The sequence below is a fragment of the Electrona antarctica genome, assembly GCF_951216825.1.
Source record: "Electrona antarctica genome assembly, chromosome: 8".
Taxonomy (NCBI): domain Eukaryota; kingdom Metazoa; phylum Chordata; class Actinopteri; order Myctophiformes; family Myctophidae; genus Electrona; species Electrona antarctica.
Genome location: NC_136789.1, coordinates 49,376,785 through 49,448,873, shown reverse-complemented (window position 1 = coordinate 49,448,873; position 72,089 = coordinate 49,376,785). Strand labels below are relative to the sequence as shown.

At 45.7% G+C, this 72,089-nt stretch overlaps 1 protein-coding gene across 1 annotated transcript; it reads right to left on the bottom strand.

Annotated features, from left to right (window-relative positions):
- Positions 1 to 22,916: 22,916 nt before the first annotated feature.
- Positions 22,917 to 51,411, bottom strand: LOC306928817 (uncharacterized protein; the record flags this gene model as incomplete). The annotated part of the gene is made up of 17 exons (XM_079509088.1): positions 22,917 to 23,157; positions 23,322 to 23,432; positions 23,586 to 23,633; positions 23,748 to 23,957; positions 24,077 to 24,362; positions 24,447 to 24,695; positions 25,177 to 25,340; positions 25,489 to 25,560; positions 25,692 to 25,918; positions 25,991 to 26,162; positions 26,309 to 26,527; positions 26,685 to 26,717; positions 26,802 to 26,885; positions 26,972 to 27,040; positions 27,121 to 27,243; positions 37,752 to 37,890; positions 51,274 to 51,411. 17 exons carry the CDS (start codon positions 51,409 to 51,411, stop codon positions 22,931 to 22,933), a joined length of 2,571 nt encoding a protein of 856 aa, XP_079365214.1. The 3' UTR covers positions 22,917 to 22,930.
- Positions 51,412 to 72,089: the final 20,678 nt, after the last annotated feature.

Below are 72,089 nucleotides of genomic sequence, written 5' to 3'. Positions count from 1 at the left end.
CTTCGTCTTCATCATCATCATCATCATCATCATCCTCCTCCTCCGATGCCAGTTCTAAATATATAAAAATAAACATTTAGCTGTAGTCAGCCCGGCCAATAGCCAGTTGGGGGGGGGGGGACGTAGGCTATCTGACATCATCGTCATCATCATCATCACACGGAGACACACTAAACAATGTACAATCATGATTGTATACAATATACAATGAATGCAATTATCATGCAAGCTCAGACGTCAATGAAACGTCATACAGATCTTATATAATACGCTACTGTTAGCTTCACTCCCCGTCCCCCCTCCGATCCTTGTAGCAACGTCATCATAACCACGCGTTGCTTCAGTAAACGATGCATGTTTGTTCTCCGTCTTTGTAGACAGTAAATAAAAGGAGCGAACATTACTCTAAAGATCAGATCGCCTATAAGGCACGCTACAATATAAAATACTTGTACTGCCATGCGTGCATGCCTGCTACGATACATTTGTACTGCACCAACCAACCCCCCCCTCCAGCCCTTAGCCAGCACCAATGCACCGACCAACACCATTAGCCAGCACCTTCGGTGCTGGCTAATGGCTGGGGGCCATCGTGGTGAGTCATTCTGGCGTCATGATCTGACTAGTAGTAGTAATTATCCAAGCATCTATTTGTAGCGATCATCTTATGATTTCTGATCACTATAGAAGGGCATTTTCTACAATAAGATTACCTCAAAACATTCCGGGTTGATCGTCTTCTTCAATGGTTTCCCGGTATAGCTCATCGGACGACGATGGGGAGACAATGAAAAAAGGAGGGAGGGAGCAGCGAGTCTCGCTGTAAGCACTGGACCAGGGCTACTCCGCCTGGAGAAGGCGACTGGGACGCGTATGGATCAATACTACTACCACAAAACTCGCTCAAATAAATAGTACTGCTTTCAACTTTTTCTGCTAGAAAATCGCTCGGGCGAGACGGCAAACAGGCAAAACAATGAAAACTATGAAGACTCCCTCTGCCCCCACTGTTTACAGGGGGTGGGACCAGCTTCCAATGGCAACACGTACACGTGTGTCACGTGACACGGGTTTTCTGGGTAATGTAGTTGGAATATAAGCTCAGGAATTTAAACAGCGCTTCGGAGCATATTAATATGTTTAGATTCATCAAAAACTGTGAAGACGCCAATTGGCGTCATTGATCATTTACGGAATTCTGATGAAGACGCCAATTGGCGTCTTTCATCTTCTAAGGGTTAAGAGCAAAACTGCGAAAGGCTCTGGTGTCACCAGACTTGATACTGGGCTCCTCCATCAAATTGGAGATCCGCTGAAGTGCAAGCTGGTGAGGTTGACCATACAGCTCTGTGAGTGCCTCCATGGTGTCACTATATGGATATCTACTGTTGCAGTAGGAATCGGCAATGAGCAAAGCCTCCTCCAATTTCAAATGGTCAGACAGGATTTGAAACTTGAACCACTCTGTAGCCTCTGCAGGCAGTAGGTTTTCAAGAGCAACCTTCAACCTTGCGAATTCCCGGGGGTCTTCGTGTACGAAGTACGGAATTGTTGGTTTCGGCCCTTGATAAACTGGCTGCTGCTCTGGCGGCAGATGGTGGCGACGGCGAGCAGGAGAGTAGGACTGCTCCCGTGATCTGCAATCAGCTGATAAGCGAGGACGGCTAGCATGGGATTCGTAGCTGTAATAGTCAGGGGATCTGCGGTCATATTTATAGCGGTCAGGTGATCTATAATATGAGCGAGAGGGCGTTTCTCTGTGACGGTGATGAGGTGGGTCATAATAATGACCTTCAGGGGACCCATCATGGCGATGGTGTCTGCGTGAGTTGCACTGACTTGACCTGGATGATTCAGCCCGATGGCGGTCAGGTGAGACATAATGGCGGCGATGAGGCGATTCATTGTGGCGACTTGCTTGGGCATAGCGGTGGTTACCGTATTCAGTGTTGCGACGGCTGCTGCGTCGGCTATCCGACAATCCCATTCCTGAGAACTCTCCACATACATCATCAACCTGTTCATGTGACGCTCGCCGCTTGTCCTCTCTGTCCATTTGCACCTGCTGCTGCACAGGATGACGCGGATCATGGCGATCTCTTGTAGACGTCTCTCCTATTTGCGAGATCGGAGGGACCATGTAAAGAATTGTATAAAGAATTGACGTAATATTGACGAGCTGACTGCTCAACCGATGTCAACCTCCACAGAGTGTCCAGTTAAAACACGAATGATGTCTGTTCAAAGAGATTTATTCCACTTCACACCCACATCAACTTTTCACCACTCTTTTCTGTGTTACACGTGTGTGGTTCTAGAAAGCAAAGAAAAATACAGGGCATTCACAAACCTGACCAATAAAACAATTAACAACTTTGAATAATCAGAAGATGCATGAAATATTAATATGAGCGACATGTAATGCTAACATGAGCGACATTCAAACAACATTTGCATAAGACCATCAAAATAAGAATATGATTAAATCCAGCAAACATTTGTAGCACAAGTGAATGACTTCTCATAATAAGCTACAGCAACATAAGTCTGTTAGCAGCAAATTCAACTAAACAGTACAAATAATAATGGCACATCATTACAAATAGGTACTCACTTTTAGTTGCACGCACACTAACAAAAACACAGAATGTCCAAAGCAAAAGAAACTCAAGCTCTACTGCTTATGAAGAGAGAGAAGACGTCCAGCTTCTCTCTCAGAGGACTCAAGAAGAATGACTGAGGCAGCCTGCAAGCCCAGGCACAAGCCCTAATCGTTAATTGACCACACCTGGCTTGTGAGTCAGTGTGACATGAGATCAAAGCAGCAGGTCTAATTGTTGAACGACCACACCTAGCTTGTGGGTCAGGATGACCTGAATATAATGCAGACACTTAATTGCCTAATACAAACACTGCTGACATGAAAGGGCTCTAGGCAGTCAATGAAATTGGCCAATATAGGCAATGCTGATATGTACCAAGCATACTGAAAGAAATGCAACATAGAAATAAAGAACAAATGTTAGTTTGAGGGCAATACTTGCTGGCCTTTTGTACAATTATTCTGAGGGATACAAGAGAAAATAGAAGATTGGCTATTTTTGCCAAAGAGGTTTGACGTAGAGAGAAATAACAGATACAGCTATATAGCCTACAGTGAGTACAGAGACCAATGGCCAAGTATACTGAGCACTGAGTTTTCAAGTGGTTAAATGTCTGAAAATACACAATAACATGAATCCCCATAGCAGGTAGCAGCATGAGGGCCAGTCCCCCTTTGGCATCTGTAGGTTAAAAATATTATTGTCGTCAGTATGGTGTGGCTTCTGTAAACATTTCCTCCACTGCTACAGTTCCAGAAAAATACGTTTTTAGATATACAGATATCTATCTACCGGTAGGCCTATGTATTATTAATTTGTGTCTTTAAATAGAGGAATGGACCAGTGAGCAAAAACTCAAACTTACCCAGTGTCATGTCATCTACGGGAAATGAGGGGAATTTTACATCTTCCTTAGCCAGATACAGAACCTTCTCCATGTACAGAGGCAACCACGTTTCAAACAGTTTTGGCGCAGCCTCCTCATACAGCACAGAGAAGTCTTGTGATATCTATAAAACAGGAAAACAGATTTTTCCGTTGGTTGCAAATGTTGCTATGCCCAATTAGGGATATTATTGCTATTTATCGGGTATTGAGGGCTAATTGGGCGTTGTGTTGATGGGTTATTGGGTCTAGGGGTTGATGGGTTATTGGGTTAGTTTGATACGAAGTTGGGTATCGCCCTATTAATCTTTTTTCACATGTTTAATCATGTTATAAAAAATTATTGACAGGTGATAAATTAAGTTCCCACCCCTGCTTTCCCTTAAAAATACCGAGGGGTCTTTATCTCATTTCTAGACAGAGATATGATTTTTTGAAAAAAAATTGGTTAGGGTTTTTTAGGGGTGCACTACACAACTTACAACACACGATTGAGGGGGGCGTAAGGGCTGGATTTGAGCCCCCAATTAACCATAATTGACCCCTCCCAATGCTTATTAATTGTCCCTAAACCCTAAGCTAGACCCCCACCCCAAAACCCATCAAGGACCACCCCCAATGCACATTAATTGTCCCTGACCCCTAACCTAGCCCCCCACCCCAAAACCCATCAAGGCCCCTCCCCCAATGCACATTAATTGTCCCTGACCCCTAACCTAGCCCCCCACCCCAAAACCCATCAAGGCCCCTCCCCCAATGCACATTAATTGTCCCTGACCCCTAACCTAGACCCCCACCCCAAAACCCATCAAGGCCCCTCCCCCAATGCTTATTAATTGTCCCTGACCCCTAACCTAGACCCCCACCCCAAAACCCATCAAGGCCCCTCCCCCAATGCACATTAATTGTCCCTGACCCCTAACCTAGACCCCCACCCCAAAACCCATCAAGGCCCCTCCCACAATGCTTATTAATTGTCCCTAGACCCTAAACCACTTTTTTTGCGAGCTTAGGGACCCACCAATGTGTCACTAAAAACCCTTACCAATTGACTCCAAATCGTCTGAAACATGCTCCTAGCTCATTTCCCCACAAACTTCTGAAAAAAAGAGGAAAAAATAACTAGGTGTAACCCTAAGTGCCCCCCAGTGCCTCCCCAGACAGTTCCCCCAAGTGCCCCCCCCCAGTGCATCCCCAAGCAGTGCCCCCCAGTGCCCCCCAATGCCTCCCCAGACATTGCCCCCCCAAGTGTCCCCCAAGTGCCTCCCCAGACAGTTCCCCCAAGTGCCCCCCCAGTCCATCCCCAGACAGTGCCCCCCAGTGTCCCACCAGTGCCCCCCCAAGAGCCCCCCAATGCCTCCCCAGACAGTGCCCCCCCAAGTGCCTAAGCCCCTGGGTTAGGGTTAGGGTTAGCCCTAAGCCCCGCCCACCTGCATTTCAGAATGGAATTGATATGGAATTGGGTAACCCTAATTGAATGGAATTGATATGGAATTGGGTAAACAAAATCGAAAAAATGACTAAGTGTAACCCTAAGTGCCCCCCCAGTGTCCCCCAAGTGCCTCCCCAGACAGTGCCCCCAAGTGCCACCCCAGTGCCTCCCCAGACAGTGCCCCCTCAGTGCCCCCACCCAGTGCCTCCTCAAGTGCCCCCCAAGTGTCCCCCAAGTGCCTCCCCAGACAGTTCCCCCAAGTGCCCCCCCAGTCCATCCCCAGACAGTGGCCCCCAGTGTCACCCCACTGCCCCCCCCCCCAAGTGCCCCCCCAATACCTCCCCAGACAGTGCCCCACCCCCCAAGTGCCTAAGCCCCTGGGTTAGGGTTAGGGTTAGCCCTAAGCCCCGCCCACCTGCATTTCAGAATGGAATTGATATGGAATTGGGTAACCCTAATGGAATGGAATTGATATGGAATTGGGCACCCCAATATCTTATCAAATCAATTCATTTCTTCACCCAAGAAGGTATCACTTCCAGTTTCAGATATTGGGTGAGAAATGAATGGAATTGATACGGAATCGGGCACACCAATATCTTAACAAATCAATTCATTTCTTCACCCAAACAGGTATCACTTTCGGTTTTCAGATATTGGGTGAAAAATGAATGGAATTTATATGGAATTGGGCACCCCAATATCTTATCAAATCAATTCATTTTTTTCACCCAAAAAGTCTCACTTCCGGTTTCTCCCCCCCAGTGTCCCCCAGTGTCCCCCTAGTGCCTCCCCAGACAGTGCCCCCTCAGTGCCCCCCCCCAGTGCTTCCCCAAGTGCCCCCCCAGTGCCTCCCCAAGTGCCCCCCACCCCCAGTGCCTGAATTTTTTTTTCAGTGCCCCCCCAAGTGTCCCCCAAGTGCCTCCCCAGACAGTGCCCCCCCAGTGTCCCCCAAGTGCCTCCCCAGACAGTTCCCCCAAATCCCAGTCCATCCCCAGGCAGTGCCCCCCAGTGCCCCCCAGTGTCCCCCCAGTGCCCCCCCCCCCTCAAGGCCCAAAAATAGCCCTAGTAACCAGTTATTCAACACAGAGCAGACTAGCCAACAACAGATTAAAAAGGAATTTTGAGAACCGAACAGATGATCTTCTAAAGGAATATAAAATAATATCAGCCTACAGAAAAAACAAAAATCTTAAAGACTATCTGGTACAGAGCAAGCTAAAAGGAATCAACACACCAGCACGCCAGAGACCAGAATACTTCAAACCCAAACAAATAGTTAAAAATAGAACTACAAAACGTGTGCTGGAGATTAAACAACAGATAACAGCCAGCACCAGCAACTGTATTTATTTAATCACATGTGAAAAATGTGGCTTACAATATGTCGGAGAAACGAGTAAAACAATAGCTGCAAGGCTGAGACAACACAGGTACAATATTAACAATGCAAAAAAGACAACTACAAGGATTGTCCAACATTTCATGGCACATGGCATTGCAGATCTAAAAGTGTCTGGACTCCAACACAATCCCAACTGGACAGTAGGACAAAGACGTTTTAATGAAAGACAGTGGATCAAGAACCTCAACACGGATTTTCCTGGAGGTTTAAACATGCCAAAAAATTAGACAAGTTGTTTTGATTTTGTACCAAAACTCCACAGACACATAGACAAAGCCAACACTCAATGGAAATCAGACTTTGAATAGGGGACACATTAGCACATTCCAAATCAACCTGGGACAAGAAACAAAGAGGTGTCACTGACACCAAATGGGCCATTAGACACCCAGGGAACAAAAGAGAAACACATGTAAATTTTTCTTTTTTGAAATGGAGCCATGGGGTGAATTAACCCCAATAAGGCTAAATAAACCAAAAATCCTACAACAATAGGGAAAATTTAAACTCAGGGATAAACTGGATAAAATCTAAGAGTGATTGGATTAGACTTCCTTCAAGTACATGGCGAATGCACTCATTCCTTGCAATGTACTTACATACACTTACATATGTTGCGACCTTCGGTCGCAACATATGTAAGTACATTGCACTGAAGTCCCCAGGTCCCCCCAGTCGAGCTTGTACCTGTAACTTGGGGGAAGTCTATTATAATTATTACTGATTCTCCAGTAGAGACATGTTGCCTCTACAAAAACCACACTACAAATGAAAGAAACCAGAACAAGAGAACACACACCCATTGATTCTGATTGGACGGAATGAAACAATGGCCAAGTAAACCACACCCATCAACAAAGCTAATTGGCTGAAGGACTATGAGTCACGCCCACCATTAGGAACACATAAAACCAGGGCTCCAGCACAACTAATCATTCTTCTAACAGAATCTTGCCTGAGGAAGGACCAACCAGTCCGAAACGTCGCTATAGCATGCATCAGATGAACTACCCGAGAGACCACTGCCGAACCACCGGAGAAGCATGGCCTGAGGACAGGCCTCGCTTCCGAGGAGACCCTCCACCTGGACGATGGCCTGGAAACAGGCTACATCACCAGGAGAGACCCAACACCCAACCGCCTGAAGACAGGCCACAATTCCACCGGAGACTGGATGAGCCTTGGATGAACAACAGACCTCAAGATCGGAGGCCTGTATCCCCACCAAGACTCAGAGAGAGATCTCACCAACAGTCCCAGGGAATTCCAAACAACCAACCGCCTGAAGACAGGCCACAGGTCCACCGGCGACGGAACGAGCCTTGGATGAACAACAGACCGCGAGACCAGCGGCCTGTACATCAACCAAGAGTCGGAGAGAGACCTCACCACCAGACCCAATCGGGTACAGTAAGATACAACACACACACCTACACACACACACACCACACAGAAAGAGGTGACTTCTTAAAAGCCATCAGGACCATGAACAAATTGATCATAAGTACACACCATCTGCAGAATGTAAATTCTTCTAGCAGACCACCAGCGAGTATAGCAAGGAAAACACTTGAACTCATCAATTTGATAAAACCAGCTCAACCAACAGCTAAAACTACCCTACTACTCGAAGGGATATCCAGACACTGGTGCCACACAATAATCTTAGCCCTAGAAGAACACTACACTACACTCCTAAACACAACCAAACAAGAGTTAACAGAGAGCTTAACAGAGGACGAGGAGAAAAAAGCCTTCACCATAGCAATCAGATGGGCTAGAAAAAACTTAGGGAAGAGACTAAAACAATTGGAGATAAACAAAGCTCAACAGATAATCACACAGCTAAGAACAAATAGAACTGCAATAGCTGCCCCTCCCCCTCCTGCTGTTGTTTCTCTGCATGCCCCCAATTCCATCTCTCCTCCCACTATTCCTGTTATGCATGTTTCCACTCCCCCTCCTCCTGCCCCATCTGTATGGACGATCCCCCATTGTCCTCCACCCGTACCCTCCCCTTGTGTATCCACTGCCCCTCCCTCTCCTCCTTCACTGTCCTCCACCCTCTCTACCCCAGTTGTATGTATCCCCTTTCTCCGCCCAGCCCTTCTACCTACCCCCCCTACCTCCCAACCCCGTACAGGGACAACAACACCGGGAGCAAGACCAAAGGTACAAACAACAGTAGTACAGGTCCTCCCAAGAAGGGACCTATCACAAGAAGACTTTCCCCACCTGGCCGCACCAATACAGAAGAGCCCACCACAGAGGCAAACACGAAGTAAACAAGACCCACCCCAGGGGGCCAATCCAAATGGCACACCACAACCCCAGAGGGCTGACCGCAGCCGGACGGAACCAACAACACAGGAGAACAGAACCAGACCCAGGGCACAGAAGGAGATAGAATAGACCCAAGTAGGACCACTACAGACCCAGGAGAGAACCTGGAACAGGGAATAGATGAACCAGAGAAAGATGAACCAAGGATCCCAGGGAAAGTATACAGACACATCAACACGAAGGAAAAGAACACACTTTGGAGACTATACCCAAAGAAAAGCCTCCTCATCGTAGGGGATTCGAACCTGGACAACATCCCACCCTTCGGACGAACGGATCTACAAGTGGATTGCTACCCAGGAATGACATTCCAACATGCAAAGACCCTACTAGAGAAAACACCAAAGAACACCACGGTAGCACATTGCATCCTGTCGGTTGGGATAAACAACAAGGGCCACGCTACCGCTTCAGCACAGAAGTCGATGAGATCGAGCATCGTAGCAGCACAGAACGCCTTTCCAGCCGCAAGTATCCATGTCCCTTTAATCAATTTCTCAAATGACCTCCCAGCAAAGGATAGGCATAACTTAAGAGATTTAAATCGCGTTATTGCAAAACAAAATTTCCTCCCGAAATTGGATGAACGGGATTTTAAAGTGGTTCATGATAACATACATTGGAAAACAGAGACAGGCAAAGCAATGCTTGAAAATTGGCTCCTTAGTTTAAACTAATTGACCCCATAAACCAAGAAAGGAGGGGGGGGAAGTCAAACATAATTAATCTGTCCCATTACTTCCAGCCGGATCAACATCAGACCGAACTGCTGGAAAAGGGACTTTCATTTGTCCCGACCCTAGACATCTACAAACAACAAACCAACAGATTAAAGAAGGACCTCTCCCAGTATCACCGCAGACTGAAACTAGCTACACACTTTAGAATGGACCAGGGGAGGGAAATACCACCCTTCCAGCCAGGATCAAACTGGGAACCTGCAGACGCTGTGCTCCCACAGAGCCTGAAACAACTGATCCAGGACGACACAAACACGGTAAGACACATACCAGGACACCTTAAGGAGAAAGATAACCTCACAACAGAACAAGCTAAAGCACTGAGGGAACTAGCCAACAACCAACAGATTGTAATCAAGCCAGCAGATAAAGGCTCCTGTATAGTAATAATGGACAGACACCAATACCTGTTTGAAGGGGAGAGACAGCTCAGCAATCAGGATCATTATAGGCAATTAGACAGACCAATTTACAAACAAACTGCTGTAAAGGCCAAAGCCATCATAAAAAGACTGAGGGAAAAGAAGCACATAAACGCCAAACAACAACAATATTTGCTCGGACAGGACACTCCACGAGCGAGGATATTTTATCTTTTGCCAAAAATCCACAAGAGCCCGGATTCATGGACAATACCATACGAAATACCGCCGGGGAGACCAATTGTGTCTGACTGTGGCAGTGAGACCTATCAGACAGCAGAGTATATTGAACACTTCCTGAACCCACTGTCAATAAGACACCCCAGTTTTATAAAAGACACTTACGATTTTGTAGGCAAAATCAAAGCAATAGTAGTACCAAAAGAAGCCTTTCTGTTTTCGATAGATATAGACAGCCTCTACACAAACATTGAGACGACAGCAGGGCTACAAGCAGTCAAGGAAGTTTTCAGTAAATACCCAGACACAAATCGACCAGAGGAGGAATTACTCCAATTGTTAGACTTAAATCTAACCAGGAATGATTTTTCCTTCAATAACAAGTTATATCTACAAACCAAAGGGACGGCCATGGGAAAGAGGTTTGCACCATCTTATGCAAACATTTACATGAGCATATGGGAACAGACAGCCCTAGAAAAATGCAGACTAAAACCAACACATTACTATAGATTTCTGGATGATATCTTTGGAATATGGGAACATAGCAAAGAAGAATTCCAGGCATTTATTGATGTGTTAAATAGCCATCATAGATCCATAACGATAAAATATGTGACACACACGGAAAGTATTGACTTTCTTGATGTCACAATCTTCAAGGGCCCAAACTTCAACACAAACGGGAAATTAGACTTAAAAGTATTCTTTAAGGAAACAGACACTCACGCCTTACTACACAAAACGTCATTCCACCCACCACACTCGTACACAGGTATAGTCAAATCACAACTGCTGCGATTCCATAGGATTTGCACGCAAGGAAGTGATTTCAAAATAGCCTGTAAAACGCTATTTAATGCTCTCAGACTACGAGGTTACACCAGGACATTCCTACGGAAAGCTCACAATACCTTCTTAGAGGTAAGAGTACGGGATCAAGGCCCAAAAATAGCCCTAGTAACCAGTTATTCAACACAGAGCAGACTAGCCAACAACAGATTAAAAAGGAATTTTGAGAACCGAACAGATGATCTTCTAAAGGAATATAAAATAATATCAGCCTACAGAAAAAACAAAAATCTTAAAGACTATCTGGTACAGAGCAAGCTAAAAGGAATCAACACACCAGCACGCCAGAGACCAGAATACTTCAAACCCAAACAAATAGTTAAAAATAGAACTACAAAACGTGTGCTGGAGATTAAACAACAGATAACAGCCAGCACCAGCAACTGTATTTATTTAATCACATGTGAAAAATGTGGCTTACAATATGTCGGAGAAACGAGTAAAACAATAGCTGCAAGGCTGAGACAACACAGGTACAATATTAACAATGCAAAAAAGACAACTACAAGGATTGTCCAACATTTCATGGCACATGGCATTGCAGATCTAAAAGTGTCTGGACTCCAACACAATCCCAACTGGACAGTAGGACAAAGACGTTTTAATGAAAGACAGTGGATCAAGAACCTCAACACGGATTTTCCTGGAGGTTTAAACATGCCAAAAAATTAGACAAGTTGTTTTGATTTTGTACCAAAACTCCACAGACACATAGACAAAGCCAACACTCAATGGAAATCAGACTTTGAATAGGGGACACATTAGCACATTCCAAATCAACCTGGGACAAGAAACAAAGAGGTGTCACTGACACCAAATGGGCCATTAGACACCCAGGGAACAAAAGAGAAACACATGTAAATTTTTCTTTTTTGAAATGGAGCCATGGGGTGAATTAACCCCAATAAGGCTAAATAAACCAAAAATCCTACAACAATAGGGAAAATTTAAACTCAGGGATAAACTGGATAAAATCTAAGAGTGATTGGATTAGACTTCCTTCAAGTACATGGCGAATGCACTCATTCCTTGCAATGTACTTACATACACTTACATATGTTGCGACCTTCGGTCGCAACATATGTAAGTACATTGCACTGAAGTCCCCAGGTCCCCCCAGTGCCCCCCCCCCCAATTGCCCCCCAATGCCTCCCAAGACAGTGTCCCCCAAGTGCCTCCCCAGACAGTGCCCCCCAGTGTCCCCCAAGTGCCTCCCCAGACAGTTCCCCCAAGTCCCTGTCCATCCCCAGACAGTGTCCCCCCAGTGCCCCCCCAAAGTGCCCCCCCAATGCCTCCCAAGACAGTGCCCCCCAGTGTCCCCCAAGTGCCTCCCCAGACAGTGCCCCCCCAAGTGCCCCCCAAAGTGTCCCCAAAGTGCCTCCCCAGACATTGCCCCCCCAAGTGTCCCCCAAGTGCCCCCCCAGTCCATCCCCAGACAGTGCCCCCCAGTGTCCCACCAGTGCCCCCCCCCCCAAGAGCCCCCCAATGCCTCCCCAGACAGTGCCCCCCAAGTGCCTAAGCCCCTGGGTTAGGGTTAGGGTTAGCCCTAAGCCCTGCCCACCTGCATTTCAGAATGGAATTGATATGGAATTGGGTAACCCTAATTGAATGGAATTGATATGGAATTGGGTAAACAAAATCGAAAAAATGACTAAGTGTAACCCTAAGTGCCCCCCCAGTGTCCCCCAAGTGCCTCCCCAGACAGTGCCCCCAAGTGCCACCCCAGTGCCTCCCCAGACAGTGCCCCCTCAGTGCCCCCACCCAGTGCCTCCTCAAGTGCCCCCCAAGTGTTCCCCAAGTGCCTCCACAGACATTGCCCCCCCCAAGTGTCCCCCAAGTGCCTCCCCAGACAGTTCCCCCAAGTGCCCCCCCAGTCCATCCCCAGACAGTGGCCCCCAGTGTCACCCCACTGCCCGCCCCCCCCCCAAGTGCCCCCCCAATACCTCCCCAGACAGTGCCCCACCCCCCAAGTGCCTAAGCCCCTGGGTTAGGGTTAGGGTTAGCCCTAAGCCCCGCCCACCTGCATTTCAGAATGGAATTGATATGGAATTGGGTAACCCTAATGGAATGGAATTGATATGGAATTGGGCACCCCAATATCTTATCAAATCAATTAATTTCTTCACCCAAGAAGGTATCACTTCCAGTTTCAGATATTGGGTGAGAAATGAATGGAATTGATACGGAATCGGGCACCCCAATATCTTATCAAATCAATTCATTTCTTCACCCAAACAGGTATCACTTTCGGTTTTCAGATATTGGGTGAAAAATGAATGGAATTTATATGGAATTGGGCACCCCAATATCTTATCAAATCAATTCATTTTTTTCACCCAAAAAGTCTCACTTCCGGTTTCTCCCCCCCAGTATCCCCCAGTGTCCCCCTAGTGCCTCCCCATACAGTGCCCCCTCAGTGCCCCCCCCCAGTGCTTCCCCAAGTGCCCCCCCAGTGCCTCCCCAAGTGCCCCCCACCCCCAGTGCCTGAATTTCTTTTTCAGTGCTCCCCCAAGTGTCCCCCAAGTGCCTCCCCAGTGTCCCCCAAGTGCCTCCCCAGACAGTTCCCCCAAATCCCAGTCCATCCCCAGACAGTGCCCCCCAGTGTCCCCCCAGTGCCCCCCCCCCCAATTGCCCCCCAATGCCTCCCAAGACAGTGTCCCCCAAGTGCCTCCCCAGACAGTGCCCCCCAGTGTCCCCCAAGTGCCTCCCCAGACAGTTCCCCCAAGTCCCTGTCCATCCCCAGACAGTGTCCCCCAGTGCCCCCCCCAAGTGCCCCCCCAATGCCTCCCAAGACAGTGCCCCCCAGTGTCCCCCAAGTGCCTCCCCAGACAGTGCCCCCCCAAGTGTCCCCAAAGTGCCTCCCCAGACATTGCCCCCCCAAGTGTCCCCCAAGTGCCTCCCCAGACAGTTCCCCCAAGTGCCCCCCCAGTCCATCCCCAGACAGTGCCCCCCAGTGTCCCACCAGTGCCCCCCCAAGAGCCCCCCAATGCCTCCCCAGACAGTGCCCCCCCAAGTGCCTAAGCCCCTGGGTTAGGGTTAGGGTTATGCCTAAGCCCCTGGGTTAGGGTTAGGGTTAGCCCTAAGCCCCGCCCACCTGCATTTCAGAATGGAATTGATATGGAATTGGGTAACCCTAATTGAATGGAATTGATATGGAATTGGGTAAACAAAATCGAAAAAATGACTAAGTGTAACCCTAAGTGCCCCCCCAGTGTCCCCCAAGTGCCTCCCCAGACAGTGCCCCCAAGTGCCACCCCAGTGCCTCCCCAGACAGTGCCCCCTCAGTGCCCCCACCCAGTGCCTCCTCAAGTGCCCCCCAAGTGTTCCCCAAGTGCCTCCACAGACATTGCCCCCCCCCCAAGTGTCCCCCAAGTGCCTCCCCAGACAGTTCCCCCAAGTGCCCCCCCAGTCCATCCCCAGACAGTGGCCCCCAGTGTCACCCCACTCCCCCCCCCCCCCCCAAGTGCCCCCCCAATACCTCCCCAGACAGTGCCCCACCCCCCAAGTGCCTAAGCCCCTGGGTTAGGGTTAGGGTTAGCCCTAAGCCCCGCCCACCTGCATTTCAGAATGGAATTGATATGGAATTGGGTAACCCTAATGGAATGGAATTGATATGGAATTGGGCACCCCAATATCTTATCAAATCAATTAATTTCTTCACCCAAGAAGGTATCACTTCCAGTTTCAGATATTGGGTGAGAAATGAATGGAATTGATACGGAATCGGGCACACCAATATCTTAACAAATCAATTCATTTCTTCACCCAAACAGGTATCACTTTCGGTTTTCAGATATTGGGTGAAAAATGAATGGAATTTATATGGAATTGGGCACCCCAATATCTTATCAAATCAATTCATTTCTTTCACCCAAAAAGTCTCACTTCCGGTTTCTCCCCCCCAGTGTCCCCCAGTGTCCCCCTAGTGCCTCCCCAGACAGTGCCCCCTCAGTGCCCCCCCCAGTGCTTCCCCAAGTGCCCCCCCAGTGCCTCCCCAAGTGCCCCCCACCCCCAGTGCCTGAATTTTTTTTTCAGTGCCCCCCCAAGTGTCCCCCAAGTGCCTCCCCAGACAGTGCCCCCCCAGTGTCCCCCAAGTGCCTCCCCAGACAGTTCCCCCAAATCCCAGTCCATCCCCAGACAGTGCCCCCCAGTGTCAAACTGGGAACCTGCAGACGCTGTGCTCCCACAGAGCCTGAAACAACTGATCCAGGACGACACAAACACGGTAAGACACATACCAGGACACCTTAAGGAGAAAGATAACCTCACAACAGAACAAGCTAAAGCACTGAGGGAACTAGCCAACAACCAACAGATTGTAATCAAGCCAGCAGATAAAGGCTCCTGTATAGTAATAATGGACAGACACCAATACCTGTTTGAAGGGGAGAGACAGCTCAGCAATCAGGATCATTATAGGCAATTAGACAGACCAATTTACAAACAAACTGCTGTAAAGGCCAAAGCCATCATAAAAAGACTGAGGGAAAAGAAGCACATAAACGCCAAACAACAACAATATTTGCTCGGACAGGACACTCCACGAGCGAGGATATTTTATCTTTTGCCAAAAATCCACAAGAGCCCGGATTCATGGACAATACCATACGAAATACCGCCGGGGAGACCAATTGTGTCTGACTGTGGCAGTGAGACCTATCAGACAGCAGAGTATATTGAACACTTCCTGAACCCACTGTCAATAAGACACCCCAGTTTTATAAAAGACACTTACGATTTTGTAGGCAAAATCAAAGCAATAGTAGTACCAAAAGAAGCCTTTCTGTTTTCGATAGATATAGACAGCCTCTACACAAACATTGAGACGACAGCAGGGCTACAAGCAGTCAAGGAAGTTTTCAGTAAATACCCAGACACAAATCGACCAGAGGAGGAATTACTCCAATTGTTAGACTTAAATCTAACCAGGAATGATTTTTCCTTCAATAACAAGTTATATCTACAAACCAAAGGGACGGCCATGGGAAAGAGGTTTGCACCATCTTATGCAAACATTTACATGAGCATATGGGAACAGACAGCCCTAGAAAAATGCAGACTAAAACCAACACATTACTATAGATTTCTGGATGATATCTTTGGAATATGGGAACATAGCAAAGAAGAATTCCAGGCATTTATTGATGTGTTAAATAGCCATCATAGATCCATAACGATAAAATATGTGACACACACGGAAAGTATTGACTTTCTTGATGTCACAATCTTCAAGGGCCCAAACTTCAACACAAACGGGAAATTAGACTTAAAAGTATTCTTTAAGGAAACAGACACTCACGCCTTACTACACAAAACGTCATTCCACCCACCACACTCGTACACAGGTATAGTCAAATCACAACTGCTGCGATTCCATAGGATTTGCACGCAAGGAAGTGATTTCAAAATAGCCTGTAAAACGCTATTTAATGCTCTCAGACTACGAGGTTACACCAGGACATTCCTACGGAAAGCTCACAATACCTTCTTAGAGGTAAGAGTACGGGATCAAGGCCCAAAAATAGCCCTAGTAACCAGTTATTCAACACAGAGCAGACTAGCCAACAACAGATTAAAAAGGAATTTTGAGAACCGAACAGATGATCTTCTAAAGGAATATAAAATAATATCAGCCTACAGAAAAAACAAAAATCTTAAAGACTATCTGGTACAGAGCAAGCTAAAAGGAATCAACACACCAGCACGCCAGAGACCAGAATACTTCAAACCCAAACAAATAGTTAAAAATAGAACTACAAAACGTGTGCTGGAGATTAAACAACAGATAACAGCCAGCACCAGCAACTGTATTTATTTAATCACATGTGAAAAATGTGGCTTACAATATGTCGGAGAAACGAGTAAAACAATAGCTGCAAGGCTGAGACAACACAGGTACAATATTAACAATGCAAAAAAGACAACTACAAGGATTGTCCAACATTTCATGGCACATGGCATTGCAGATCTAAAAGTGTCTGGACTCCAACACAATCCCAACTGGACAGTAGGACAAAGACGTTTTAATGAAAGACAGTGGATCAAGAACCTCAACACGGATTTTCCTGGAGGTTTAAACATGCCAAAAAATTAGACAAGTTGTTTTGATTTTGTACCAAAACTCCACAGACACATAGACAAAGCCAACACTCAATGGAAATCAGACTTTGAATAGGGGACACATTAGCACATTCCAAATCAACCTGGGACAAGAAACAAAGAGGTGTCACTGACACCAAATGGGCCATTAGACACCCAGGGAACAAAAGAGAAACACATGTAAATTTTTCTTTTTTGAAATGGAGCCATGGGGTGAATTAACCCCAATAAGGCTAAATAAACCAAAAATCCTACAACAATAGGGTAAATTTAAACTCAGGGATAAACTGGATAAAATCTAAGAGTGATTGGATTAGACTTCCTTCAAGTACATGGCGAATGCACTCATTCCTTGCAATGTACTTACATACACTTACATATGTTGCGACCTTCGGTCGCAACATATGTAAGTACATTGCACTGAAGTCCCCAGGTCCCCCCAGTGCCCCCCCCAATTGCCCCCCAATGCCTCCCAAGACAGTGTCCCCCAAGTGCCTCCCCAGACAGTGCCCCCCAGTGTCCCCCAAGTGCCTCCCCAGACAGTTCCCCCAAGTCCCTGTCCATCCCCAGACAGTGTCCCCCCAGTGCCCCCCCCAAGTGCCCCCCCAATGCCTCCCAAGACAGTGCCCCCCAGTGTCCCCCAAGTGCCTCCCCAGACAGTGCCCCCCCCCAAGTGCCCCCCAAAGTGTCCCCCAAGTGCCTCCCCAGACAGTTCCCCCAAGTGCCCCCCCAGTCCATCCCCAGACAGTGCCCCCCAGTGTCCCACCAGTGCCCCCCCCCCCAAGAGCCCCCCAATGCCTCCCCAGACAGTGCCCCCCCAAGTGCCTAAGCCCCTGGGTTAGGGTTAGGGTTAGCCCTAAGCCCCGCCCACCTGCATTTCAGAATGGAATTGATATGGAATTGGGTAACCCTAATGGAATGGAATTGATATGGAATTGGGCACCCCAATATCTTATCAAATCAATTCATTTCTTCACCCAAACAGGTATCACTTTCGGTTTTCAGATATTGGGTGAAAAATGAATGGAATTTATATGGAATTGGGCACCCCAATATCTTATCAAATCAATTCATTTTTTACACCCAAAAAGTCTCACTTCCGGTTTCTCCCCCCCAGTGTCCCCCAGTGTCCCCCTAGTGCCTCCCCAGACAGTGCCCCCTCAGTGCCCCCCCCCAGTGCTTCCCCAAGTGCCCCCCCAGTGCCTCCCCAAGTGCCCCCCACCCCCAGTGCCTGAATTTTTTTTCAGTGCCCCCCCAAGTGTCCCCCAAGTGCCTCCCCAGACAGTGCCCCCCCAGTGTCCCCCAAGTGCCTCCCCAGACAGTTCCCCCAAATCCCAGTCCATCCCCAGACAGTGCCCCCAGTGTCCCCCCAGTGCCCCCCCCCCCCCAAGTGCCCCCCAATGCCTCCCAAGACAGTGTCCCCCAAGTGCCTCCCCAGACAGTGCCCCCCAGTGTCCCCCAAGTGCCTCCCCAGACAGTTCCCCCAAGTCCCTGTCCATCCCCAGACAGTGTCCCCCCAGTGCCCCCCCCAAGTGCCCCCCCAATGCCTCCCAAGACAGTGCCCCCCAGTGTCCCCCAAGTGCCTCCCCAGACAGTGCCCCCCCAAGTGCCCCCCAAAGTGTCCCCAAAGTGCCTCCCCAGACATTGCCCCCCCAAGTGTCCCCCAAGTGCCTCCCCAGACAGTTCCCCCAAGTGCCCCCCCAGTCCATCCCCAGACAGTGCCCCCCAGTGTCCCACCAGTGCCCCCCCCAAGAGCCCCCCAATGCCTCCCCAGACAGTGCCCCCCCAAGTGCCTAAGCCCCTGGGTTAGGGTTAGGGTTAGCCCTAAGCCCCGCCCACCTGCATTTCAGAATGGAATTGATATGGAATTGGGTAACCCTAATTGAATGGAATTGATATGGAATTGGGTAAACAAAATCGAAAAAATGACTAAGTGTAACCCTAAGTGCCCCCCCAGTGTCCCCCAAGTGCCTCCCCAGACAGTGCCCCCAAGTGCCACCCCAGTGCCTCCCCAGACAGTGCCCCCTCAGTGCCCCCACCCAGTGCCTCCTCAAGTGCCCCCCAAGTGTTCCCCAAGTGCCTCCACAGACATTGCCCCCCCCAAGTGTCCCCCAAGTGCCCCCCCAGTCCATCCCCAGACAGTGGCCCCCAGTGTCACCCCACTGCCCCCCCCCCCCCCCAAGTGCCCCCCCAATACCTCCCCAGACAGTGCCCCACCCCCCAAGTGCCTAAGCCCCTGGGTTAGGGTTAGGGTTAGCCCTAAGCCCCGCCCACCTGCATTTCAGAATGGAATTGATATGGAATTGGGTAACCCTAATGGAATGGAATTGATATGGAATTGGGCACCCCAATATCTTATCAAATCAATTCATTTCTTCACCCAAGAAGGTATCACTTCCAGTTTCAGATATTGGGTGAGAAATTAATGGAATTGATACGGAATCGGGCACCCCAATATCTTATCAAATCAATTCATTTCTTCACCCAAACAGGTATCACTTTCGGTTTTCAGATATTGGGTGAAAAATGAATGGAATTTATATGGAATTGGGCACCCCAATATCTTATCAAATCAATTCATTTTTTTCACCCAAAAAGTCTCACTTCCGGTTTCTCCCCCCCAGTGTCCCCCAGTGTCCCCCTAGTGCCTCCCCAGACAGTGCCCCCTCAGTGCCCCCCCCCAGTGCTTCCCCAAGTGCCCCCCCAGTGCCTCCCCAAGTGCCCCCCACCCCCAGTGCCTGAATTTTTTTTCAGTGCCCCCCCAAGTGTCCCCCAAGTGCCTCCCCAGACAGTGCCCCCCCAGTGTCCCCCAAGTGCCTCCCCAGACAGTTCCCCCAAATCCCAGTCCATCCCCAGACAGTGCCCCCCAGTGCCAGGAATGATTTTTCCTTCAATAACAAGGGACGGCCATGGGAAAGAGGTTTGCACCATCTTATGCAAACATTTACATGAGCATATGGGAACAGACAGCCCTAGAAAAATGCAGACTAAAACCAACACATTACTATAGATTTCTGGATGATATCTTTGGAATATGGGAACATAGCAAAGAAGAATTCCAGGCATTTATTGATGTGTTAAATAGCCATCATAGATCCATAACGATAAAATATGTGACACACACGGAAAGTATTGACTTTCTTGATGTCACAATCTTCAAGGGCCCAAACTTCAACACAAACGGGAAATTAGACTTAAAAGTATTCTTTAAGGAAACAGACACTCACGCCTTACTACACAAAACGTCATTCCACCCACCACACTCGTACACAGGTATAGTCAAATCACAACTGCTGCGATTCCATAGGATTTGCACGCAAGGAAGTGATTTCAAAATAGCCTGTAAAATGCTATTTAATGCTCTCAGACTACGAGGTTACACCAGGACATTCCTACGGAAAGCTCACAATACCTTCTTAGAGGTAAGAGTACGGGATCAAGGCCCAAAAATAGCCCTAGTAACCAGTTATTCAACACAGAGCAGACTAGCCAACAACAGATTAAAAAGGAATTTTGAGAACCGAACAGATGATCTTCTAAAGGAATATAAAATAATATCAGCCTACAGAAAAAACAAAAATCTTAAAGACTATCTGGTACAGAGCAAGCTAAAAGGAATCAACACACCAGCACGCCAGAGACCAGAATACTTCAAACCCAAACAAATAGTTAAAAATAGAACTACAAAACGTGTGCTGGAGATTAAACAACAGATAACAGCCAGCACCAGCAACTGTATTTATTTAATCACATGTGAAAAATGTGGCTTACAATATGTCGGAGAAACGAGTAAAACAATAGCTGCAAGGCTGAGACAACACAGGTACAATATTAACAATGCAAAAAAGACAACTACAAGGATTGTCCAACATTTCATGGCACATGGCATTGCAGATCTAAAAGTGTCTGGACTCCAACACAATCCCAACTGGACAGTAGGACAAAGACGTTTTAATGAAAGACAGTGGATCAAGAACCTCAACACGGATTTTCCTGGAGGTTTAAACATGCCAAAAAATTAGACAAGTTGTTTTGATTTTGTACCAAAACTCCACAGACACATAGACAAAGCCAACACTCAATGGAAATCAGACTTTGAATAGGGGACACATTAGCACATTCCAAATCAACCTGGGACAAGAAACAAAGAGGTGTCACTGACACCAAATGGGCCATTAGACACCCAGGGAACAAAAGAGAAACACATGTAAATTTTTCTTTTTTGAAATGGAGCCATGGGGTGAATTAACCCCAATAAGGCTAAATAAACCAAAAATCCTACAACAATAGGGAAAATTTAAACTCAGGGATAAACTGGATAAAATCTAAGAGTGATTGGATTAGACTTCCTTCAAGTACATGGCGAATGCACTCATTCCTTGCAATGTACTTACATACACTTACATATGTTGCGACCTTCGGTCGCAACATATGTAAGTACATTGCACTGAAGTCCCCAGGTCCCCCCAGTGCCCCCCCCCCAAGTGCCCCCCAATGCCTCCCAAGACAGTGTCCCCCAAGTGCCTCCCCAGACAGTGCCCCCCAGTGTCCCCCAAGTGCCTCCCCAGACAGTTCCCCCAAGTCCCTGTCCATCCCCAGACAGTGTCCCCCCAGTGCCCCCCCCAAGTGCCCCCCCAATGCCTCCCAAGACAGTTCCCCCCAGTGTCCCCCAAGTGCCTCCCCAGACAGTGCCCCCCCAAGTGCCCCTCCCAGTGTCCACCAAGTGCCCCCCGCCCCAAGTGCCCCCCAATGCCTCCCAAGACAGTGCCCCCCCCCCAAGTGCCCCCCCAATGCCTCCCCAGACAGTGCCCCCCCCAAGTGCCCCCCCCAGGGTCCCCCAGTGCCTTCCCAGACAGTGTGTCCCCCCCCCCCCCCAAGTGCCTAAGCCCCAGGTTATGGTTAGAGTTAGCCCTAAGCCCCGCCCACCTGCATTTCAGAATGGAATTGGGTAACCCTAATTGAATGGAATGGATATGGAATTGGGTAAACAATATCTTATCAAATCAATTCCTTTTTCCACCCAAAAAAGGACTCACTTCCGGTTTCAGATATTGGGTAAGCATACATTGGAATTGATATGGAATTGGGTATACCAAATATATCAAATCAATATTTTTTTCAACCAAAAAGTCCCCACTGTCCCCCCAGTGCCTCCCCAGACAGTGCCCCCTCAGTGCCCCCCCCCCCAGTGCCTCCCCAAGTGCCCCCCCAGACAGTGCCCCCCCAGTGTCCCCCAAGTGCCTCCCCAGACAGTTCCCCCAAGTGCCCCCCCAGTCCATCCCCAGACAGTGCCCCCAGTGTCCCCCCAGTGCCCCCCCCCAATGCCTCCCAAGACAGTGCCCCCCCAAGTGTCCCCCAAGTGCCTCCCCAGACAGTGCCCCACAGTGTCCCCCCAAAGTGCCCCCCCAATCCCTAAGCCAGTTTCAGATATTGGGTGAGGAATGAATGGAATTGATACGGAATTGGGCACCCCAATATCTTATCAAGTCCATTCATTTTTCACCCAAAATTGTCCCTAAACCCTATGTTAGCCCCAGAACCCATCAACCCAGCCCAATAGCATATCAATTACATGAATTATCTCTAAATCTTAACCAAAGCCTCACACGTATCCCTGGCCAACCAAAGTCTTGAAAGAAACAACCATAGCTCAAAGTTCAAACATTTATTATTTTTTCACGCACACACACACACACACACACACACACACACACACACACACACACACACACACACACACACACACACACACACACACACACACACACACACACACACACACACACACACACACACGGCAACTGTGCCTGAAACACAATAGCCTTATCAAAGGCACACAACACAAATAAAACAATGGGGTTGGGGATAAAAACAAAATAAAACGACCTGCCTCAGGTGACTTAAATGAGAAAAAAATTAAAACAAACAAAAAGAAACAGCCGTGCTGTTCGGCTCACATCTAGCCAGGGCTAGAAGGCTTCCTCGTTCTCAGAGTCTTCAAATTGGATGGGGTGGGGTAGTGGGGTAGCCTCAGTCTTGGAAGCGGATGGGGGGGGTAGTGGGAGGAGGGGGGAGGCTTCCTCAGCCTCAGAGTCTCGGAAGAGGATGAGGGAGGTAGTGGGAGGAGGGGGGGAGGCAGGGAAAGGAGGTTGTGGAAGTCCTCCAGTGGATCCTTCCACTACTCGGGGAGCTTTATCTGTTGAAATAAAGATGATTTATTTAGTTTTACTGACACACACACACACACACACACACACACACACACACACACACACACACACACACACACACACACACACACACACACACACACACACACACACACACACACACCAATTCCTCTTGAGTAATTGTTCTCACCTTGTGGCTCTGCTGGGCTGGAGGGACGGAGTCCCAGGGAAAACATTGGCGGAAGGATACGCCGGTGAGGAACTCGTCCACGACGGGGGCCACCTGTTGACCTCTCCTCTCCTGTTGAAACAAACATTATGGATGTTAGACACCATTATTATTCGATGTCCTTTGTTTTGCATGTGTGAAGGTTGTCAGGACCAATGTCATATCAAGTCCTATGTTAAATATCCCAATAAGGGCCAAGGACCCTCTACATGTATTTTTTCTCACTTTTGTGCTCTGCAGCTGCGTTAGCATCCTTTCTTTGCATTAGTCCTTCTGGAGGTGTTGGAACAAATAGAACATATAGGTGGTCAGGACCAATTCCAGTCCTATTGATCCAGTCACACACAAGTATTCTTACAATTTGAAGAGTAATTGTAAATGTCTTACCTAAGCCTTTGAACAGTCGAATCCTAGGATTCAAGTCTTGCGGCTTAATCCTGCTGAGTGCCTTCTCTGTTCTTGGGGTGAACTTTATTTTATCAACAAGAACCACTACAGGGGAGGAGGATGGAGAGCGTTGCCGCTTTCGTGCTAGCCTTCTTTCCTCCTTCTTTCCTCCTCTTTCCTCCTGTTCCTCCTCAGATGAAGTCGAGGACTCTGTAATAATATCGAACAAAACATAATTAGTCTGATAGTGTGTTGTCAACTGGTCAACGTAATTGCTGAATATCTTGGTTCAAGAGAATCTTGCATACGTGTACAGCATTGGCACTCACCGGAGCGATCATCATACAGGACATCACAGTCACTGTTGCTTGTGTCCGAGACGTTGATTGCCTCCTCCCTTTTGTCCTCGTCTGCCTCCTCCCGTTCCTTCTCCCGTGCCTCTCTGCTGTCCTTCGCCGCCTTGCACTGCTTGTACCCCTCCATGAGGAGGACGCGGGCCGTCATGACCTCCTCCTCATCGGCGATGCTCATATAGAAGCGGCTGGCTGTCTCCTCCGAATGCTTCATCGCCTTGCTGACCTTTGCCCGGCTGGTCACATCAAGGCTTTTCCGTGCCTTTGAATGGAAGAGAAAGGATCTAAATCATACTACTTAACTTTAATAGTTGTCTGTTAAACGTGCTTGGTCTGAAAGATTTACCTTGCTGGATGCTGAGGACCTGATGAGGTTGAAGGTTGGCTTCCCTTCAAGCCCAAGTCTTCCCCACACCTTCTCAATTATTTTTCCGAGGTTTCGCACCTCCTTCCCCCCGCTGGTGCAAAACACAAGTTCAGTGCTGGTCCCCTGACACTTGGTGGTGTTTATGAGTTCGAGCAGCCACTGCAGCTCTTCCCTCTTCAAGGCCAGGGGGGCAGGACCGTGGCTGTTGAATGATTTGTGATTTCGAACCTACCACAGGTGGATATCATTGTTTGATGTTAGGGTTGAAAAATAAGTTGGGAAAACCATTTCCTATCAAATCAATTAAGTTTTCCACCCAAAAAAGTGTCGCCATACTAACCCTGATCACAGAAACCTCTTATGGAGCACGTTCACTGAAAAGTGGTGTTTATAGGGACCCCAATAATTCTACCAACATAACGGTACCACACAAAGACATTTAGACATGATAAGACCACTGGAAGTTGGTGAAAATAGAATGTATTACTTTTTGGTTGTAAATATAAATGTATATGATAAGAAGTTGGGCAAACAATTTCCATCAAGTCCATTCAGGTTTCCACCCAAAAAAGTGTCACCATACTAACCCTGATCACATAAACCTCTTTAGTTTAATGAAATGTGGAACAGGGACCCCAATAATTCTACCAATATAATGGTACCACAAAAATACACATTGATAATGGAATCGTTAGAAGTCTTGACTCACATAAATCACAAATCCGCTCTTGGAGGGTTTGGCATCGTTCACTTCAGACACTGTCAGGTTCTTGAACACACCGGCCCGATGGCCGTGCGTGATCGCAAGGAATCCGGCCAGGAACCCATGTATCTCCTGCACAGCATTGAGTGTGAAGCAGGCCTGGAGTTGTTCTAAAAAGAAAAGATAGTTTAAACTTGGCATTTGTTTAACAACCGGTACACATATCAACTTGTGTTGAATATTCCTTTTGTTGCAGGTCCACTGGTAAGTATCATTATTTCTTTCTTCAAAGGAATATTTCTTTACAAGTTTACTTACCGAGCAGCCCCGGCAGCCGATCCTCGGCGACCTTCAGGAACCTCATCTCCATATTTATGTCCAGCTCCTCGTCTGTATAGAAATGCATACAATTAGTTTAAGATAAAGGTCTTACTGTGTGCTGTGGCATTGTGTTTGATAGAGAATACAGTGTCTTGGACAAACCAAAAAACTATGACATTACGGTCTGTAAATACACTCACTCGATTTCTTAACGAGGACTGCATATTTCTGGGCGAGCAAGGGGACGGTGAGGCTCTTCTGCATCGCCGACATGCTGTACTGGACACTATCAAGCTCTACCTGGGTGAGGGTGGACTGCTTCCTGAACCTGGGTACACCTTTGACGTGTCTCAGGAAGCCCCCAAAGTCGAGAACATAGGTCTTTAACGTGCCGGGTTTGGCCGTTTTGGACAGTGCTCTAAAGAAGCTGTGAAAGACAATATATGAGTTAAAAACTAAGGAGTTAGTCTTTGGTGGAAACTCTGTGGACTCTACCTACTCTCTGGTCTTGTCCAGGTCCAGGAGGGGACGGAGGTGGGCTTTCCCCACACAGCCCAGGCTCTTGCAGACCTTAGCTGCACGTCTGCCTCTTTGCTGCTGGTTGTCCAGGTATTTTGGGTCGTCTTGTCTCAAAGAGACAAGATGTTCCACCCAATCATCAATGATGATGGCTGTTGACAGAAACACATTTGTGAGTGAATACAGGATTTAAATGTTTTTTTCCCATTTCAAAAGGACACACGTCAACATGTCGTAAATCCTCAAAGTCACTAACAAATTCCATTTAAGAAAATGTAAAAATGAAAAGAATACTTACAAAAGAGGCCCTGCTCCCCCTCCGAGAGCTTTGTCTTCTCGGTGGCCTTTCTGCCGGTGCCCTTGACCGGGGTGGCCTTTCTGCCGGTGCCCTTGACCGGGGTGAGGTGGACCTTTTTAAATGTTTCGAGCTCCATCAGCCTCCTCCTCAGCTCCAGGTTCTCACCCAAAATCCTCTCAAACTCTGCCCGCAGGTCCACGCAGGCCGACTGCGAGCAGACTGGGGTTGAATTTGAAGAAACATAATTAATATAGATAAGCTGTCAAACATCCTTATTATTCAATATTGATTTGGTCAGGCACAACTTCATATCAATCCCTATGTTAAATGACCCCATAAATGCAAAAGACCCTAACTTGAAGAGTATTTTTCTCACCTTTTTGACCTGAAGGGCGGTTGGTAGGCAGATCTGTTAAAACAAACATCATTAATATGGATATCCTTGCTGTCAAACACAAGTATCCTTACAATTTGGAACAATTATTGCCCTCACATTTAACGCCTGACGTTGACGGAGGTGACATCCCATAGGTGACAGGTGTCACCGGACCTGGTGAGGACATGTCGTCACCTGGAGCTGTTGAAACAAACATCATGAATCTAGATGTAAGGACACAAAACACAATTGTATATTCTCACAATTGGATGAGTAATTGCACTTACGCTCAATAGAGTCGGAGGTAGGCCCAAGCAGGTCAAGGGCCCTGCACACCTCATCCACTTCGTCAGTCGCTGTTGAAATAAACATTATTAATGTAGTTGCCCTTAAACAACACAAGTATTCTTACAATTGGAAATGTGATCGTTCTTACTCAGCTGGGTGGGGTTGGCCTGATTATCTGGAGGGCTGGGCACTGGGCGCTGGGCCCTGGGCACTGGTCCTGGGCGCTGGGCCTGGGTGCTGGGCACTGGGCACTGGGCACTGGGCACTGTAGCTGTTAAAAAAAACATTAATGTAGTTGACCTTAAAACAACACAAGTATACTTACAATTGCAATGGTAATTGGACCTGCCTCTTTCGAACAGGTCAAGCCGGCTGACCATTCCGACACCCGTGGCCCGTAGGGCAGCCAATTTGCTGATGGTCAAGGAGCGCTTCGCTGCTGTTACAAGTCTCTTTTTTTCATCCCCCTGTTGAAAAGCAACAGGTTAAAATAATGTACAACCGGGTCAATCACAGGATGTTGGGGTAGTGAGGTTCCTATTCATTGGCATTCTACTTTGACCCAATGCGTGTTCCCTGACAGGATTTGACTTCTAGGGGTCACCATGTCACGGGGGCCCTCAGAAGCCAACTGGGGGAAAGTCTTTCCAAAGGGTTAGGCCATGTTGCCCCCTAATTGGGATTTTTTTTAGAGAATAAGACATGCAAGCTGACACATATCTGTTTTAACCCAATATCAGGTCTCAACAATCTGGGACACAATTTACTATAATTATTTGTTTGGGTGGTTCTAGTTGTTAACCACTTGAACCGGTTAGGGTGATGACTGGTAATTGGGTGAAAAAGTAAGAGAGGTTAATACTTAGCTGGGTTGCAGAGTTTTAGGGTATTGGCCCAATAACAGTGCAAAATACCCTAACATAGCAGGCTTTTTTCAGCTTTCTTCGCAATACCAATGCTAAGGTTTAAGTGGTTAAGTAGCAAGCACACATAATTAACTTACTTCTATCAGGTGGACGTCAGCAAGATGCTTATCAATGCGTGCATTGTTCTTCTTGCCACAAATGTCACAGGTGGGATAGTCCATTTTTTTGACTCTACAGTTACAAAACAAATGTATACAAGGTAAGCCAAACCAGTGTAGAAAGCGCACCATTACACAATAATCATGTTCTCATTAAAAAATAACACTGCAGGAGTCAACTTTACCTTCCATATGCATAGTCCTGGATGAGAAGCCTCTCCACATTATTTGTGACCTTGTGGCCTTTTTTCAGGTGGGAGGTAAGGAAGACCACCTTTGAGCATATTGGACATTGGACTTTGTCCACGGTAGCCTAAAAAAAAAGTTAAAAATTGGGATTAGTACAGTTAATGGAAAGGTTTTCCATTGTTGATTTCTCCATCCAGAAATCCATCCCTTTTTAAAACCATTTTGATAGAATTATTCTCTGCTCCCCAAAATGTACACACATGTTGAAAATGAAAATCAATTATACTTCACCAAAACCTAACCCAAAATCTAGCAAAATCTAACCACCAAATCATAAGCCCCAAAAATATAGAATATTTACTCACAGGCATGTTGATGCGTTGTTGGAATGCAGGATTCAGTTGATTGTAATGTGAGTTATCTAGCAGCTTGCAGCACTCTCTCCCTCTCTCAATACAGACAATGAATGAAGCACATGGCACTTCCCCTCCCTTATAAACCCTTCCAGCAGGTGAAACAAATTCTGTCAATTAGTCATTAATTTGACATGGGTAGGGTTGTTGTCAGTAATTGGGCTATATAAAACATGGAATTGATAGGATGTTGGGCAAAGGCAAGTGTTTGGATGAGTGTGGTCGACATGGAAAGAATGCATGGATTTGATAAGGAATTGGGTACCCAAACTCCTATCAAATTTAATATTTTTTTCAACCAATTTGGGATGAAATTATCTAACCAATCAAATCCATTCATAATGGATATGATGTGAAATTGGGCAACCCTAGCCTAACCATAAAATCTAAATGAATGGAATAGAAAAACCATTCAAGACAGAGTTATCCTCTGTGCCCCAACATTTACACAATAAAGACCACATACCCCAGACCCATTAAGAACCCTCCCTCTACATATTAATTGCCCCTAAACCCTTTGCTAGCCCCCCACCCCAAAACCACTCAAACCCTGCCCACTGGAATATCAATTACATTTTAATTATCTCCAACCCCTGTCACTAATTATCACTAATCACCAACTACATGATATCACTACATGATATTACCATTTTTTGGAGAGACTATTCATAAATGGATGACTCAGATTTACGTGTAAGAGGAACAACATTTATTTAGGAAAAATCAAAAGCAAGAAAAAACAAAAGGAATAACAAAACAAACAATAACAAATCATTTTTAGGATGCCCCAGATCCTCCGGAGGCCCCAGATCCTCGGGCTGGAGGTCGAAGGCGTCTCCTCAGAATGCGCTGTCTGGCCTCCAGAAATTGGGCGTAAATGAGGAGTATCTCGTACCTCCTCCTGCCTCTGACCTCGATAACAAATTCCTCTTCCTCCGAATCCTCCTCTGAATTTGTTGGAACCAAATATTGTGGCTCCTCCAGGACCTGGTCATCATGTGTCTGTAGACAAACATAATTGGATTAATGTATATCCCTGTGTTGAAAGGTACAATGAATTTGAATGATTAGGTCGCTCTAAAAAGGTTTGCAGCCACACATCTTTTTAGGATGTACTTACATCTTCAGGAGAAGGGTTGGTGGTGGTGTCAGGCGGTGTCGGGGGGTCTCCCTCCTGGCTTGGTTGTTCCATTCTGTATAATATTATAAAGATTTCAGATTGCAAACCATGCAATGTTGATAGTCTTTTCGAAAGAAGATAGTTGATGTAGAATTTGTAGAACAATATTTAACAAAAATACCAACCTCTTGGTTGCTTGTTAGTCCTTTGTCAGTCCTTCTTCCATGCAAGTCTGATGCTGTCTGACAGTCACTCTGACTCAAAACATATATAGTGTGCCATTAGCTTCAATAACCAACACCTGGTCCGACTTGATTAACTCCAGCTGGATCAATTATATGCATGTCAACGCATGGAATACCTTAGGCGTAGGGTGGTAATATTTAATTGGGTGAAAAGAAAAGGGAGGTTGATATGAATCCTTATTAAATTAGGGGATCTTAAGAATTTTGATTGACCTCTCGTGTACCGTACATGCTAGGATCATAATGCAGATGTCTACGCGTTAGGCAGAGAATTCTGAAAAGAATGGATGGTGATTGAACACCTGCGGGACCCCATGACATGACTTATGGCAGGTCAAAGGTGAGGGTTAGGGTTTTGACACTAAAATGGGTGGTGTCTTCATGAAAATTGGGGGGCTCTAAAGACCACCTGGATTGTGTCTGAGGTCTGTTTTTCGGACCAAACGTACCCAGGGCTGTGGTCTCTGCTGTGTTCTTAGCCCTACGCCCTGAGACCCGCACAACCGGCCTGAACCCTCAAAAAATAGGAGCTGGGTTAGCGGCATACGTTCATGGGTGATTGGGTCAATCTCTTTTTTATAACCATTAAAGATATAATCAATCTCTGCTCAACAACCTTTATACACTTGTTTGCTGAACCCCAGGGGACGTGCCCTTCGAAGGACGGCTTGGACCCTCACACCCTGAGTTCTGACCTTTCGGACAGCAGAAGGCCGTAAAATAGAGGCCTTGGTTAGGGGTATAGCTTGCTCTTTCGCAACCACGCGGCAGCCGTGCACAGCACCGGCTCGAGGCCGGTACTGACGGATTGGGCTCGGCTTCACGATTCAGAAAACGTCCAGTCTGCGCAAAAAGGACCCCCCATTTATGATATATCTGTGTTCCGATTAGTAATCAATCTCCATGTTAATAACGCCCAAAATACCCCTGCCCACACTAACCCGTGTATACAATTGTGCACACTAATTAACCACCTTCCCGACGAGGTACAGCCACGGGACCAACACCATTCGATTCGGCGTGCAAAAGTAAGTCAGACTAAGTTGTCCTTTTTTGGAATAAGAAGAAAGTCTATAGCGCACCTAATTAAGAGTGTTTAACTCCGCCCACAAAGGCCGCACAGGGGCATGGCGCACATTCACGCGTAGTGCTTGACGAGACGAACACGTTGCTGTGTGTTTCTCCACACACGGTCATGTGGTTCAGAAAATGAGGATTACACTTTGACGCACGATAACTCTGCCCACAAAGGTCGAAAAGGGGCGTGCCGCATATCCACGCATAGCTCGCGATTAGACGAACACGCTCATATGTGTTTCCCTGCATACGGACTTATGGTTCTCAAAATTAGGTTTAGCATTTCACCCTTCAATACACTGTCAGGGTTACCAAGTCTATAAGGCTTGTTGATGACGGGTCAGAGTTGGCGAACTCTTGCTACGGGTGTCGCACGAGTGTGGCGGACCTATTGGAGCGTAGATCTTGGAAAGCTGAACGCGCCCATGTAAATGACATCGCAAACAGACTTTTCGTTGGCGATCTATTGTGCGTCGAAGAGTAACCCTAGCCCTAGCCAATTAAGAGAACCGTAAGTCTGTGTGCGCAGTAACCCATATTGGTGCGTTCGGCTCGTCGCGCTGAGTCCGAAAATGGTCTTGGTTTTGCCGAGACGTGTCCGGGGGCAGGGTTTAACCTTTAGGGTTAGGGTCATAAAAAGGTTAGGGCGGTAACTAGAAATTGGGTGAACAGTAAAGGGAAGTTGATAGTTAGCTGGGCAGGGGCCTCATATGATTAGATTAGGGGATCTTAAGAATTTTGATTGACCTCTCGTATACCGTACATGCTAGGATCATAATGCAGATGTCTACGCGTTAGGCAGAGAATTCTGAAAAGAATGGATGGTGATTGAACACCTACGGGACCCCATGACATGACTTATGGGAGGTCAAAGGTGAGGGTTAGGGTTTTGAGACTAAAATGGGTGGTGTCTTCATGAAACTTGGGGGGCTCTAAAGACCACCTGGATGGCGTCTGAGGTCTGTTTTTCGGACCAAACGTACCAAGGGCTGTGATCTCTGCTGTGTTCTGAGCACTAGGCCCTGAGCCCAGCGAAACCGGTCTCAGCACTCCAAACATAGGAGCTGGGTTAGCGTTATATGTTAATGGCTGATTGGGTCAATCTCTTTTTTATAACCATTCCAAATAGAATCAATCTCTGCGGAACAACCTTTATACACTTGTTTGCTGGAGCCCAGGGGATGTGCCCTTCGAACGACGGGCCACTCGGACCCTCGCCCCCTGAGTTCTGAGCTCTTAGATAGCAGAAGGCCGTAATCAAAGCCTTTGTAGGGAGTGAAGCTTGCTCTTTGGAAACCACGCCACAGCCGCGCACAGCACCGGCTCGAGGCCGGTACTGACGGATTGGGCTCGGCTTCACGATTCAGAAAACGTCCTGTCTGTGTGAAAAGGACCCCCCCCCATAGCATTAGGGTTAGGATCATAAAAAGGTTAGGGCGGTAACTAGGCATTGGGTGAACAGTAAAGGGAGGTTGATAGTTAGCTGGGCGGAGGCCTCGAATGAAGCCTCACTGGTGTTTGGGGGTCTTACGTATTTTGATTGACCTCTCGTGAACCGTACATGCTAGGGTCATAATGCAGATATCTACGCGTTCGGCAGACAGTTCTGAAAAGAAGGGATGGACATTGAACACCTGCGGGACCCCATGACATGACTTATGGCAGGTCAAAGGTGAGGGCTAGGGTTTTGATACTAAAATGGGTGGTGTCTTTGTGAAACTTGGGGGGCTCTAAAGACCACCTGGATGGCGTGTGAGGCCTGTTTTTCGGACCAAACGTACCCAGGGCTGTGAACTCTGCTGTGTTCTGAGCACCAGGCCCTGGGCCCCTGCGAAACCGGCCTGAGCACTCCAAACATAGGAGCTGGGTTAGCGTTATATGTTAATGGGTGAATGGGTCAAAGTCTTTTTTATAACCATTGGAGATAGATTCAATCTCTGCTCAACAACCTTTGTACACTTGTTTGCTGGAGCCCAGGGGATGTGCCCTTCGAACGACGGGCAACTCGGACCCTCGCCCCCTGAGTTCTGAGCTCTTAGACAGCAGAAGGCCATAATCAAAGCCTTTGTTAGGAGAGGAGCTCGCTCTTTCACAACCACGCGGCAGCCGTGCACAGCACCGGCTCGAGGCCGGTACCGACGGATTGGGCTCGGCTTCACGATTCAGAAAACGTCCAGTCTGCGCAAAAAGGACCCCCCATTTATGATATATCTGTGTTCCGATTAGTAATCAATCTCCATGTTAATAACGCCCAAAATACCCCTGCCCACACTAACCCGTGTATAAAATTGTGCACACTAATTAACCACCTTCCCGACGAGGTACAGCCACGGGACCAACACCATTCGATTCAGCGTGCAAAAGTAAGTCAGACTAAGTTGTCCTTTTTTGGAATAAGAAGAAAGTCTATAGCGCACCTAATTAAGAGTGTTTAACTCCGCCCACAAAGGCCGCACAGGGGCATGGCGCACATCCACGCGTAGGGCTTGACGAGACGAACACGTTGCTGTGTGTTTCTCCACACACGGTCATGTGGTTCAGAAAATGAGGATTACACTTTGACGCACGATAACTCCGCCCACAAAGGTCGAAAAGGGGCGTGCCAAATATCCACGCATAGCTCGCGATTAGACGAACGCGCTCATATTTGTTTCCCTGCATACGGACTTATGGTTCTCAAATTTAGGTTTAGCATTTCACCATTCAATACAGTGTAAGGGTTACCAAGTCTATAAGGCTTGTTGATGACGGGTCAGAGTTGGCGAACTCTTGCTACGGGTGTCGCACGAGTGTGGCGGACCTATTGGAGCGTAGATCTTGGAAAGCTGAACGCGCCCATGTAAATGACATCGCAAACAGACTTTTCGTTGGCGATCTATCGTGCGTCGAAGAGTAACCCTAGCCCTAGCCAATTAAGAGAACCGTAAGTCTGTGTGCGCAGAAACCCATATGGGTGCGTTCGGCTCGTCGCGCTGAGTCGGAAAATGGTCTTGGTTTTGCCGAGACGTGTCCGGGGGCAGGGTTTAACCTCTAGTGTTAGGGTCATACAAAGGTTAGGGCGGTAACTAGAAATTGGGTGAACAGTAAAGGGAAGTTGATAGTTAGCTGGGCAGGGGCCTCATATGATTAGATTAGGGGATCTTAAGAATGTTGATTGACCTCTCGTATACCGTACATGCTAGGATCATAATGCAGATGTCTACGCGTTAGGCAGAGAATTCTGAAAAGAATGGATGGTGATTGAACACCTACGGGACCCCATGACATGACTTATGCGAGGTCAAAGGTGAGGGTTAGGGTTTTGAGATTAAAATGGGTGGTGTCTTCATGAAACTTGGGGGGCTCTAAAGACCACCTGGATGGCGTCTGAGGTCTGTTTTTCGGACCAAACGTACCAAGGGCTGTGATCTCTGCTGTGTTCTGAGCACTAGGCCCTGAGCCCAGCGAAACCGGTCTCAGCACTCCAAACATAGGAGCTGGGTTAGCGTTATATGTTAATGGCTGATTGGGTCAATCTCTTTTTTATAACCATTCCAAATAGAATCAATCTCTGCGGAACAACCTTTATACACTTGTTTGCTGGAGCCCAGGGGATGTGCCCTTCGAACGACGGGCCACTCGGACCCTCGCCCCCTGAGTTCTGAGCTCTTAGATAGCAGAAGGCCGTAATCAAAGCCTTTGTAGGGAGAGAAGCTTGCTCTTTGGAAACCACGCCACAGCCGCGCACAGCACCGGCTCGAGGCCGGTACTGACGGATTGGGCTCGGCTTCACGATTCAGAAAACGTCCTGTCTGTGCGAAAAGGACCCCCCCCCATAGCATTTTGGTTAGGATCATAAAAAGGTTAGGGCGGTAACTAGGCATTGGGTGAACAGTAAAGGGAGGTTGATAGTTAGCTGGGCGGAGGCCTCGAATGAAGCCTCACTGGTGTTTGGGGGTCTTACGTATTTTGATTGACCTCTCGTGAACCGTACATGCTAGGGTCATAATGCAGATATCTACGCGTTCGGCAGACAGTTCTGAAAAGAAGGGATGGACATTGAACACCTGCGGGACCCCATGACATGACTTATGGCAGGTCAAAGGTGAGGGCTAGGGTTTTGACACTAAAATGGGTGGTGTCTTTGTGAAACTTGGGGGGCTCTAAAGACCACCTGGATGGCGTGTGAGGCCTGTTTTTCGGACCAAACGTACCCAGGGCTGTGAACTCTGCTGTGTTCTGAGCACCAGGCCCTGGGCCCCTGCGAAACCGGCCTGAGCACTCCAAACATAGGAGCTGGGTTAGCGTTATATGTTAATGGGTGAATGGGTCAATGTCTTTTTTTATAACCATTGGAGATAGATTCAATCTCTGCTCAACAACCTTTGTACACTTGTTTGCTGGAGCCCAGGGGATGTGCCCTTCGAACGACGGGCAACTCGGACCCTCGCCCCCTGAGTTCTGAGCTCTTAGACAGCAGAAGGCCATAATCAAAGCCTTTGTTAGGAGAGGAGCTCGCTCTTTCGCAACCACGCGGCAGCCGTGCACAGCACCGGCTCGAGGCCGGTACCGACGGATTGGGCTCGGCTTCACGATTCAGAAAACGTCCAGTCTGCGCAAAAAGGACCCCCCATTTATGATATATCTGTGTTCCGATTAGTAATCAATCTCCATGTTAATAACGCCCAAAATACCCCTGCCCACACTAACCCGTGTATAAAATTGTGCACACTAATTAACCACCTTCCCGACGAGGTACAGCCACGGGACCAACACCATTCGATTCAGCGTGCAAAAGTAAGTCAGACTAAGTTGTCCTTTTTTGAAATAAGAAGAAAGTCTATAGCGCACCTAATTAAGAGTGTTTAACTCCGCCCACAAAGGCCGCACAGGGGCATGGCACACATCCAGGCGTAGGGCTTGACGAGACGAACACGTTGCTGTGTGTTTCTCCACACACGGTCATGTGGTTCAGAAAATGAGGATTACACTTTGACGCACGATAACTCCGCCCACAAAGGTCGAAAAGGGGCGTGCCAAATATCCACGCATAGCTCGCGATTAGACGAACGCGCTCATATTTGTTTCCCTGCATACGGACTTATGGTTCTCAAATTTAGGTTTAGCATTTCACCATTCAATACAGTGTAAGGGTTACCATGTCTATGAGGCTTGTTGATGACGGGTCAGAGTTGGCGAACTCTTGCTACGGGTGTCGCACGAGTATGGTGGACCTATTGGAGCATAGATCAAGGAAAGCTGAACGCGCCCATGTAAATGACATCGCAAACGGACTTTTCGTTGGCGAGCTATCGTGCGTCGAAGAGTAACCCTAGCCCTAGCCAATTAAGAGAACCGTAAGTCCGTGTGCGCAGAAACCCATATGGGCGCGCTCGGCTCGTCGCGCTGAGTCGGAAAATGGTCTTGGTTTTGCCGAGACGTGTCCGGGGGCAGGGTTTAACCTTTAGGGTTAGGGTCATAAAAAGGTTAGGGCGGTAACTAGAAATTGGGTGAACAGTAAAGGGAAGTTGATAGTTAGCTGGACGGGTCCTCATATGCTATCTAGCCTTGCTAGATTAGGGGATCGCTCTTTGGAGACCACGCGACAACCATGCACAGCACGGGCTCGAGGCCGGTACCGACGCATTGGGCTCGGCTTCACGATTCAGAAAACGTCCTGTCTGTGCGAAAAGGACTCCCCCATTTATGATATATCTGTGTTCCAATTAGTGATCAATCTCCGTGATAATAACGCCCAAAACACCCCCTAACACCAACCCATCTATAAAATTGTGCATACTAATTAACCACTTTCCCGTAAGTCTGTGTGCATGGATACGGTCACGTTCGGCTCGTCACGCTGAGTCCGAAAATGGTCTTGGTATGTAAGTATGCGTCCGGGGGAGCAGGGTTAGAGTGTACCAGCAGATGGCAGCAGAGGATAAGGCATATAGTGAGTAGTGTACATAGTGCCCCTTCTTTGGTGTTAATGGAGTGGGGGGTCATTGGTTAGGGGGTTAGGGATAATTGATGTGGAATTGATATATCATTGGTTAGGCTCTTGATGGGTTTTGGGGTGGGGGTCAGGGGTGGGGGTCATGGCTTAGGGGGTTAGGGATAATTGATGTGGATTTGATATATCATTGGTTAGGGTCTTTATGGTTTTTGGGGTGGGGTCATAGGGCTAGGGGGTTAGGGAAGAGTTGACTGTTATTGATAGTATATTGGTTATTGGGTGGATATTGGGTGAATTATAGCGCCCCCTACTGGACCGGGGTGAAACGGGGTGGAAAAACAGCACCCCCCGGTGGCCGTTTCGGGAAATTGGGTGCGTACCCAATGACCTATCAACCAACACATTCAAAGACATATCAATCCCATTGATCCGTTTTCTTATCAAGTTGATGGGATCCGGGATAAAGTTATAGGGAAATCGTCTGAAACCGACCCCTCATCAACTCCTATGTTAAATCGCCCAATAACCCCCGAAATGTCCCTAACCCTAAGTCAGTGTCATTTTGCAAGAGGTGATGTTCATTGGTCCATGTTTTTGGCCCATGGACCTCCGATTACCACTTCCTCTGCTGTACCTGGGATAGGTGGCATTTCATCAGACCTGGCTCTCTGCATGGGACTTCGGACAGCATTGAACCCTGGAATTTCAGGTCTGTCACCGTCTTGGTGGGCCTGCCGACGCACTCGAACAAATTCAGCATTGTAAACACGTCTCACTGGCACTGTTGGTGTTGGATCCTGCCTTACTCTCTTTCACCAGACGCAGAAGCAGGTTCTTGGCCTTGTCTTCATCTGCCTGCTGCTTGGCGTTGAGCCTGGTGAAGTATCTGTAGCGGTGAGTGCTCTGCGTGCATACCTGGCCCTCGATGCAGCGTCAGAGACCTGGGCAGCAGACCTTGGTCACTCTGGACCTACAAAAGTCTTTAGCCTTACTGCTGACACCTTGACGGAATTCAGCTCTTTCAACCATAGACGTTTCCGGGGGATGTACTGTACATGGTCATTGGTGTCCAGAATGTTAATGATTGGATTTTCATCCTCTACATCGAACATGTTGGTAGTCTTGACCGGCAGGGGCTCCTAATTGATCCCTTTGAACTTCAAAGGCGTTGTTCACTGAGGCTTCGTACACACCTTTCGGACACACAGATCTGTCCGACCGACCACTGATTACATTTTTATGATTTGATGCCTCCATGTCCCACAATGCTTTGCGCGATTTGGGCGGTGCTACGACACGCGGAAATAGATGCACATATGTTCAGTGTAGTTTTCTTGACTGCAGCAGCAGCTAGCGGTAGTTTGTCGAGGCCGTTTTTCACACTCAAAGTTCACTTAGAAGGTCCGGATCAAGGACCAAATATTTGCATTTTGATTTTGGTCCGTTTGGTGTTCACACTGGACTTTGTAAAGCGTACCAAATATGTAAACAAATGACACGTGGACATGTTAAGCGAAACAAATAGTGAAAAAAAGAAAAGAGGTCATTTTACGACGGAGGGAAAAATAACATGAGGGGGTGCGGGAAATCACTGTCTACAATTTTTGGGCGCAACCTTCAGTCACACAGAGAAAAGAGAACAGCAACATGAATCATGATTGCAGCAGCAACTTGAAATTGCATTAATTCTTAATTATTTTATTAGCCAAATAAGGCAACAGAGGAGCAGGTGTTATAACCTACAACAAAGTATCCCCGAATCCCGATAAAAGGGACTTTTCTTCCATGTGTGCACCTTAACCTGATTCGATATAGGCCTATGTTATTTCTGCGCATCAAATCGACGGGCATTTCCATGTCATCTTATGGTTTAAACTTGAAGCCGTGCTGGTCAGTTAAGCTTCAAGTCAGAACAGCTCCGCTGCAGTTGACCTATATCACGTCTTTTGCTATAGTGATGTAATCAATTAACCATTTAGGACCACCTGTGTAGCTTATTTAACATTTGCTCCATTGGCTCTTTATGCGTGCGGCCGTGCGCTAGAGCGAGACAGGATGATTTTAAATATTTCTCTGTGCGTCTCTCCCATAGAGCTATAAAATATATCGGGTCTCTCCCCCCACATGTGCGCGCGTCATAACTTTGCGTGGTGGCGGTGGCGCATGCTTAAAATAAACAGATCCACAAGCTTACATCGTGTACCATACCGTAAGTACCATTCGTGTCGATAACTTGTACATCTGTTATATTTGCGCATGTGAACCTCGTACGCTGCCATTACATTTCTACTCTAGGCTACTCATAGACATATATGCGTCTACTATTAAAATCAATAGTGATCCCCGTAAAAAAGACATGCTTTTAGAACTAATTATTAATGCAGCCTCACAACTGCCGAGGCCCGACGGCTATTTTGGCTATCGTCCTGTATTTCTGTATATAGAATAGAACTTAGTACCAGACTGGACTCACTCACTGACTGGAGACAGCCGTGCGCAACTTGGACTCTCCAAGTTACGCACGGCCCTAGCCAAAAGAAGACATACAAACAAGCGATATAATAGTCTGTGTCACGTAACTCAGAAGACTACAGCCTAAACCCCACCCAGTGCTGTCAAGAACGGAAGTTCTCTCCTATTAGTTGGCGGTTAAAAAACACCCTTCTGTCCGATCTGAAGTCCCACCCTGTTCGTTGGCTGTTTTGACTACAAGGTGTCCGATGTGTTTGTTGTGCCCTCCGCCCCCACATCGGACAGGTTTGTCCGATCAAACGACGTGACTCCCATTGAAAATGAATTGGAGCAGCAATCAAATAGCAATCAGGCATCGCACACGGACCAAACATTTGTTCTTTAGGTGTGTACGCAGCCTCTGGCCTAGTTCACACCTACACAACAAATGTTCGGTCCGTGTGTGATGCCCGATTGCTTTTTGATTGCTGCTCCAATTCATTTTCAATGGGAGTCACATGGTTTGACCAAACATTTTTGTTTGATGAGGGGGGAGCAATCAGCCATCAGCGATCAAACACAAATGTTTGATCAAACCATGTGACTCCCATTGGAAAAGCATTGTGGTGGCCCAAAAAAACAAAAAAACGACCAAACATTGCTTGATTGGTGTTTGGTACGTGTGAATGAGGCCTGAGGCCTCATTCACACGTACATCAGGCATCACACACGGACCGAACATTTGTTGTGTAGGTGTGAACTAGGCCTGAGTCGATTTATTGAGCCATACAAGTGTCTATGCTCGTTAGTGTTCGCTCTAATCATTGTATGATTGCATCAAAGACAGCAATCACATTGATACCTGTCAGAGAGGGGAGGGGTGTGTGTCCGTGTGTGTGTCAATAATGTCCCTGGCTGCATATACTGTATATGTCTGATGAAGAGCCGGGGGTCCTTGAGGGGTTTGGTTCCCGGTGGTCCCCAGCTAAATGATGGAGAGTTGGTAACCAAATGGACCCTTATTAGAACTTTAACACCTTAACGCCGACTGGTTCAAATTTGGCACAGACCAGTTAATGGCCAAATATAGGCGAGGTAGAAAAGGAAGGCTGTCAATGCCTATTTGGTCAGTTTTGGCACATGCCAAGGTAGGACTGGAAGCACCATCAAGTGGTTTGGAGAATAAATTACATTAATTTGAAAAAGCAGGAAGTGGATATGACAGCACATGGCTCTAGGCTGTCAGTGTGTGACTTACTGCCCAATTCTGAGATTAGTTGTGCTAAAATAAAATCACACCCATGTGAAGTGAGTAGTGCAACTCCGTGTGGGGGTCCACACCTGTCGGTCTGGGGGAAGTTCCAGACCGACAGGAACGCACCCAGGGTGCTGGCCCGGTTCCGGCGAGCCGCCCCGCGTCCGAAATGGTTGAGAAATGACAGAGTTACCGTGTGGGGGTCCCTCTACTGTACTGTACTGTACTGTCACTGTACTGTACTGTACTGTACTGGCACACCCAAAATCATCATATATACAGTTATTATGTGCGTGTGTGTGTGTTTGTGTGTGTGTTAGGTTGCGCACAGGTGGTGAAAAACAACCATGCTGTTTTCGTGCTCAGACCCACCCACCCAACCACCCACCCACATAGCTCCGTAAGGGAGTGGTTGCGCCACTCAAAAATACAATAAATAGAAAAACACTGTGAGAGGCGGACTTCCAGCCTGAACCCCGGAATGTGTATTATTAATAACTCTGCTCTTCTAGCCTGCATGGCTCGCTCTCCATGCAGATCAAAGCAAATTGCTCTCACTGCTCTACTCCCAGCTGCACTGACTGAGCACTCCTCGCTGTGAATGAATGAAATGCCAAAATACTATGCCATGATTTCACCATTGAAATGCAGATAAAGTAGGCTACAGTTTTAGTCGTGACCGAGCAGCAGATTGTATTGTCTGTCAGCCCAAGCTGGAACTTGTGTCTGTCGCAAATTCAAGTTTTGACCTGCCCTTGTCAACACTACAAAGCCGACAGCTGTGCGAGGTGAGCTCTTATGCAAATTGAATTGAACCAAATTATTATTGTTTACAACCTAGCAAAGCATATGATGGTTTGGAGAATGGGCAAGAAATTGCATACAGTCAGAAGTCAAAAGGCATAATTTAAATCAGTGGTTCTCAAACCATTTAATTTCAAGGACCCCCATAACTCTGATTGTGCAAATAAAACCAAATGGACCCATAATAGTCCAATTTGATTCCATTTGTGCGGTCTCAGAGTTTAGATTTATAGAAGGGTCCATTTGGTTCCATTTGTAGTACACTCTCAATCTTAGCTCGAGTTACAGACCTGTAAAGGTCCATTTGGTTCCATGTGTACACTCAGAGTTACAGACCTGTAAAGGTCCATTTGGTTCCATGTGTACACTCAGAGTTACAGACCTGTAAAGGTCCATTTGGTTCCATGTGTACACTCAGAGTTACAGACCTGTAAAGGTCCATTTGGTTCCATGTGTACACTCAGAGTTACAGACCTGTAAAGGTCCATTTGGTTCCATGTGTACACTCAGAGTTACAGACCTGTAAAGGTCCATTTGGTTCCATGTGTACACTCAGAGTTACAGACTGCAGGGGTCCTTTCGGAACCCCCTCACCCTAAGGGTCCCTGGATCACTCCTTTGAGAGCCACTGCTTTAAATAAATAGGCTACATATAGGCTACATATCTAATATAGAGCATATTTGATTACACTTAGCCTGGAGGGTAGATTTTTTTCATCTGACTTTTCAATTCAAACAGAACCGCAACCCGCATTTTGTTTTCACACACGCAAAACACATGCACGTGGACGAACGGCACATGCACGCATGCATGTGTCGTGCATGTGCGCATGCATTTGTCCTCTTTTTTTGGGAATTCAGAATATGGTCACCCTAGGTAGAACGTACTCATTATGCAGAAGTCCCATTTCAAGTTCTCAAATGTATATATCTTTTTTTTTTGAAAATAGCAGATGTACAAGCTCACATTATGGATTGCATTGCACAACATTGTGAGCTTGTAGAGTGGCTATTTTAAAATGGTCTAAATGTATAGGGTTAATGTGGTTATAATGTATTTTTTTTAAATAATCTAAATCTACAAAGTAACTAGTAACTCAAATTTTCAAATACATGTAGTGTAGTAAGTATCTAGGCCTCCAAGAATTGCCTCTGAGTTGTAGTGGAAAAAAGTAATCAATCAATCAATCAAACCCAACTCTCTGACCCAACAATAAGGTTTTACTCTCAGAAAAATAACCCAGAAATCTTAACCAACTTTAACAACCCATGAATTGGGTCAAAATAAATCCCTATAACCTATATAAGAAATGGTTATGGCTCTGAAAAATAATCCAGAAATCTGACCCAATGCAAGTAACACAGGAATGGGTTAGAGAAATAACCCAAGACGTTTTACTATGTGTGCAACTGCATGCGTGCGTGCGTGCGTGCATGTGTGTGGGTGCGTGCATGCGTGCGCGTGTACAGTCAAGCTATACGGTACATAGATAAGTGTGCTTCATTAAGCACAGCGTTGCGTGCCACGCTGCCACACTTTGCGGGCGTAGCTTCCATTAGCATAGTGTGCCGGCCGCCATGCCTCTCTCTGCACGGCGGCTGCAATGAGGAGTGAATTAAATGTGTTGGCACTTTACTTACGCTGCTTCCATTAGCTTTGTGGGTTCGAGGGTGTGTGTGTGTGTGTGTGCGTGTGCGTGTGCGTGTGCGTGTGCACGTGCGTGCGTGCGTGTAGAGTTTGGCTGATGATGATGATAATGGTGAGGCTACTCATGCATACATATATACACCTTATTGTCCCACTGCTCTCTGAAGCTTAAAAGCCCAAACCACACCAATGGGTCGCCATGCAACTCCTTGCAAACACACTGTTGTGAGTAGACCCATGTATGTACTGTAGACACATGTAGACCCATGTATGTACTGTAGACACATGTAGACCCATGTATGCACTGCAGACGCATGTAGACCCATGTATGCACTGTAGACACATGTAGACCCATGTATGCACTGTAGACGCATGTAGACCCATGTATGCACTGTAGACACATGTAGACCCATGTATGCACTGTAGACGCATGTAGACCCATGTATGCACTGTAGACACATGTAGACCCATGTATGCACTGCAGACGCATGTAGACCCATGTATGCACTGTAGACGCATGTAGACCCATGTATGCACTGCAGAAAGCATGTAGACCCATGTATGTACTGTAGAAAGCATGTAGACCCATGTATGTACTGTAGAAAGCATGTAGACCCATGTATGTACTGTAGACACATGTAGACCCATGTATGTACTGTAGACACATGTAGACCCATGTATGTACTGTAGACACATGTAGACCCATGTATGTACTGTAGACGCATGTAGACCCATGTATGTACTGTAGACACATGTAGACCCATGTATGTACTGTAGACACATGTAGACCCATGTATGTACTGTAGACGTATGTAGACCCATGTATGTACTGTAGACGCATGTAGACCCATGTATGCACTGCAGAAAGCATGTAGACCCATGTATGTACTGTAGACGCATGTAGACCCATGTATGCACTGCAGAAAGCATGTAGACCCATGTATGCACTGTAGACGCATGTAGACCCATGTATGCACTGCAGAAAGCATGTAGACCCATGTATGTACTGTACACATGTAGACCCATGGATGTACTGTAGACACATGTAGACCCATGTATGTACTGTAGACGCATGTAGACCCATGTATGCACTGTAGACTCATGTAGACCCATGTATGCACTGTAGACACATGTAGACCCATGTATGTACTGTACACATGTAGACCCATGTATGCACTGTAGAAAGCATGTAGACCCATGTATGTACTGTACACATGTAGACCCATGTATGCACTGTAGAAAGCATGTAGACCCATGTATGTACTGTACACATGTAGACCCATGTATGTACTGTACACATGTAGACCCATGTATGTACTGTACACATGTAGACCCATGTATGTACTGTAGACACATGTAGACCCATGTATGCACTGTAGACATGTAGACCCATGTATGCACTGTAGAAAGCATGTAGACCCATGTATGCACTGTAGACGCATGTAGACCCATGTATGCACTGCAGAAAGCATGTAGACCCATGTATGCACTGTAGACGCATGTAGACCCATGTATGCACTGCAGAAAGCATGTAGACCCATGTATGCACTGTAGACGCATGTAGACCCATGTATGCACTGCAGAAAGCATGTAGACCCATGTATGTACTGTACACATGTAGACCCATGGATGTACTGTAGACACATGTAGACCCATGTATGTACTGTAGACGCATGTAGACCCATGTATGCACTGTAGACTCATGTAGACCCATGTATGCACTGTAGACACATGTAGACCCATGTATGTACTGTACACATGTAGACCCATGTATGCACTGTAGAAAGCATGTAGACCCATGTATGTACTGTACACATGTAGACCCATGTATGCACTGTAGAAAGCATGTAGACCCATGTATGTACTGTACACATGTAGACCCATGTATGTACTGTACACATGTAGACCCATGTATGTACTGTACACATGTAGACCCATGTATGTACTGTACACATGTAGACCCATGTATGCACTGTAGACGCATGTAGACCCATGTATGCACTGCAGAAAGCATGTAGACCCATGTATGCACTGTAGACGCATGTAGACCCATGTATGTACTGTAGACACATGTAGACCCATGTATGCACTGCAGAAAGCATGTAGACCCATGTATGCACTGTAGACACATGTAGACCCATGTATGTACTGTAGAAAGCATGTAGACCCATGTATGTACTGTAGAAAGCATGTAGACCCATGTATGCACTGCAGAAAGCATGTAGACCCATGTATGTACTGTATAAAGCATGTAGACCCATGTATGCACTGTAGACGCATGTAGACCCATGTATGCACTGTAGAAAGCATGTAGACCCATGTATGCACTGCAGAAAGCATGTAGACCCATGTATGTACTGTAGACACATGTAGACCCATGTATGCACTGCAGAAAGCATGTAGACCCATGTATGCACTGTAGACACATGTAGACCCATGTATGCACTGTACACATGTAGACCCATGTATGCACTGTACACATGTAGACCCATGTATGTACTGTACACATGTAGACCCATGTATGTACTGTACACATGTAGACCCATGTATGTACTGTAGACGCATGTAGACCCATGTATGTACTGTAGACCCATGTATGCACTGCAGAAAGCAAGTAGACCCATGTATGTACTGTAGACACATGTAGACCCATGTATGTACTGTAGACACATGTAGACCCATGTATGCATTGTAGACACATGTAGACCCATGTGTGCACTGCAGAAAGCAAGTAGACCCATGTATGTACTGTAGAAAGCATGTCGACGCATGGATGTACTGTAGAAAGCATGTAGACCCATGTATGTACTATAGAAAGCATGTAGACCCATGTATGTACTGTAGAAGGCATGTAGACCCATGTATGCACTGCAGAAAGCATGTAGACCCATGTATGTACTGTATAAAGCATGTAGAACCATGTATGTACTGTACACATGTAGACCCATGTATGTACTATAGAAAGCATGTAGACCCATGTATGTACTGTAGAAAGCATGTAGAACCATGTATGTACTGTACACATGTAGACCCATGTATGTACTGTACACATGTAGACCCATGTATGTACTGTAGACGCATGTAGACCCATGTATGTACTGTAGACACATGTAGACCCATGTATGTACTGTACACATGTAGACCCATGTATGTACTGTACACATGTAGACCCATGTATGTACTGTAGACGCATGTAGACCCATGTATGTACTGTAGACACATGTAGACCCATGTATGTACTGTACACATGTAGACCCATGTATGTACTGTACACATGTAGACCCATGTATGTACTATAGAAAGCATGTAGACCCATGTATGTACTGTAGAAAGCATGTAGAACCATGTATGTACTGTACACATGTAGACCCATGTATGTACTGTACACATGTAGACCCATGTATGTACTGTAGACGCATGTAGACCCATGTATGTACTGTAGACACATGTAGACCCATGTATGTACTGTACACATGTAGACCCATGTATGTACTGTACACATGTAGACCCATGTATGTACTGTACACATGTAGACCCATGTATGTACTGTACACATGTAGACCCATGTATGCACTGTAGACACATGTAGACCCATGGATGTACTGTAGACACATGTAGACCCATGTATGTACTGTAGACACATGTAGACCCATGGATGTACTGTAGACACATGTAGACCCATGTATGTACTGTAGACGCATGTAGACCCATGGATGTACTGTAGAAAGCATGTAGACCCATGGATGTACTGCAGAAAGCATGTAGACCCATGTATGTACTATAGAAAGCATGTAGACCCATGTATGTACTGTAGAAAGCATGTAGAACCATGTATGTACTATAGAAAGCATGTGCATGTAGACCCATGTATGTACTGTAGAAAGCATGTGGACCCATGGATGTACTATAGAAAGCATGTAGACCCATGGATGTACTGTAGACACATGTAGACCCATGTATGTACTATAGAAAGCATGTAGACCCATGTATGTACTGCAGAAAGCATGTAGACCCATGTATGTACTGCAGAAAGCATGTAGACCCATGTATGTACTATAGAAAGCATGTAGACCCATGGATGTACTATAGAAAGCATGTTCATGTAGACCCATGTATGTACTATAGAAAGCATGTAGACCCATGTATGTACTATAGAAAGCATGTGCATGTAGACCCATGTATGTACTGTAGAAAGCATGTGGACCCATGTATGTACTATAGAAAGCATGTGCATGTAGACCCATGTATGTACTATAGAAAGCATGTAGACCCATGTATGTACTGTAGAAAGCATGTGGACCCATGGATGTACTTCAGAAAGCATGTAGACCCATGTATGTACTGCAGAAACCATGTAGACCCATGTATGTACTGCAGAAACCATGTAGACCCATGTATGTACTATAGAAACCATGTGCATGTAGACCCATGTATGTACGATAGAAAGCATGTGCATGTAGACCCATGTAGAAAGCATGTGCATGTAGACCCATGTATGTACTATAGAAAGCATGTAGACCCATGTATGTACTGTAGAAGGCATGTAGACCCATGTATGTACTATAGAAAGCATGTGCATGTAGACCCATTTATGCACTGTAGAAAGCATGTAGACCCATGTATGTACTGTAGAAAGCATGTAGACCCATGGATGTACTGTAGAAAGCATGTAGACCCATGTATGCACTGCAGAAAGCATGTGCATGTAGACCCATGTATGCACTGTGGAACACATGTAGACGCATTTAGACACATGTATGTACTGCAGAAAGCATTTAGACGCATGGATGTACTGTAGAAAGCATGTAGACCCATGGATGTACTGTAGAAAGCATGTAGACCCATGTATGCACTGTGGAACGCATGTAGACACATGTCGTTGCAAGTGTAACCCGGGCTCAGGCCTAACTACCGTATATTGGTAAACACTGGCCGGTACAGATATGTATTACTTCTATTAAATCAGCACTCGTTTGGGCCAGTACATCAGAGATTATAGGTTCTGTTTAAAGAGGGATGAGTACTGGAATATTACAGAGTGAGCAACACAAGTAAATAAGACTCAAAGACCAACGGATATAGTAAATATAGTTGAAATATACAAGTAAAACGTGCAAACGCGGGAAGCGAATGCAGCTCGTAAATTGCAATAACAACAATTAGAATAAATTACGTACTTTTTAAGTTTTTTTTTAAGTTACGTTTTTTTACGTAAAATAAATAAAATAAATAAAAGATTAATTTGAGTTTAGGTATGATGGTGAACAAGCTGCTGTTTCCAGCATGTACAGTAATGCAACCAAAACACCACCTAATAGACAGTCTTGAACTTGGTTCTATCTATTTTATATTGGTGCTCCTATTTATCCTAAGATTAGGTTATTGAACTGTTGGTTTTAATTTTTATCTTGAGAAAATCTAGGTTTGTCCTTGTTTTTACAGCAATGCTTTTAAACCTGAAGCTATTTATGAAATTCTTTAATTTAGTATTAATTGAATGAATTGTAATCCCAACACATGAAATGAAAAGGTTTGAACCTTTTAGTAAATGAACCCTTTAAGTCTCAAAAGTACACAGATGTGCAACATATTGTTACCCTTCCTTTCAACCTTTCCCTCCAAAAAATATGATTTTACATTTGTATCAAAATGTCTTTACAACAAAACAAAAATAGTATTCACTTGTATCAAAATACCCTTTGACCTATAGGTCAAAATACCTTTAGCAAAAAGTACCTCTTAAATTAAATGATAGCTTAATGCTCACATATCAGTTCAGTCAACAACATGAGATCAATTTCAAAACAATAAACAGTGTGACTTATTTTCTTTCCTTTAGTTGTCTCAGTCCAGTGGAAAGAATGAAATGTCCATGAAACTATCCCTTCAGTTGTCTTTCAATAATCAGTCCTACCAGTTCTCCAGATCAAAGCAACAGTTCTTTCAGATCGACTCAGATGGGTAGCTCGCCACAACTGCTGAACTCTTTCACCAGCATTGTAGATCAGACTTGCAACAGTTGAAATCCACTCCAAATGAGGATTACTCTCTATGTATTCACATTCACTATCAGAATAACTGCTTACTCATATTATTCATACAAGTCAATAAATCACAGAAGTATCTCATGATCAGAAATAAAAATAACAATCATGACATTGTAATGTTTGAGAACCATTGAGAATGGAATCAAATCACTCACCAGAACAAATCAAGTTTTAGTGCATACTTTGTGAAAGGCATGGATCACACACTCCAGTTTCCATCTACTTTGTAGAAACAGGTGACATAGGAACAGAACAGATAGGGTTTTGAATTCTAGATTCACTCAACCACCAATGTGTTTTCAATGTTTACAGCCACTGCTGGTAGCCAACACGTGAGTCAAAAGTAGGTCAATTGACAATTATCACTTACGTGAGTTTCTTCCAGATCAAAGCACCAAAAACGTTGTGTGTTTATGTCAGTCAACTGCACAACGGGGGTTTCTCACTTTAATGAATGAGTGGCTTTGATAACTGAATCATTAATCAGCTTTCCAGCGTTATTCAATGTGTAAACAATCTCTAGCAAAATGCTACATGTGTCTCCTCTGGTGTCTTTAGATCAAAGAGGAAGATTCTGGAACATGACGTTCTGTCACAACCATTCCTGCAGTGAGCAGGGTACTGATTGGACAGTGAAAATGTTGCACTGATCCCAGGTCTGTTCCATTGTCAACTGAAGCTTTACACTTCAACATAAACTTCCTTCAGTGTACTTCAAAATAAAACACCTTCACCTTTAGTGAATTTAATATGAGACCTCTCTACTGAAGACATTGGTATTACAAGGAACTATTTCCTGTATTACTTTTAGGCAAAGTTGAATGTATTGCTGACCCTAATTTAATATTAATGCTAAATATGCATTTTGAAATATTTATTGCTACTTCCTTGTAGCTTCTTAAAATCCTATTTTAAGGCAGGGTAACCTGGGTTACATCCTCCCCCCCCTAAAGGTGTTTACGTCCCGTTACACCTACAAGACTGACCAAGCATTGCTCTGGTAAGGGCATCATCATAACTAAAACCCTGTAGTGCATCTGCAAAGGCTACATTCAGGCTCTGAACAAAAGACTGAGCTATGGACAGCAAGGGATTCCCTAACTGACTGTATTGAAACCTTTCAGGGTGTGCCCTGTGCCTCTGGGAACGTCTAATAGGGGTTTCACTTTCCTGGGGGGGTGGGGGGTTTGTGTCTTCAAGAAGAAGATGAGAGCAAGCACTCAGTTGAATTGGGTGCACGGTTCTGGAAGGTATACACTGAAGGAATAAATATCAGCACTCACGTTATCCGTTAGGATTCTTGTTTTATTTCAGTTTTCCCTAGCAGGCATAACAACAGACAGACGGACGTTTCGGCCGGGTTGGCCTTCTTCAACTATAATCGGGTTTGTGTCTTCATCCAGATGTCCAGCTTCTGCACGTTCCACTGATATTTCTTGACTAGGCTCGCTGGCAATCGACCTCTCATCACTTCCGCTGCTGTCACTAAAATGACAGGTCTGAGAGAACAGGGAGACTTTCATCCATGATGTTGGGTCCAGGTAAGATTTCATTCCCTGTGGGGATTCCAACAGCTCCTCTTTCTGTTTCAGGGAAATCTGATTCTTGTTCAACAGGTACTTCATTCTGAGTCAGAGCGTCAAGTCTGAGCTTGATTGAGGCAGGATGCACCTCAACTATACATGTATGGCGGTTTTTCTCCCTGATTTGCTGTCTTTCCGTTGGAGGTACGAGCTCAGGATTCTTGTCTCAATTAGGTCAGTGTTTGAAGCATGTTCAGGTAAGTAGTAATCTTGATCTTCAGAATCTGAATGATCTTCTGGTAAGTCAGTCTCATCAGTCACTTCAATACTAGACTGCTTTCTTGTTTTAGGTCTGTTCACAGTTGCCTCTCGAGGTTCTTCTGACTCAGCAATAGGTATAAATCCACAGGGCAGCAACAGATCACAATGAAGAGTCCGGAGTGGACCTTCTTGACCTTCTGGTCGGACTGTGTATACTGGAAGGTTGCCAGCTCGCTTGACCACTATGTATATGTCAGGCTCCCATTTATCAGCCAAGTTATGTTTTCCTCTTAGCCGGACACTCCTCACGAGTACTCTGTCGCCTGGCTCAAGGGTGGATTCAATGACTCGTTTGTCGAAACGGAGCTTGTTGGGTTGAGCTATCTTGGAGGAATTCTCAATGGCAACACGGTAGCTTTCTTCCAGGCGGTCTTTCACTATGTACATAGTGGGAGTGTGACTTGGGTGGACTGCTGACAGGTAGGCCAAATGCCAGGTCAACTGGCAAGCGAGCTTGTCTGCCGAACATCAATTCATATGGGGTGAATCCAGTCACATCGTTCCGCGTGCAGTTATATGCGTGCACTAGAGGTTTAACGAACTCCCACCAATGAGACTTATCTTTGTTCTCTAGAGTACCCAACATCTGGAGGAGGGTTTCGATTAAATCTTTCTACCGGATTCCCTCTGGGGTGATACGGAGTAGTCCTCACTTTCTGAATACCAGCAATCTGGCATAACTCTTTGATTGTGTGGGATTCAAAATCCCGTCCCTGATCACTCAAATGTCTTTCCGGGAAACCGTAGTGCACAAAGAAATTCTCCCACAGACACTTTGCCACTGTCTGTGCCTTTTGATTTCGGGTTGGTATGGAAACTGCGTATTTGGTGAAGTGGTCTGTCAGCACCAGAATGTCTTTAGTGTTACTCCGGTCAGGCTCCAATGAGAGAAAGTCCATACAGACCAACTCCAAAGGTCTACTGGTTGTGATGTTCAGCAGAGGGGCTGCTCTCTCATGGGGGGTCTTTCGGCGCACACAGCGCACACAGGTCTTAATCTTGTGATCTACATCTCCAGCCATCCTTGGCCAATAGAATCGCGACCTCACAAGGTCAAGGGTCCGCTCGATACCTAGGTGGCCTATGTCATCATTTAGGCTTGTCAGAACGGTGGCTCTAAGTTCAACCGGCAATGCCAACTGGTGTGTGACCTGTCCATTTTCTTGTCGGGCCCTGTATAAGACTCCATCCATTAGCTCCAATCGCATCCACTCCCGAAGCCACAGGGCTAGGTCAGGGAGCTCTTGTCGTACTGTAGGAGAAGGCTGCTCTCCCAACTCCAAGTGTTCAATAACTGCTCGGAGATCTGAATCGTCTCTTTGTTTGTCTCTTAACTCCTCTACAGTCAAGTGAGCAACCACCGGGAGTCCATTAGCGTCTTCCTGCTGAAACTCATTGGGTAAAGCATCTGCATGGATAGCCAGAGATTCCACGAGTGACTGATGGGTCTGAGTTGGGTCATCTATATCCTGGGGATGGATGGGTCTAGCTCTGTGTTTGAACGGGGTACTATCACTCATTCTGATGTGGTGCTTCACCTTGTTAGTGTGGCCAAAATCTAGATCATGAAGGGCGAACACTTCAGGCATCGAATTTAACTGTTTAGTGATCCGATTTCTCCACTCGGGTGACAAAGGTGAATCTCCAAAGTCAAAATCCATCTCTCTGCCTTGGGGGGCATTCGAGTCTGCAGAATGCTCTTTTCCCACCACCTTCTGAATAGCATGGATCTCAGTTAGCACCGTCTTAGGATGAATCGTGAGGTCGTTTTACTCTCATTCTTAATCATAACTGGAATACGGTAGGGCCGCTTAACAGGCAAGGTGCACAGGGAACGTGCCACTAATAGCCCACCAGGAAGAGAAGATCTCGATGCGGCCTCTACAGTGACCCACTTCTCACAATGAGCATTACTCATATGGAGCAGCCCATCAAGGATGACTGGCACTATCTCAGGGCCATCACTCTGTACTTTCACCCAACCTAGGGCACCAGCACCAGCTTGTCGCTGTCGCACTTCTAAGACTTTCAACACGACTCGGTAGCCATGACGGGATGACTGAGGGCGACATTCATTTCCATCCACATAGCTGGAGTAGAGGAAATCTAGTGTATTCGTACCAATGAGGATTTGAGGCACCTCACTCAGATCAGGGGTTACCAACACTAGAGTGGGCACTTGGATCTCTTTTCCCACAAACTCTTCGGGGAAGGTCAAGCTCAATTCTACATACCAGAGGTAGGGCACTGCCTGAAACCTTTATTTCAGGGGAATCCAATTGAGACCAGGGTCTCTTTTTCAATGGCGCCCTGTATACAAACAAGAACATTTACATTTTGACATACATGACATGGACACACAGTACAACAAATATGATACACAAGCACATACACACAGAAACAAAACCTTGTAACAAAATGTTACAGAAAGCAGGTGCATATGCCTTCCTCTAGTGTGAGGTCAGTTAAGAGTCTCTTAAAAGTAGTAAACGAAACAAAAACATTCAACTTTAATTTGTTTTGACAACCATTCCATAAATGTGGAGCATACACCCTGAAGGCAGTATCTCCCAATTTAGTAGTAGTTTTTGGTACCTTCAATAAAAGCATATCTTGTGATCTAGTACCATAAGCTGATGTATTGAGATCTAGCAGTTTTGTTAAATACAGAGGTAGTTTACCAATTAAAGCTTTATACGTGAACAGGGTAGCATGTTGTTTCCTTCTAAGAGCCAGAGAAGACCATTCTACTGAGGTATATAATGCACAGTGATGTGTTCTGAAACCTGCTCCTGTAATAAAGCGGAGTGCACTGTGATAAATTGCGTCCAAGGGTTTTAGAATGCTGTCAGTGGCATGCATATACAGGATATCTCCATAAATAAAAATTGGCATAATTGTTGCTTGGATTATCCTCTTTCTATTCTCTTTAGAGAAGCATAATCTATTTCGATAGAGGAAGCCAATTTTAGGTTTGATTTTCTTTGTTAGATTTTCTATATGTGTTTTAAAAGAGAAATCCTCATCTAGCCAGATCCCTAAATACTTATATGATGAGACCCGCTCAATGTGTGCCCCTCTCAGAGACAGTATGGGGTCACCTGTTTCCACTTTTGTTATATTTGAAAACAACATGTACTTCGTCTTGCCTACATTTAGGGCAAGTTTAAGATCCGCTAGTGCATGCTGGATAATGTTAAAAGCAGATTGTAAGTTAAATATAGCTTGACTACTTGATGGGGCAGTGGTGTATAGAATTGTGTCCATTGGTTCCTTCTACTTCCAACTTTACATCCAATAAGTCAGCCACAGGCTTCATGCGACGACAAGGTAAGTGCTCCTCATAAAACGACTGTGGAATGGTAGTCACTTGTGATCCTGTGTCTAGAAGACAATTGACTTCCTTGCCTTCAACTTTGATCTGAGCGGTGCATTTTGTTCCCAATAGTCTTGATGGCAGTTTGACAGATGCGGTTTCAGCAGAAACATGTTTGCTGTTCACTTTCTTAGTTTCTCTAGGGCGGTCATTGTGTCTCTCAGTCCCCGTTTGCCCAGTAACAGGGACTGCTAGTAGTTTAACCGCTGGGTGCCAGTGACACCATTCTGACGGTCCCATTGTTGTTGCTTCGCTTTAAGCAGCTGCCTCTTCTCTTCGACCAAGACAGGATTTGGCTCACTTTTACAGTGAACTGCAAGGTGTCCGTCCTCTCCGCAATTGAAACAGTAAGAGGGGCGGGTCTGTTGGTTGTTGGTCTCGCTGTACTAGACTGCCTATGTGCTTGCTTGTTAATAGGCTGGTATTCAGCTTTCCTGGGACTCTCATGAGAGCATGCTGATGTCACTGTCCGATGGCTACTAACTGGAGGCGTATTCACCTGAGCTTGAAGCTTGGCAAGCTGCTGCTTCAGTATCTTAAACTCTGCAGCCTCTGGGTTTTCATTTGTATATGATATTGAAATGTGTCTTTGTTCTTTACTCCAATGACGACACTTTATTGGTCATTACAGATACCGATCACACCCGAGAGTATGCAAATAACCTCAGTACTCTCGGCACTGTTGTCGAAGTCTGCTGCTCTCCCCGCAAGACTGGCTTCATTGTAGAGTCGAATCCAGTATCGAACAGGATCATTGACGTCTCCTGCCTGTTCGGCATCAATGCCTCTATCAATGGTGCGCTGTGCCTTCCTCATGTGTGAGATAATTCGGCCTCGTCCGGCACCGCCCAACAATGGGGTGTTAATCACAGTGTAAAGGGCATCTTCAATCAGATCCTTCACATTATTCCAGGCTTCCATTCTGCCTCGAATCCGCCAAGGCGTCAACACTCCGTCAAAAAGAAATTCCGCTGAATCACACCACTGTCCACTCCACGAGCACAAGTCGGGAAAGAAATTGATCTGTGGGTTTATGTATTGACTTCCGAAAGCTCAACTCCCAGACCATCAAAGACGCATATGCACTACCCAACTTGGAGGAAGTCTTCTCCCTGTTAACAGGCTCGAAATGGTTCTCAGTCCTTGATCTAAAATCGGGCTATTATCAGATTGAGATGGAAGAAGCTGAAAAGGAAAGGACTGCCTTTGTGTGCCGGCAGGGTAACCTGGGTTACACAAGCAACCAATTGAACTAATGAATCACTTGGGTCGACTTGCGTCTACATGTGTCTACAACAGGAGATATCACATCGCTGGGACGAACGCTGAAACCGCTTTGTTGCGTCTCGACCCATTGGTGTGGTTTAGGCTTAAAGAATGCTGCATAGTATTTTACAAGACGCATGAGCTGCACTCATTGCATGCTTATCATTTGTGTGTGACTAAAGTTTTCAGTAAAAAGAAAAAGAAAAAAAGTCTTTATCTGAAATTTGAATTATTTGAAAACTTCAGTTACAAGATACTGATATTATTAATACAAAAACATGTTTATAGTACCACTACAGAAAACCCCACTAAGGTACAACATTCTTTATTCTACAGAAAGCCCCACTAAGATACAACATTCTTTATTCTACAGAAAGCCCCACTAAGGTAGGCCTACAACATTCTTTATTCTACAGAAAGCCCCACTAAGGTAGGCCTACAACATTCTTTATTCTACAGAAAGCCCCACTAAGGTAGGCCTACAACATTCTTTATTCTACAGAAAGCCCCACTAAGATACAACATTCTTTATTCTACAGAAAGCCCCACTAAGGTACAACATTCTTTATTCTACAGAAAGCCCCACTAAGGTACAACATTCTTTATTCTACAGAAAGCCCCACTAAGGTACAACATTCTTTATTCTACAGAAAGCCCTACTAAGGTACAACATATCTTTATTCTACAGAAAGCCCCACTAAGGTACAACATATCTTTATTCTACAGAAAGCCCCACTAAGGTACAACATTCTTTATTCTACAGAAAGCCCCACTAAGGTACAACATTCTTTATTCTACAGAAAGCCCCACTAAGGTACAACATATCTTTATTCTACAGAAAGCCCTACTAAGGTATAACATTCTTTATTCTACAGAAAGCCCCACTAAGGTACAACATTCTTTATTCTACAGAAAGCCCCACTAAGGTACAACATTCTTTATTCTACAGAAAGCCCCACTAAGGTACAACATTCTTTATTCTACAGAAAGCCCCACTAAGGTACAACATATCTTTATTCTACAGAAAGCCCTACTAAGGTACAACATTCTTTATTCTACAGAAAGCCCCACTAAGGTACAACATTCTTTATTCTACAGAAAGCCCCACTAAGGTACAACATATCTTTATTCTACAGAAAGCCCTACTAAGGTACAACATATCTTTATTCTACAGAAAGCCCCACTAAGGTACAACATTCTTTATTCTACAGAAAGCCCCACTAAGGTACAACATTCTTTATTCTACAGAAAGCCCCACTAAGGTACAACATTCTTTATTCTACAGAAAGCCCCACTAAGGTACAACATTCTTTATTCTACAGAAAGCCCCACTAAGGTACAACATATCTTTATTCTACAGAAAGCCCTACTAAGGTACAACATATCTTTATTCTACAGAACGCCCCACTAAGGTACAACATATCTTTATTCTACAGAGAGCCCCACTAAGGTACAACATATCTTTATTCTACAGAACGCCCCACTAAGGTACAACATATCTTTATTCTACAGAGAGCCCCACTAAGGTACAACATATCTTTATTCTACAGAAAGCCCCACTAAGGTACAACATATCTTTATTCTACAGAACGCCCCACTAAGGTACAACATATCTTTATTCTACAGAAAGCCCCACTAAGGTACAACATTTCTTTATTCTACAGAACGCCCCACTAAGGTACAACATATCTTTATTCTACAGAGAGCCCCACTAAGGTACAACATATCTTTATTCTACAGAAAGCCCCACTAAGGTACAACATATCTTTATTCTACAGAAAGCCCCACTAAGGTACAACATATCTTTATTCTACAGAAAGCCCTACTAAGGTACATTATGCAGGAGAATGGAATGTAAGCGGATATATAATGACTCGAGTCATTTCTTGTTTTTGTTTTTTTTCCCGGACAGGCTATGACCTGTGGTCAAGTGCCTCTGACACCTTGGCATGAATAATTTGTTTTGACGTGATGACTAATGATACAAAAGAGAGGAGAGGAGAGGAGAGGAGAGGTTCCTTCTCAGCCTGGTCTGAGAGCAGCACAGTTATTAAAAAGCTCTTATGTCCATATTTTAAAGTTGAATTATTCATTTGTCCGTAAAGTAGGTTAATGTCCTTTACTTCATCATACTACGGCGTCACTACACATCCGGGAGAGGACATACAAGGTTTATGTCACCCGACAGCAACATTGCATGTCTATTTGATGGCCACTTTTATTCTGGCTCCTGCCAAAAAAGCACAGCTTGCACTTCTGAGAGAGAGAGGGAGAGGGGGGTGGGGGGGAGAGAGGGAGACGGAGAGGGAAAGAGGGAGAGGGAGGGATAGAGAGAGAGAGAGAGAGAGAGAGGGGGGGGGGGGGGGGGGAGAGGGAGAGGGGGAGAGAGAGGGAGAGGAAGAGGGAGAGAGAGAGAGAGAGAGAGCATTGGCACCAGCAGCCTCTACTCAGGGAACAATGTGAGTGCATCCTCTCCCTATAGACACCAGTCTGAAGTCCACTTCACACAATAGACAACGTGGTCTCTAAGGTAACTGTGAAATATTATACCCACACATTTTGTTTTTACTCCACTGCAAGGATGTGGAGACTTTAGTTCTTGGTTTACTTTGCAGATTTGGATCATAATTGCAAAACTGCATCGACCACTTATAGGCCCTGACCTATTAGAATCCGGCTGTTCGGGAGAAAAAAACCACACACGTGTGAACTGAGTGGTGCAACTCCCCTCTCCCCCTGCCTCTCTCTCTCTCTCTCTCTGTAATTAGCAGGCAACAGTGCAACTCTCTCTGTTTCTGCCACAGCAGCACCACTTTTGCCCCTACTGGTACTCTAAACCAGGGGTTCTCAACCCGTGGGTCGTGACCCCTCGGGGGGTCGCCAAATTATTTTAGGGGGTCCCCAAATTATTTTCAAAAAAAGATATATATATATTTCTTTTTAAATTGTATTTTCACGATTTTTCAAAAATAGCAGACCTACAAGCTCGTAGCGCGCCACTCGGTGGCGCGCTATGAGCTTGTAGATCTGCTACTTTTCAATAGCTAAATTATAACAATGCTTAAAACACCAAAAGGGGTTCCCGCCCAAAATGGTTTAAGGTTATTGTAGCAGTCAATTTCGGGAGGCGGGAGGGGGCGGGGGTCCCGAGACATTGCCAAAACATTTCCGGGGGTCCCCGGCCAAAAACGTTGAGAACCCCTGCTCTAAACATCGGGACATAGTCCCATAGTTCCATAGTCCCATAGGGACATTGCTGTTCCTTGGAGTGGTTGTACCACTCAAAAATAGCCCCGGTCCGTGATGCCAAAGGATTGGTACGGACGGACAGACAGACAGACAGACAGACAGACAGACACCCTTACATATTTTCGGCCCTGGATAACTGCCAGAGAGTCCAACAAAATGTTCACGATATATTTTGTCTCATAAACGATTCTCTTGAATTATACATGTTTTTTTTTTCTTTTTCGTTTCTTTTTTTTTATTTACTGAAAGTTCATCGTCTACATCAGGGGTTCTCAACCCATGGGTCGCGACCCCTCGGGGGGTCGCCAAATTAGTTTGGGGGGTCCCCAAATTATTTAAAAAAAAAAAAGTTTTATTTTTTTATTTTTTTCACGATTTTTCAAAAATAGCAGACCTACAAGCTCGTAGCGCGCCACTCGGTGGCGCGCTATGAGCTTGTAGATCTGCTATTTTTCAATAGCTAAATTATAACATAATGCTTAAAACACCAAAAGGGGTTCCCGCCCAAAATGGGTTAAGGTTATTGTAGCAGTCAATTTATATTGGGGGTCGGGAGGGGGCGGGGCGGGGGTCCCGAGACGTTGCCAAAGCATTTCCGGGGGTCCCCGGCCAAAAAGGTTGAGAACCACTGGTCTACATCTACAGGTCAGCTCATCTTCAACTGATAAACCTCCGATCTATAACCTCAGACATTTCCAGAACGGCCTGTTATAGCGCCACCAGGAGGCCGCTTTGTGCAAAACAAGTTTTTGGACAGTACACCTACAGATTTTGTCCAAACATCACGTAAATTGGTACACAGTCTCTCTAGAGCCATTCAACGAAACGGGTCTTTCAGATTTCTCAGACTCCATCCTGATTGGCTAGGATTGGCTTCCAAAGTTTGCAGGAGTGCTCAGTTTCAAACAAAATGCTGCAAATCATGAACACATGGTGTGATTTCCGTGAAATTGTGCACGCACATTCCCACTAGGCCGAGGAAGAAATGCCACGTGAACATTTTCAACTCAGCCTCATGGTGGCGCTATAACTGGCCGAAAAGTGTTTTACCTCTAACTGCACGGAGCTGTGGATAACTTTGTATGCCAACTCCCTAGAGGCCAAGGAAAAACCTTTGCAATTTTTCACATCTGCTCTTTATAGCGCCACCAGGAGGCCGACATACAGTATGTAAAACACATTTTCTAATATTACTCCTTCAGATTGTATCCAAATTTCACGCAAATCGGTACACATGCTCTCCATAGTCATGTGATCAAGACGGGTTTGTTTGATTTCTCATAATCCACCCCCATTGGCTACGATTGGCTTCTAAACTTTTCAGGAGTAGCCCGCTTTGTACCCGTTTTGTACAAATCGCCACAACTACTCAACGCCGCGTCCGATTGTGGTGAAACTGTGCATGTATATTCCCACTAGGCTTTGGAAGAAATGCCACTTGACCGTTTTCAAATCAGCCTCATGGTGGCGCTACAACAGGCCAAGCCACGACACACACACACACACACACACACACACACACACACACACACACACACACACACACACACGTTTATATTGCTCCTAAACATTTTGCCAAACATCACACACACACTCCTATCCTCCTGGTGGAGACCTGTGCCCAGAAGGGCACTTTTTCTAGTTTATAATGGGCTTCGGCGGCAACGAGGGCCAAAACTGGTGTCCACCAGGTGGCACTGAAGGAGTTTTAAAAACGGAGTAGTTCTTTAATCAAAACCAGCTGTGGAGCATGGGAATCAAACTGGTGAGCTTCATTTTTATTGGCTTTTATTGATGTGTATCTCGACACGTCATCACGCAGCACATTTTCATTTTCGTTTTCAGGAAGTAATTAACTCAATTCGTGCCAGCATTAATTAATCCCTCGATAGCGTACTGCCAAGGTTTTATCGCGCGTAACACTTACTTTGAAGAGCCAAATATCTGTAACCGAATATTACAATGACAAACTGCTGTGTGTGGATGTTGCCCGGATGTTGTTGTGTCGGTAGGTGATTGAAAAAGGCGATCGCGAGTGTCAGCCCGCCTGCTACAGCCCGTTGAAAACCCTTGTATTCCCCAGAAACGGCCCCCTCAATGTCGTTTCTGAGATACAGAGCTGTGAATGGTGGGCTTAGAGCTAAGGTTTTTAGAAGGAATGTGTAGAATCGTCCTATCCTGAAAAGAAACAGTGTTGGACATATGGGGTTTCCACCTGACACGTGTTTCATGACCAGATTATGTTAAATCGCATGAGGTCACATGATGTGGACTTACAGTAGACCAGTGGTTCTTGAGGGGGTTCCAGGTGGTCCCACCCCAGCTAAACAATGGAGACTCTGTAACCACATGGACCCTTATTAGATCTTTAACTCTTGAGAGTGTAAAAGTATTGTGCATTACATAACATCTGCATTACTTAATGTACAATAAGTCTCCACACTGTAGAATTAGATCCACTGCCATGGTGCGGCAGTGGCTCAGGGGGTAGAGTGGCCGGTAGAGCAGCCAAATTGGGAACCGTTGAAAGTTCCCGGTTCGATCCCTGTGGGCTCCCCCTGCAGTTAGTGTCGAAGTGTCCTTGAGCAAGGTCTGTGAGCTCTGAGGTCTGTGAGCTCTGATGTCTGTGAGGTCAGATGTTTAGACTTATAGGTCGCATTCCCACCTAATACTTTGGTAGACTCGATGCGAATAAGGCGGAGAAGTTGGGATTCTTGCATATTTAATTTGCTGCGGTTTGCCTTCACACTGCGCTGTCATCCGCAGCAATTGGAAACACAACAGGGAACTTCATCAATGTGTTCCATTCATAAACTACACAGTGAAATCTATGGTGTTAAAATAATACTTTGAGTAATAGTTAGGACGTAAAATGAGGGTAACGTGTGTCGGGGACTAGACGTCTCTCTCTCTCGTTTGTGTGCACATGCGCGTGTGTGCGTGTGTGTGTGTGCACGCACTGTTCTTTTGGGCATGTGGAGGCACAGCGCAGACAGCAGCACAAAATGAATCCGACCTCCGTTTACAAGTTTATCGACATGAAGAAAGTCCCCACTCCCACCCCACACAGTGACAGCAGTGACAGCACTCCTTGTTTACGCACGGACTGAATATTCTGTACACTACAGTGTTTTTAAAGTGTTTCCTTGAGAAATTGATTAACAGTCTAAGGGCCCCAGAAAATGAATGAATATCCCTTATCCGTCTCCAACTGTGTTTAGCTTAATTTCCTTCATTTGCTGCGGATTGCATTCCCACCTGCACCGAATCGAAATCAAATGCGATTGGAAGCGAACCGAAACCCCCGGTTTTCAGTAGAATGCGGTTCTTTGATGCGCATTAGGATTCGAACGAGGCTTCACACCTGCCAAACGAAGCGCACTTTCCGACAATGTGCGGCAAGATTCGTTTTAATCGCAGTAAAGCTTTCCGGTGTTCATCAGTAGTTCATCAGCAGATTGCCTGAGGTCTGTGAGGTCTGTGAGGTCAGCAGATCATCAGCAGATTGCACTCATCCAGTCCGTCCTGTCGGAAACCATCAAACATTTAACGCTCAACCTCCTATGAATAGTTTGAGTTCAGCTGGCGGCGAGGCGGCTTCTGATGAGAGAGAGAGAGAGAGAGAGAGAGAGAGAGAGAGAGAGAGAGAGAGAGAGAGAGAGAGAGAGAGAGAGAGAGAGAGAGAGAGAGAGACTGCCGAACGCTGCAGGCACGTATGGAACACCAGCCAGCAGTGTTCCGTGATCATGATTAAAAATGTCAGACAGACAGACAGACAGACACGTGTGCGTGCGTGCGTGCGTGCGTGCGTACGTGCGTGTGTGCGTGCGTCACCTGGTCCACCCTCAGGTCAGCCGGCGCTCCTATTGACCAATTTATAACATACCGTAAATCCTCATTTATAATCCGGGGCTTTTATTTGTCTCAACTGATTCTGATACCGGGCTTTTATTGGAAGGAGGCAGCTATAAGAAGGAGGCCTATATTTCTACTTTTCAAAACGATCATAATGAATAAATCACTGTCCTCAAGTCCTCATAAAATATTAAAAAGTGCAGTTGCGAGTGCTCACTGGTAATTTTTTTAATAATGGCATATTGCCTATGGTAATCAACACATCAAAATCAACTTGAACAACCAATGTCAATTTTAAACTGATGATTCCCTGCTTTCATATGAAATCCAATGGCAGTCCCTCAGTCAAATCTGGTCACAGTACTATTTACTATCCTATTTACTGCACATTCAAATAGGCTATGGTATGTATCTAGGCCTACAGTTAGGCTAATGACAAGTTCAGATGCAAATAACATAAAAATAAAATGTATGGTAGGCCATTTCCTATAATATCAAATTAACTGGCAGCCATGACCACACAACGTCAGGTGGGAACTGGCAGCCATGACTACCGACGGTTTAAGGTTTGGCACCCGCCACCCACACCCTTTGATTGGATGGAAGAATGATGATAATATCAATAACTGTAGCAGTACATACAGTACATAATAATAATAATTGGCCTGGGCCGTGGCTCAGCGGTCCAGGCACCTTGGCTGGTAGTCCAGTCTGGCAGTGTGCCACAGGTTCGACTCCCGATCCCGACGGCCTTTACTGCATGTCAATCTCCCATCTCTCTCCCCATTTCCTGTCAGCCTACTGTCTGTCCCTCCATAAATATATATATATATATATATAAAAAAAAGGCGAAAGCCACAAAAAAATAATAATAATACAAAGCCATTTCTGGTGTATTTTAACAAATTTACTGTCAGAGTAAATACATAAATAACCCCCTGCCAGCGTTTTCCCTTAACTTTCAAGATAAGCGTGATCTAGTATGAGAGGGGCGACTCTAGCGTTGATTCCCATTGTAACAATGGAATGCGGAAGTGCTCATTCCAGCTCAATGGGGTAGTTCCAATGTTTGGAACTATAGCCCATAGCAGCCCGCTTTGTGGCGAGATGAAAGCGTGTCACCACTCTCTCCTTCTCTGCTTTCAAGTAGTGACGGAATATTTATTTCCAGTAGGCCTACAATCGAGGTTGTTTCTGTGCTTTCGTGAAAAAATAACATACATACATACATACATACATACATACATACATACATAATCATCATCGGCAGTGAATGAGTGCTAGACAATTCAACTAACTTGTTTTCTTCTTCCACCTCGAACAATGATTATTACCCTGTCCGTACAAGGCAGGGTAACATCATGTCATTGTTTTCCGACCTCCCGTTAGTCCAACCGATTACTAACACTATCCCAAACCCTAACCCAACCCTCAGTCTTAACCAACCACACATCACTCTTAACCGGCCACGTAGGTCGCTAACCCTAACCTCAGTCTTAACCGGCCATGCCTCTTAACCGGCTATGTAGGATAGCTAACCCTAACTTAAGTCATAACCGGCCACGTACTGTAGGTCGATAACCCTAACCACGGTATTAACCGGCCACGTAGGTCGCTAACCCTAACCACGGTATTAACCGGCCACGTAGGTCACTATCCCTAGCCTCAGTCTTAACCAGCCATGTAGGTCACTATCCCTAGCCTCAGTCTTAACCGGTCATGTAGGTCACTACCCTAGACTCAGGCCCCTTTCAGACGACGATGGTCTCCAGATAAAACGGCAAAGTCCCGTTGCGTTCTCAGTTTTTATTGACCCTTTACACGAGAACGCACACTTTATGAAAACGCTATAATATCGCTAGGTGGCGGTAACGGGCTGCCAAATAGACCAGTCACCCACGTTATGTACAAGAAGAAGAGCCAGCTCCCCCTTCACGCAACAGTTTCATTGTTCCCCGTGTCAATCACACTACAACACACACTACAAGTACACACTTCAACCCCCACTTTTCAATGACTTACATAGCTTCCTGTGTTAGGTGTTAGACTACGAGACCATTGTCCCCATTGGCCGTGAGTTCAAGCCTCACAGAGGACAGTTTTTCGCGATTTTTGCGGTCACTTTATTTTCTCACATATGAAAAACGCTACCAGATTAAAGTTAGGAATAAATAATACTGAGGTAAATGTTAATTAATAGGTTAATAGGGGAGGGTGATTCCTTTTTGTTTAATCACCTGGGGAGTAGGGAGGGTGATGGTGGTGACAGACAGCCCAGAGCATGCAGGCAGAGCGCGCCACGGGATGGTTATATATTTTATAATACATTAGGCTACATAAACGCTGCTGCCGCGGCTGCCACCTATCACAATTAAGGCATTGTATTTACATCATGGTTTTACATTCACCATCGCTGATGAGCAGCGCTTTGTAGGCGAGGAGGGAGGCTTGTTCAGGAACTCCATTATATCATAATTATGCATCAATGTAATAATATATGCGCTGCGAGCCAACGTGAGCCATGATGTCATAAGTTTTGCGGATTCACCGTTTTGCCTGTTTACACGGAGAAGGGATAAAACGGCGTTCTCAAAGATTTCCACTCTGGGAGGTGGTTTCACTTTGATGCGTTTTCACCTCCTGAGAACACCCTTCTCGTCTAAAAGGACCCCAGCAAACGATACTTTATTTTGCCGTTTCTTATGAACACCATCCTCGTCTAAAAGCCACCTCAGTCTTAACCGGTCATGTAGGTCACTACCCTAGACTCAGTCTTAACCAGCCATGTAGGTCACTATCCCTAGCCTCAGTCTTAACCAGCCATGTAGGTCGTTAAGGTTTGGACATGTACAGAGGAGACATCATGAGATGTTTTGGACAGAGGAGACATAGTGAGATGGTTTGGACATGTACAGAGGAGACATAGTGAGATGGTTTGGACATGTACAGAGGAGACATCCTGAGATGTTTTGGACATGTACAGAGGAGACATAGTGAGATGGTTTGGACACGTACAGAGGAGACATAGTGAGATGGTTTGGACATGTACAGAGGAGACATAGTGAGATGGTTTGGACATGTACAGAGGAGACATAGTGAGATGGTTTGGACATGTACAGAGGAGACATAGTGAGATGGTTTGGACATGTACAGAGGAGACATAGTGAGATGGTTTGGACACGTAAGGAGACATAGTGAGATGGTTTGGAGGAGAGAGTATTTTCTTTTTTTAAACGGGTGAGTCTATCCATGCTCGCCTCCCTCTGCGGCCTCGCCAGACACATCTTTACGCCAAAGCTCAACACGTTTCTCCGTCAGGCCCTGAAGTCATTATGACGCTACCGCTGCAGCTGTTCAATCATTCAGAGGACCTCGACAGGAGCCCTGCGGCACGCCACAGATATACCAGCCCAAAATAGTACCGTCTGTGAAACTATGTGGCAGAAGAAGTATATTCACTTTGTTCTTTCTTTTTCTCTTTTTTTTAAAGATTTTATTTTCTTTTGCTTTTTTGCCTTTATTGATAGGGTACAGTACTTTTTTGGACAGGAAAAGGGGGAGAGAGATGGGGTGAAGACATGCGGCAAAGGCCGACGGGCGCGGGACTCGAACCCGCAACACGCCGTCAGGCTGGACTATACCGGCCTATAGGTGCCTGGTCCGCTCAGCCCCAGCCCAGGCCCACTTTGTTCTTTCTAACCTCAGTAAAATCAGGGCCGGCTGCAGGATGAAATGACTAAGGGTGCTTCTGCCTCTAGAGGGCGCTGTGGACTGTGTGGGGGTTTGGAGAAGTGTAGGAGGGTTGTTACAGAATAAGAATGGCTTCTGTTGCCATAATGTTGATGACCATTGAATAGCTGAATGCTGAAATAACATAACATTAAATAGACATATAGCATTTATTTAACTTAAGTGTGGTATACATTAGATTAGGTATACATTGGGGGGAGAGAGAGAGAGAGAGAGAGAGAGAGAGCAAGCGAGCGAGCATCTCGCTCGTTGACAAAGCCCTTCACCATTCTGTTGCTACAGCTACAATGATACAAAAAATAGAATAGAGAAAAAATAATTAAGCCTATATAGCATCGCCTAAAATAGCCTGTTTCAGACAGACATGACATTGATGAAATTAAAACCAGCAGAACAAAATAAGCCAGCTAAACTCCAACTTAACCAACCAGTAGAGTTGCGGCCTCCTCGTCTCTCTGTACCAAGCAAAAGGCAGCACCAGCAACCACTGAATATTCCAGCCACTCATTAAAGGACCACTTCACCACTTTTCAACCTATCTTCATATAATAGGTCCTCACTAATAATCATGAAAAAAAAAAAATCTACTTTGTCTGTGTCTCATAGGAGGGCTGGGGGCAGTTCAGAAACCTGTCCTCCAGTGACATCATCGACGGGGAATACAAGCTAATAGAAACTGCAGGCTTTCTAGTCCTGAAAAGTTGCAATGCAATCGTAAAGTTGCAATCCTTCTCACGATAATGAAAATCTAAACATTTTTGTAAAAAAATCTTGTTTAAAAAGAAATCTGCCTAATGATGATGTCACTGGAGGACGGGTTTCTGAACTGCCCACAGCCCTCCTATGAGACAGAGTAGAAAAAAATCGTGCCATTTTATCATGATTATTAGTGAGAACCTATTATATGAAGATAGGTTGAAAAGTGGTGAAGTGGTCCTTTAAACCAGCTTCTGCTAAATTAGCGTGTTTTACTGTAAAATATTCAAATTGGGTAGGATTGTAGCTCCACCTGTGCTGGCTTCTCTGTCCCCAAATCAACCGGTGGCGGGTGTGTCTTGGTTGGCCTACCGGGGCCGAGGTGGAGGGCTCTTCCATGGCTAGAGGAGAGGGCAGATCTTTGGTCTCTGAATCATGCTTCAGCTTGTGCTCAGTGTTATTATTGCGATCTAAAATCTCCCTATGGAGATTTACAATGCAAATAAAAAGTACATGAACCAGTGGACTCAGCGCCCTCTACCGACAATGACGTCAAACGTTGGTGTTCTATTACCAGTAAAGAGCAGCCGCAGGGACATCATTTGGCAAGAGCAGGTAGGTTCAAAGACCCGGAACCATTTGGAACCGATTCCCTAGGGAATCTGCACCAATCCCGGGCCGGGTCTTTGTGGCAGCATGTCAAACAAAGTGCCCTTGAGCAAGACATTGAACCTGCAGTCAGGAGGTACAATTAACAACAAAACACACATACAAACACATACGCACGCACGCACACACACACACACACACACACACACACACACACACACACACACACACACACACACACACACACACACACACACACACCTCACAGTGTCAGGGAGACGGATGGATGTATAGAAACGGAAGCATTGTGTATTGTTTGCCAGAGATCGCTGACCCCATGATGCATGGATATATATTTATGCTGACTCAGCACTGCGATATAGTGAGAAGAAAGCCATTGTATTTTGATCGATGCTTGTGATGTGCCAGGGTGCTGGTGGTCACTGCATTGTTCTCATTCCATTTGTATTACTTATTATTACAATTTTTTTCTCTCAACCAATATACTGTAGGTTCATTGTTTCCCACGTGGTGCAAAGTGTAAGTTAATATATTTAGTACTGTACTTAACACAATGCACGCGAACGGCTCCGCGAACGGGTCTGATTAGCCCTGACGCTACGCTGATAGCATTGTACGACCAACCTTTTCCAAGGCCGACAGCAAATGTTCTCTTAGAAGCACACCGCATACCTCAAAATAAAGCTTAATTTGGCCACTCCAATTTAAAAAAAAATCTAATTTTGATTTTACCATCTTCCATTCTGGAGATATTTACCTTTATGTAACACCTGCTTTTGTAGTAACGTGCTCTTCTTGAACAGAAAGCCGAGATAGGGACCGTTTTATGTCAGACGTTGACAGGCAGTTATAAAAATGAACACAGAAAATATCCTATACATACTATATGATATATGATGGGATCAATGATCAATGATTGATCCCATCTACCCTTCGTCGGTAATTGGCTTTTGTATGAGCTAAAGAATGAGCATAGGGACTGAGGGAACATATTGGGGCTACATTACTACTGTTTTGTTTATTTTTTATGAAGATGATGATGACGGATCGGGTAGGCGCCAGGCGGGCAGATGGAACTATGCAAAGATGCGTTGTCATTATTTATCCATCTATGTACGTGTCTGTCACTGTGTATCGTTCCAACTCGGCTCGCCGAGGGACGGTGGTGTTGCTGACTTGCTTGCTGTGTGTAAAAACATGCGCTACACGGACCTCTACGTGTCCCGCACCGGACCGTTGGGATTCGAACCACGTAGAAACCCGTTTCTCGCACACTGAGTGTTAAGGGAGAATTCTGCCTCAAACCGTTTTTTCTTCTTTTTCTTTACCTTTTCTGATGCTGTTATCCCGCTCCAATACGCAGCGATGTGTGTCTGTATGCATGTATGTGTCCGTCTGTCCGTCCGAGCACAGAAATTTATTTTTTGTTACTCTCAGAGTTACAGAACCATAAGGGTCAATTTGGTTCCAAACTATCACTTGGGGACCCCCCTGGGAACTCCCTCAAGGGGTCCCGCCTGGACCCCACTTTGGTTAACCAATGTCCTATTGGTCAGTGCTGTCCACTCTTCCCGAGTCCCACCTATAGAACGGGATCGAGCTCGCAGGATAATCGCTAGATCGCCTATTACTAAATTCGCTCCAAAATACATCTTTTTTTAGCATCAGTTGCATCATCGCCACATGCACTCCCCAGCAGGTAGGCTATAGTGTCACAACTGACTTGCCGTAGTCAAGGAACCCAAACTGAAATAAGTTTCCCTGGTATGTACCTGTACACAAGATGTAATGATACAGTTTTACTCTTACGTACCTGTACACAAAATGTAACAATAATGTTGAGCCACCGTTCTCTGCTCCTGTAAAACGTCATAATGGTGAGACGATTCCTATTCAGTATTTTAGCCGTGACGTGAGCGCCCCCTCCAGAGATACTTCCGGGTCCTACTTTTGTGTCGCTTTTGTGTCCCCATAGAGCTATACTGTGACGCTCCGTCGGACTAAATCTGAGACGAAAACAACCACGAAAGTCTAATTTTACCGCTTTCCTCGCAACAACAAAGCTGCTGCTCTCCCAAATCTGGCTGTGACAGGCCGTCTGCCCCACACGGAATACTATCGCCATTTTATTTCATTGTGTCAACTAAATCCTCATTAATTGCAAACTAGATTCAACATACTCAACCCTGCACACATTCTAAATATGCACCCGAAATATTGTACTGAGCAAATGGACTGTTACCACCTTCAATAATAATGATAATAATAGTCTTTATTGTCTCCACATCATATATTTTCTTTGTCATGGACACAAAAACAAAAATACAAAATATTAATAATTCTACTCGAGTTGGACGTATTAAGACCCATTTTAACCCTCAATGGCTTCCTTTTTGAAAAATAACGTCATTGTAAAAAGATTCACGCGTTTAGATATTCTATTTACAATGAGATGCGGACGGGAGCTGGTGGCACTTGGACCAGACGTAACGTAGCACTACAAAATGACGTCGGACTTAAATACTGAATATATATATTATTGTATTAATTCCCCTCCCCCCCGTTATATAGTATGTGAACCAAAGGACCTCGATGAGGCCTTTATCATGCTGAAGTGTGTATTGTATTCATCATGCCTTTTATGGACGTATTTCTTTCAATAAACACCTCAATCGATCAGAAAAGAGTTCCTGGGGGGTTCCGTGTGCACGCACACACGCACGCACGCATGCACGCGCGCACACACACAAACACACGCACGCACACAGCATGCCACGGGTTAATATCACATGACCCCCGTATCCCCCTAGCCCTGCGTTTAATCTCGACCGAAAACAACACCTTCCAATAATGACCCATCTAGATGAAGGGTCTTTTTTTTTTTTGCGGATGTGGCGTTTTGCTGGATATTTATTTGTCTATGCAGTATGTCGGTATTACATTGTTTGTGCTATAATGCAGGGGTCTTTGAGGGAGTTCCAGGGGGTCCTCAGCTAAATGATAGTGGGTCTGTAACTCTGAGAGTGTACAAAATCGGGTCCATTTGGTTCCAAATGGCCCCAAATGGCACCGAATGGCACCATTGGTTCCAAATGGTTCCATTTGTACACTCTCAGAGTTAAATTAACATTGATTTTACATTATAAATTGGGGGTCCCAGAGACCCCCATTAAATGGGGGTCCGTAGACTAATGCATGTCAAACTGGGGGGTCTTTGAAATTTAACGGGTTAAGAATCTCTGCTAGAGCCGTAAAAAGATCTTCTCTTATGGGGGTCCCTAGAATATATTTTCTAATGGGGGTCCGTGGGCTAATTAGTGTCAATGTGGGGGTACTGTACGGGGGGGGGGGGGTACTGTACGGGGATACTGTACTGTACATACTGTACATTTCTGGTATCAATATTATATCCATATGGACTGGATATTGTCTGATCTTTTAGATACTCTACTGTTGTGATATGGTATCGAGTTATACAAAGTGGTATTAGGTCAGGCAATCTAATGTTATTATTGACATATTTATGAAACAAAAAAAGTTAAGATAGTTTCTGTTGCAATTTGTTTGAGGTTAAACCCTAGATTGCCTGCACTATATATAAAACTATACATATTTACATACATAGCGGATCGGGAACAATCGTATACATGAAATCAAATGATTGGAATCAGATGGCGACGAAAAAACAAAAACGTCCCTAGTTGAGCACCACTGACATAGAAAACGTCCCTAGTTGAGCACCACTGACATAGAAAACGTCCCTAGTTGAGCACCACTGACATAGAAAACGTCCCTAGTTGAGCACCACTGACATAGAAAACGTCCCTAGTTGAGCACCACTGACATAGAAAAAATAAGGTTTTCAGAAAACGTTTTTTTTGTAGAATCGGCCTCAGGTAGTATACCAAAAGTATAGAAAGTGCTCGCTATGTATTCGGGACTTCCATGTTTTATATCTAACCGTGTCAGTTTAGCGACAAGCTCTTTTTCAGCAGAGAGACACACGTGCACGATCACATGCACACGCACGTACTGACGCACACACAGTCCGCCACACAATGCACCATTGATTGAAGATCAAAAGCACGCGTTAGCCTGCAGTGTGTCGGTGCCTATACACACACGCTTGTGTGTGTGTGCGTGCGTGCGTGCATGCGTGCATGCATGCGTGCGTGCGTACATACCTTAGGTAGTGTGTGTGTGTGTGTGTGTGTGTGTGTGTGTGTGTGTTTGTGTGTGTGTG